This window comes from Asterias rubens, chromosome 2 (assembly GCF_902459465.1).
Source record: "Asterias rubens chromosome 2, eAstRub1.3, whole genome shotgun sequence".
NCBI classification, from domain to species: domain Eukaryota; kingdom Metazoa; phylum Echinodermata; class Asteroidea; order Forcipulatida; family Asteriidae; genus Asterias; species Asterias rubens.
In genome coordinates, this window is record NC_047063.1 from 1,547,481 (window position 1) to 1,618,381 (window position 70,901).

Consider the following 70,901-nt stretch of genomic DNA (forward strand, 5'->3'; position numbering starts at 1 on the left):
AAAGTGCTTGGTACTGGGGCTACATCCAAGAGAGGGCAGTTGGCAGGCCAAAGGTGGCTCTGTAATAGGCCTAGATGGCTCATTTTGGCCGAGTAAGCCCCTCCTTTGCGGCACATGCAGCCAGAGGAATTAGCCCACCATAGCTCAATGCACCTGGGCCCAATTTCATAGAGCTGCTTAAGCATCAAAAGTAGCTGAGCACAACAAAATTATGCTTACTAGAATGAGGTTACTAGCCAAAATAGCATGTATGCTACCTCCCAGTTGCCCCTATTACGGCGATGGATGGATAACACCTGGCAATTTGGGTCTACCACATACAGCTAGCTGTTATCCAGAGTCCCCCTCCAGTCTTTATGTTAAGGGTTGTGTGACTATCAGCCAGGGGACACTGCCACACTGTCTAGCTGTGTGCAATAATTATTATAATAGTTGCTTCTTTATAGCGCGCATACCCGTCACTCAGTGATGCTTAAGGGGTTACATGTATCTGCATGTTATGTGGGACTACTATTGAATTAGAAGATCTACTCCTTTAACATAGCACCATGTTTACAGGGTGCTGGCGCAATATGCTGCCAAGCCAGCCAGGAACACCTAGGGGAACCCCTTCTTTTTTCGATAAGTGCTCTTGGTTCTTTTACGTTCTTTACACAACACACAGGACCAACAACTTTACGTCCCATCAGAAGGACAAAGCAATGGTTAGGTGTCTTGCTTTAGGACACAAGTGTCACGACTGGTACTCGATTCCACACTCTGCTGATCAGAAACACCAGAGTTTGAAACCGCTTGGCCATGACACTTCCAATAGTTATTTGTTTACTCACAGCCTTTCTCATTGCGAGTCTATGCAAATGTAGTATCGATCTACATGGTGACAGGTAAGTAGAGTAATGTATACTCCAAGCCCACAGTAGATTGGGCTGGGTCTACGAATAGTGCTTACCTGTAGAGCACCCCTCCCTCCTTTCCCACTATACTTGATTCTATGAGTGCTTACAAATGTAACACTTGAGAAAAATAGGACACTGATGGATGTAGTGCGCATGTCAAAGGGCGTCAGGGATCACTCTTCAAGTAATTATTTATTCGCAGACCCTACACCCACTACTGTTGGGTGGGCCTTTTAGCATTGCTCTTACATATTGTTTAGGTCCTTGATTTTCTATTGAAAAAACTGTCATTAAAATTTCAAATTGAAGCTACATGTGAATTGGAGAAAAGTTTTCAAATGTTTGATCCAAAATTATTCTCTTAATGCAGGTTTTCTCAACAAAATCTACCATCCAAACATAGATGAAGCGTAAGTACTCCTCCTGCAAGGGATTGGTCTGTTTTCCTTACTTTTTTCTTTTCAAAGTTGTCCCTCCCAACTAAAACAGCCCCAAGTCCTTCATAGCTTTCAAGAAAATTCAAACAATTTCCCCAATATCATTTTATGATATGGTTAAGTTTACATATTATATACAAAGCCTTCTGAACTATTTCTATCTGACTGCATTTAACGACAATCTAGACAGTATTTGACTGTGTTGGTACTCAGTTGTTCTGTAATAAATAAGTTTAACAGCTGATCATACGTATGAATTCCCAGTGCAGTGTGCACTTATCCAGAAACAAAGAGCAGCCTTACATTCATTTCAATATTCATTTTAAAAGAAGGTTGCTTTAAACAATCTAGACCAAATACTCCTTGCTCCAATTGAATAACTGCACGTTTTTGATTAAAACCACACATCTCAGGAAATGTTGTTCTTTTCCTTTACACAGCTCAGGGACTGTATGCCTCGATGTAATCAATCAAACATGGTCAGCGTTATATGGTGAGTCATTTTTCTTCTTCTAGCAGCTCTCCCAGTTTCCAAAACAGCCCTTGTTCGTTTTCAGTGCCAACATGTTGGATTGAAATCCAGGCTTCACAAACCTCAGCTAAGCATTGCTTATTCTGGCAGATATACCGCTGGACAGAACTAATGTAGGTCACCATCCAATACTCCATGAATTGCCATTGTATAATTAGATACTAACCTCAAGTCCCTTGTGTGATTTACTAGGACACTTCGTTGATCTAACTAAATCCAAATCCATATATGATAATTCAACATCCAAACTCTGATTATGGTGGCACACCAAGGCTTGGAACTACACGACACTTCATCTTCAGATATACTCTCAAAATCACCAAAGTGATTTGTAGTTTGACATCACACTTTGCTTAGCAATTAACAAACAACTTATATATATATAGATAAATATTATCTCTTTGCGAAATTGAGCCCAGACCTGCCATGATCAGTTTCTAGTGCAATCCTCAGTCCAACACCTTACTCAAAACTCAAACTGTTGGACTCTGGTTATGGTGATATGCCTGATCCCATGTAAAGCAAGATCTATTTACTAGTGCAGTGTAAACTCAAGAAAGTGGATTGTCAAGAAGCTACAAAATATGCACACTCTTCCCTGGACACTCTTCCCTGGAGAAATTGTTTATTTTGATAGTTGATTTTATTATTTGGTTATACCCTTACATCGATGTGTGTAAGCACTTTTCTGAGTTCAGTGAAAAATCACAAGCATATTACTCAGGTGGGGTTCAAACCCAAGACATTTGCCAATCCAGAGTATCTATGTCTTACCAACTAGACCACCAAGATTGATTGGTAGCTAGAGGCAGTTCAAATAAAATATTTTAGCGATTTAATAGATGTTAACTTGGCATCGGGGATAAAGAATATTATTTGGTTTTACCCCTACACCGATGTGTGTAAGCACTGATAGGCCTGCTCAGTACTTTCCCGAGTTCTGTAAAAAAAAAATGTAAATCATAGGCATATTACTCAGCAGGGATGCGGAGCCTCGACCTTTGTCAATCTAGAGCAAAAGATGGAACCAAGTATTTTCAATTTGTCATTCCAAGGCAGGTAACTCTTAAAATCGCCGTTCTGCACCACTTTACCAACTTCAGTTATAACTGTTTTTATCTCTTCAGATTTATCCAACATTTTTGAGTCATTCCTACCCCAATTATTGGCGTACCCCAACCCGGGGGATCCCCTAAATGGAGATGCTGCAGCTATGTATCTGCATAAACCAGAAGAATACAAGAAAAAAATCAGGGGTAGGTGTTTAATCTGTTGGTTTTTGTCTTTCCTTTTTTATTGTCAAGGTTTGCTGTTACACCTTGTACACAAATCTAAACTCTCTGAGTTTTCGTGGTTCTGAAAGAATGGTTTGTGTAACAACTCGATGTTACAGCAATATGGTTGTCTTCCAGCTTTCTCCTGCAAACCATCAGAGCATACTGATCGAAACAATGGGTTGTTACACCACTAACTCTTAAATAATTTGGGGAGGAACAAAACAAAATTACCAGAGCTGGATTTGAATCAACGATCTCAGGTTTGACATGCCGGCACTCTATCATCTGAGCTATATGTATCTAACCCTATGTTGGCGGCCTCCCTATTTTATCAATATCTTTGTTCGGAGGTGCCAGTCAGAAGCCACGCAACTGCTAGCTGCCGTATAGCCTGGTATCATCACACCAAAGTGTACAACCTGGGAAGTGGAAGTCGGGGAATACCTCAAGCAGATCTGCTTCTTTTTGATATCGTATATCTAATTCTTTTCAGAACCACCACAACTCAAGAGAGATTCATGTACTTGGTGTTACTGCAAACCTTACTCCACCATGCAAAGTTTCAAATCATACTAATGTACATGGTGTTACTACAATCCTCACTCTAGATTGTATCTTCACCATGTAAAGTTTCAAATCCTACTCATGTACATTGTAACAGCAAACTTACTAGGCTGTATCTCCATTGTGCAAAGTTTCAAATCCTACTCATGTACATGGTGTTACCACAAGCCTTACTAGATTGTATCTCTATTGTGCAAAGTTTTAAATCCTACTCATGTACATGGTAACAGCAAACTCACTAGGCTGTATCTCCATTGTGCAAAGTTTCAAATCCTACTCATGTACATTGTACTACTGCAATCCTCACTCTAGATTGAATCTTCACCATGCAAAGTTTCAAATCCTACTCTATACATGGCGTTACCACAAGCCTTACTAGATTGTATCTTCACCATGCAAAGTTTCAAATCCTATCTCATGTACATAGATTGTATCTTCACCATGCAAAGTTTTAAATCCTACTCATGTACAAGGTGTTACTGTATTTCCACTGACCAAGATTGGGCCAAACACAAAAAAAATATTAAGAATTGACAAACCATTTTACAAACTTAAAAAAAGCTTGTTGGGATTTTACCAACCCTCACGTACCCCTCATTTATTGTGAGAAGAAACAATTTATTTACTTGCCCGGCGGCCTAGTAAAGGAAGGGCTTTTACTCATCGCCGCTGTTGTCACTCGCATTTGGCGACTGGGTGACCACTAATTTCTAACCATGGCAATCCTTACGTATCTCCACCATGCACAGTTTCAAATCCTTCCCGCGTACATGGTGTTACATGGTGTTACAGCAAACTGTGCAAGATTATGAGCAAAGTTTGCTAAAAGGAAGTAACATTTGGTCAGGTTCCCTGTCTGAACCCTGAGGTTGATATTTCTGCTAACATTTCATGCAAAGGGACCTGTCTATTTTGTTCTTAGTGCCTCAGTTTTGTAACAATTTAAGAAACCCAAGATATAACCTTTATAAACATCCATTGAGACTTGTCTTCATCTTGTCTTGATCTTCCATACAGAATACGTGCAGAAATACGCAACCGAAGAAGCGTTACGAGAACAAGACGCCCAGTCGTCATCTAGTGAAAGCTCCATGAGTGATTTCTCCGAAGATGAAACACAAGGCATGGAGCTATAGCATGTACTGTAACTCCGCTATTTTTTTATATTTTTAAACATAGTGTATTTATGTGGGAGCATTTTTTATACTGTTTGGAGGAAGGGTAGGTCTTCAGTTGACATCAACGTGTAGTGTGAAGAAACTACCAGAGCCCAACATTTTAAATTATTTATTGAAGTTCCCTAATCTATACCCTTCTTTAGTTTTTTTCCAAACTGTTTTTTCCTTCTTTGTCTTGGAATGGTAATCTCAGTGTGCCAAGTTTGATTGTGTTCAAGTCTTTGCCATTTTTTGCAACAAGGAGAGTCAGAGTCTGATCTCACTCTGCATTATGATTTCAACTGCAGCACAAGAGGTTTCCTTCTGGACCAAACGCCCTCTATCATTCGCCATACCCACAGAACGGTTAATCCAAAACACCTCCCGTTATTGCTGGTTGAAATTCTGTAAAATATCATTTCATAGACTCATTACTGTTGGCATAGATTACTCATTTGACATAGTTTGGTATTCGCATGATTAAGATTGTCAAGTGCTGCTCTTTAATTTTGAAAGTTTGAAGTCAAGATTTCTTGAGAGTTGAAATCAATCAAGGAATCTTCTTTGTTTGTTAGTTTTAGAAATAGGTCAGACCAAAAATGTACCGCAGTTCGAATGAAATTTGAGAATTTCGAGGAGTTTTGAGATCCAAGACCCATAGTGCTAGTGTCCCATCCAAGATTTCTTATGGGAAAGTGTAAAATGGGGAAAATCTGAAATGGCACATTCTGGAAGAGTGCCCTGGGAATAGGTTTCACATTGAAAATTGGGGATGATCTTTCATACTGGCTGATTGGATATGATTAGAATGTTTACACACAGTGAAAGAAAGTAAACCAAAAGAACTCCGCTCCATTCTAGCTTACTAATGCAACCTCAACTAATACCTAAATTATTGCCTCCCAACTCGACTTTTTAAACGTTCTTAATTTATTTTTAGTGTCATTCTTTTATAATTTATGTATTTATCCAAATCATGCAAATAACACACTGAAATTATACAATTTTGTAATTTCTACTAATATTTGGAAGAGATAGCAAGCCTCAGACACAGTCACAAATTAATTGTTTTTAATTATTTGTCTTCATTTTGTTGAGAAGAACTTGAAGGTTGGTTTCTTGTGCCCCTCCATGACATACCCCAGAAACATTACCGGCTTTTGTGTTACCCTCAGAGGTTCAACTTGTCAGCCAAACCAGATTGATGATTTACGATCCTGGATACAAGTAATTATCAAAAGGTAAAATGTTGAATTTAAATCTGCTTTCTTCGTATGAAGTTGGTGGAAACTTGAACCATTCATTCACTTGCTGCTTTCGAAAGAACAATTTTAACTTAGCATCTTGCTTAGCACTTTGCATAGCATGGCAATGTCTGTTAATTGCAGTGAAATCTTGTCTTGTTATGGAGAACTGGAATGAACATGTACAACTTTTCTCCCCAAATCATACTTTCAGGCCTGATACTTCACAGAGGCAATGAAGGCGATTTCCCTCGTGCCCCCTGGCCATTGCCTTGGTGCCCTTGAAATGCTACAGTAGAAGTTTACAATTTCCTCATAGGATGCCTTTTACCAAGCATAAAATGCCTTGGTGCTCATGACTTTTCATAAAATAAATATACAGGCCTGTACTTTTGGCCTGATGCTTTTGAAACGCAACATTTGAAGCGATCCCAACCTAATGTTAAATCATCACTCAAACTTCCTGATAACAAGTTTGTAAAATAAACTTTCTGTACTCTCCAAATATACAGGAATGTATTCCCAAAGCACAAATATATAATTGTAAAACAGAAACAGTATTTAAATTAATGTCAATGGAATCCCTTCCTTCCACCATTTACTAGTGTTAATATTTTTGTGTAAAAAAATAATATTAATCCAGTTTAAAATATTGTAAAAAAAAAAGTATATATATATACACTATATAAAAAAAAATGAATACACGATGAGTTTAGATGGTAGGATGTTGTTGGTTTTTGTTATGCAAGCTTGATTTGCCCACAGTGATGAAAAAGGCATTTGACTTTGGTTCAGTGGAGGTGTGGGGTGTAGTTGAAGGTGCAGAAGAAAATATTGTCAAGATGCTGGGAAGGTAGTCTTGATTGGCGACGTTCATTTTGTTAACGTACTCGCCGATATCGCAACATGAATAACTGTCGGCAGTGTGAGTAACTGTAGAAGAGATATCTGTATCACACAAACATCTGGATAAAAACGAACCAGATTTAAGACTTGGCCAGTCTTTCTGAGATAGGCCCTGTCGGAAATGGCGACTGCGGCTACAGCTACGGTTAGATCAGCGCGTCTGCCAGTGTTAAAGTATAGGCAGATGCGCGCAATCTTGCCGTGGCTGTAGCTGAAGTCACCTTTTCGAAAACGGCTTCAGCCTCCCAAACACTCATACTGCGCCCTCTACCAGTCTAATACAAAAAAAGTGTTGCCAATCAAGACTACTGTGAAGGATATTCATGCTCCAGTTTCATGAAGCTGGTAATAAGAAACAAATATGCTTAGCAAGGATAAGCAGGGAACCAGTTATTATGAGACAGGTACGCTGAATATCATTTTTAGCTATATTGGGCCCTGACGAGGCTTAGTCTAAGTGGCAGCTGGGACTGTGGTTGTTACTATAGGTGTTGCTAAGGGGCAGCCTATGCTTCAGTGCGAAGCCACAGCTGCTAATATCTGAATCAAGCAGTTTCTGCTTTGGCTGTGGCTGCCGGTTACGGCTGTTGGCTGCAATAACCAAGTTGTGGTATAGGATAAAATTTGTTTTTAACCGTACACTGTTGTGTATTAAGCACTGTATTCTCTAACTGTTCCCAAGTTTGGTAAAAATCCACAGGCAAGTCACTCAGGTGGAATTTTAATTCAGCAACCCAGCCACTGCTAAGGAATCAAGCGATTTGTGACACTCAAACATGGCACCTGGTGTTTAGTGTGTAAGGCGTATTAGCATACAGAGTCCGTGCCCCAGTGTTCGAACACTCTCAGAAGGTAACATTGAAGAATAAATGCCCAAATTTTTGTCACAGTTTTTTGCTTCTGGAAAAAATTGAATTATGTATCCTTTTAAAAAATGGATTGCAACTCTCGTATTTTGATTTGGTTATTTTATTATTCAATGTTAACAAATTGAGGTACATGGTTTACCAGGAAGACACATTATTACTGACCAGTCAGAATGTTTCAAGCAATTTGTTATTCTATTTGTTTAAACAAACAACACTCACTGCACCTCGTGATGGACAGTTTCTCTGTGCAAAATATAGAAGCTATGTTACTTGACAGAATGTTAAATTTTGATTTTATATACTCTTTCGGGCTCTTTGTACATGATTCAGTTTTTATTTATTTGTGGGTTACTTTTTGAAGTTTTTCTAGCTTAGAGTGCGAGCAAATTTAGTTTTATTGTAAGAGAAAATACTTCATCAAGTCTCGGAGATGGTTGGAACCGTGGAGGTATTTTTCTAGGGTTGGGGAGGGAGATCTTGTAAGAAAAGATAATTTTACACTAATTCTTGTGTTATTTTTACTGTTTGCAGTGTCCAACCCGGAAAATGCTTTCATTTTTTCTTCTTTTCTGGAACATGTGATGTATTCCTATCCTTGACATGAAGAAGAGCAAAAATGCAAAAACAAAAAATACAGAGTGTGGAGGAAAGTATTATCAATAGTTCCATCCAGGATTAAAAGTGTGAAGCTGTTTGAAAAGAACAACTTGGTTTTACTATGTACGCAATTGTTCTTAAAAGTGGAAAGGTTTTTTGAAGTTGTCTTGTTCAAATTGTTACCATGAACCGAAACAACAGATATCAGAGTTAGTTTATATGTCAAAAGGGAAGAGGACTAGCAAGATTTAGTTCTCCTTTGAACAAATTGTGCATGTGGGAGATTTTGTTTTTAATTTTCTAATTGCACTTATTTTCAGAGCGCAGAAGGGTGATAAGGTCAAACTTAAAGGTTTTGCTCTGGAACTTCAAGGTTGTGTTGTGGGACTTAAGTTCCGGGCATTTTAAGGTATTGTGGCACCTCTTGATCTTAACTGGGACTTTTAATGTCCTATTTTAGCACTTTAAGTCCTCCTTTTCAAAATTAGGATCTCGTCTCGGACTTATGGTATTAACATTTGTGTATGGTTCTGGTACTTTCAGGTCGTATTCTTGGACATTTAGTTTTTGTTCCCAGACATGAAGGTCTTGCTATCGAACTTGAAAGTCTTTTCAAGTCTTAGACCGTGATGTATAAATCTTCAGTGGTTTGACTACCTGTAAATCCTGGAAACTGCTGACTCTGACAAAAATAAGGTTTCCTATTAATGCGTATTTGAATTTGGACAAGCCTGCAATAAAATAAACAGTTTTTAAAAACATCTATGTTTTTATATTAAAAAAAGAAGATCAAATTGTTTCCTCTCCATGCCAAGGAGGGTAGGCCTACAGAGAGAAGGATGTTGATATTGTAGATAGATTAAATATGAATTAATAAGCTTTGTATTAAAATACCAAAGACGGTTTGATTGTTTAGTTGTTGTGGAAGACTGGTGATAATGCACACAGAAATGGTGAATGCGTAAGACCACCTGAATTACCCTGGGCCCAATTCCAAAAAGCCTGTAAGCACACAAATTTGCTTAGCACAGAAATATAGTGCTTAGCAGAAACTGGTAAACGGCCCATAGTCCATGAAGTTATTATTAATGCGACTGGTGCCCCACCAATTCTTGCTTAGCATAGAAATTTGCTAGGCAATATTTTGTACTTTAAAGCTTTACGCAATTGGGCCCTGTTCACAGAAATGTTGCTTAAGGTAATGGAGGCCTTGCTGAATTTCATTAATTGTTAATTGTTGTGGTAAATTAAAGGGACACTTCAAGGTTTTCTTCATAGACAAATAAAATGTCAATTCCACATAGTTGTCATGACACAGTAAGATGTTTAAAGAACAATGTTGTACTCCCAAAATGATCATTTTTGCTCAGTGCAGTTTGTTGCCTCAAAGTTGCTGGTAAACATTGTTCTGTTTGACAAGGCCAGTGACACAAAGTCTATTGTCACATCATGGACATAGTAATTTTTTTTGAAACCTGTTGCCTGACAGTTTAGACTTTGAACATAATGGTTACTGGTAATGAAGAAGAAATATGTATATTCAGGTTAAATCAATGTATGCTATAGTGACTGCCCAATTTCATGCTCAAAACACCAAAGAAGCTTTTAAGCATCTGGAAACAAAAAGTAAACCACAGGAAACAGGTAGCAGCTAGAATACCATTGTAGATGTATCATCTCTGTCTGGTATCTGGTTCAGTTGTGCTTTTTTTTAAACTGAACATTTTTAAGCATAGTTTTCTGCTAAAAGCAGCGCTGAAATTGGGCAAAGTTGTCAGCAGAATGTAACCTTTGTTATGCCATGGAAGTTAGTACCGAATATGCACTGCATCGTGTGACATGAGTTCAAACCCATGTGTAATAAAAAAAAAAGTTTTGCCGTCTTAAAATGGTTCTTACATTGTCTTTTATTTTGTCGTCTTTGGAAGTTTAGGAGAGGGAGGGGGGGGGGGGCAGAGTAGTGGGACGCTTTTGTTTTGTTTGATTTTATTTTTATATGTTATTATTTTTGTGGTACCACTGCATGGCTTACCCTCTGGTTTTGAGTAAACACTGCAGGGTTTACCTTATTATCTTGTATCTTTTGTTTAAGCCTTGATCAAAATAAAAATGGTAGCCTAATCCTTGCAGTTTCTACTCGAAATGGTAAGCCTTGCAGTTTGCTATCATAGGGCATTTACTGGCTCGGAAAAATTACCAATTACCAGATTGTTTTCTTCGGTGTTTTTTTTTTTTTTTTGGGGGGGGGGTGAAGTGTATCAAAGACTTTAAAAGTTAGATTGTTTCGTGAAAAAAAATGGTTGAGAAAACTTCAACAATCAACTGTAAATAATAAGTCAAGAAACGAACAAAAATATAGATCCATTTACCTTTCATCGTTGCGCTAAATTATTTCACACTTAACAAACGTTACATGGTTTATGACCACTTATTATACAATGTAAGCGTTTATTTATCACTTAAATGCCTTAAACATACCGATTCTCGCATTTCGGTTCATTACCGCGAGATCTTGCGGGAGCCAGTTGCTTACCCAAGTGGACAGGCAGGCACAGGTGACTGGAACCAGCCGAAGCAACTGACATGTACCCGATTACCTCTTAACACCAGATAGAGGTCTGGGTACTCGACGGCTTGATGCTGTGACGCCATATTCAAAATGGCCACCAGTCATGCTTGTTTTGTGTCAACACCGTGGATATATATTTACGACGATTTGATGTGATTTATTGCTCGAATGGGTAAGCTTTACCGTATAGTTTATTTAAGTACATAATGTAGAATAGGAATATGCCTCGTGGAAGACTTGTAAACACCTATAATCGTCACAAAACTGGTCAATTCGTCGCATTTCTGTTCCACCTTCATGCTTAACGTAAACAACGGCAACCCGGAAGTAGCTGGGCCCACCGGTCATGCCAAAATCGACCGAATATTCGTCTTTTCAAAATCGCCTGAGGTGTTATTCAGAGGTATAATGGATTGCGAGGAGCAGAACAATCTTAGTTTGAGTCGTCTAACTTGGCAACCTTTTGAGATATTGCCTTGTAAAAGGGTGCGAGGATCACACAAACCTTGGTTTTAGTCGTCTACGGTGGCAACTTTTTGAGATATTGCCTAAATTCGGATATAACGACTGTTCAAAATCAAGATTAAAATGAAAAATTAGGGCCCATCCCATTATTCCAGCAACCTGTATTTTGTAGAATGTCTTCAACACATCAAGGACTTCCTTTGGTTATATTTTGAGGCAAATTGCAGAAGAAAAACATTTTGAGGGTGAAAAAAGGGTTATTCTTATTTTTATTCTTTATTTGGCCAATAAACAATTACAAATACAAGCAGACAGTATGTCAAATAGATAATTATAAGTACATGTACAAAAGTAAATACAAAGCAAGAAAAACAATAAGGGCACAGGAAATTATAAAACAACCCTAATGTGATGGCCAGGATCAACAAAAGTATAATTAAACACTGTAGCTCGAAAGCCTGTTAATCCAGTCACATAGGGAAGCAAACACACTATATTAAATACTCTCTTTGGAAAATAATAATAATTTGAAATAAATATTAATATAAATAATCTGTTTACACAAAGCACAAATTAAAATAACAAAACCAAAACCAGAAATTAGACAAGCAAATAGCAAATAAATAAATAAAAAAATAAATAAAAAAATAAACAAATAAATAAATAAATAAACAAATAAATAAACAAATAAATAAAAAATATAGGCCTACCCCTTGTCGTTTTTCCCAAAATAGGCCGGCAAAATTTCTTTTCCATTCCAAATCGCCTGCAATTTCATATACAGGTGTAATGGAGTGCTTCTAAAAAAAATGTAATTTGTATTGTGCTGAGCAAAACAAACATTAAAACCGTACACGGCGAGTACCACAAAAAACACTACATGTAGTTGGAATCAACGATGTTATTCCCGGCGTCATGATGATCCCAGGCTAGGCTACTAGAGACCTGCCACCTACCCCGGCCACCCTCCCCAAGCAACGACCCCCATCAAAAAATGTCAGACAATAATTCACCACACCGCTTCCCCTGTGAACTAATTTTTTGTTATACCTACAGCGTGTGCCTTCAATTCAAATATTTGTTTAAGTTCAAACCAAAGAGTCCCCTATATGCCTCTGTTTCCTGGTAAACGAATGCGCCATGTTTGCAGCATTAGCCTTCCACTCTCACAGCACGTTTTGTTTATGTCAGAACCACAGAGTCCCCTGTCTACTATTATCCGTGTCTTCCAATCGCAAATTATTTTCATAATTAATATATAAAACAGGATTTCTCTATGCCATAGTATTACGCGTAGGCCTACCCTGTTTCCCAATACACTAATCTTCTATACCCAGGCGTACAGCATGTGCCTTCAACTCAAAATATTTTCTAAGTCAGAACCTTACAACCTTAGAGTCCCCCAAATGCCTTTGTTACATGTTTCTTAAGTTAACTAATTTAATGGTAAACTACAGCGTGTGCATTCCACTTGAATTATTTTAAGTCCAAACCAAAGAGTCCCCTATACGCCTATGTTTCCTAAGAGAAATAATGCTCTATACATACAGCGTGTGTCTTCAACTCAATTTATTTTAAGTCCAAACCAAAGAGTCCTTTATGCCTATGTTTCATGTAAACTAATGGTCCATACCTACAGCATGTGCCTTTCAGAGTCCCCTGTATACCTAAGTATAAAGCACCGACTTTCCCATACCATAGCATCTCGTGTAAAGAATTCCACTCGCAAAATATTCATAAGTATAAAGCACTGTATTTCCATGCCATAGTATCCTGTGTAAAGAATTCCACTCGCAAAATATTCACAAGAGTGTTAAGTATAAAGCACTGACTTTCCCATACCATAGCATCCTGTGTAAAGAATTCCACTCGCAAAATATTCACAAGAGTGTTAAGTATAAAGCACTGACTTTCCCATACCATAGCATCCCGTGTAAAGAATTCCACTCGCAAAATATATACTAAGTATAAAGCACTGTATTTCCATGCCATAGTATCCTGTGTAAAGAATTCCACTCGCAAAATATTCACAAGAGTGCTTAGTATAAAGCACTGACTTTCCCATACCATAGCATCCCGTGTAAAGAATTCCACTCGCAAAATATATACTAAGTATAAAGCACTGTATTTCCATGCCATAGTATCCTGTGTAAAGTATGAACCGAAGGTTTATCAAGTCCAAAGTGCGAGTGTTAATGGGGGGGACCCAAGTGGGTGTCGTGGGTAGGTGTCGGCCTCCCAAGCAAAGGGTCCCCGGTTCGAACCCCGGTGGTGGCAGCGCGGTTGCCGTCCGAGAAGTCTCGACTCACCAGACAGTGGCACACACCGCGCAGTGGCACTCACCGCTAGCACTCGCTTAGGAAAGAAACTTTAAACTTAAAACTTAAAACGAACCTATGCTCTTTTTTATATAAGTTTAAAAAAAATAAAGAATAAAACATTTTTAAACGTCTCCAACTTTTCTGAAGCTGGATTCGATCCCGGGACCCTCCGGTCCAGAGACCAGAGCCCTTCCACTGGGCCACTGCTCCTTCTTACTAATATGCGTTCGAGTTTTATTTTAAACCTTCGTATGACAAACTTTTAATTAAAACGTAGTAAAAGAACACCCGGGAATCGAACTCCGCACCATTGGGTGTAGAGTCCGGAGCCCTTCCATTGAGCCACGTCTCCTCTTACTTTTATGGCGTTCGAGTTTAATTTTAAACCTTGGTATGAACAACTTTAAATCAAAACGTAGTAAAAGAACACCCGGGAATCGAACTCCGTACCATTGGGTGTAGAGCCCGGAGCCCTTCCATTAGGCCACTACTACTCTTACTTCATTTGCGTTCGAGTTTAATGTTATACCCTAGAATGAACAACTTTAAATCAAAACGTAGTAAAAGAACACAGATCGGGAATCGAACCCCGTACCATTGGGTGTAGAGCCCGGAGCCCTTCCATTAGGCCACTACTACTCTTACTTCATTTGCGTTCGAGTTTAATGTTATACCCTAGAATGAACAATTTTAAATCAAAACGTATTATTTGCCTCCCACTCGCAAATTATTTACCAAGTGTAAAGCAAGGATTTATCTATGCCACAGGGTACCGCGCAAACCAATGTTCTCAAGCATACTAAAAGAACACAGATCGGGAATCGAACCCCGTACCATTGGGTGAAGAGCCCGGAGTCCTTCCATTGGGCCACTACTACTCTTACTTCATTTGCGTTCGAGTTTAATGTTATACCCTAGAATGAACAATTTTAAATCAAAACGTATTATTTGCCTCCCACTCGCAAATTATTTACCAAGTGTAAAGCAAGGATTTCCCTATGCCATAGGGTACCGCGCAAACCAATGTTCTCAAGCATACTAAAAGAACACAGATCGGGAATCGAACCCCGTACCATTGCGTGTAGAGCCCGGAGCCCTTCCATTAGGCCACTACTACTCTTACTTCATTTGCGTTCGAGTTTAATGTTATACCCTAGAATGAACAATTTTAAATCAAAACGTATTATTTGCCTCCCACTCCCAAATTATTTACCAAGTGTAAAGCAAGGATTTCCCTATGCCATAGGGTACCGCGCAAACCAATGTTCTCAAGCATACTAAAAGAACACAGATCGGGAATCGAACCCCGTACCATTGCGTGTAGAGCCCGGAGCCCTTCCATTAGGCCACTACTACTCTTACTTCATTTGCGTTCGAGTTTAATGTTATACCCTAGAATGAACAATTTTAAATCAAAACGTATTATTTGCCTCCCACTCGCAAATTATTTACCAAGTGTAAAGCAAGGATTTATCTATGCCACAGGGTACCGCGCAAACCAATGTTCTCAAGCATACTAAAAGAACACAGATCGGGAATCGAACCCCGTACCATTGGGTGAAGAGCCCGGAGCCCTTCCATTGGGCCACTACTACTCTTTCTTCATTTGCGTTCGAGTTTAATGTTATACCCTAGAATGAACAATTTTAAATCAAAACGTATTATTATAGCTTATGCCTTCCACTCACAAATTATTTATTAAGTGTAAAGCAAGGATTTCCCTATACCATAGGGAACCGCGCAAACCAATGTTCTCAAGCGTAGAAAAAGAACACAGATCGGGAATCGATCCCGGTACCATTGGGTGTTGAGCCCTGAGCCCTTCCATTAGGCCACTACTACTCTTACTTCATATGCGTTCGAGTTTAATGTTATACCCTAGAATGAACAATTTTAAATCAAAACGTATTATTTGCCTCCCACTCGCAAATTATTTACCAAGTGTAAAGCAAGGATTTATCTATGCCACAGGGTACCGCGCAAACCAATGTTCTCAAGCATACTAAAAGAACACAGATCGGGAATCGAACCCCGTACCATTGCGTGTAGAGCCCGGAGCCCTTCCATTAGGCCACTACTACTCTTACTTCATTTGCGTTCGAGTTTAATGTTATACCCTAGAATGAACAATTTTAAATCAAAACGTATTATTTGCCTCCCACTCGCAAATTATTTACCAAGTGTAAAGCAAGGATTTATCTATGCCACAGGGTACCGCGCAAACCAATGTTCTCAAGCATACTAAAAGAACACAGATCGGGAATCGAACCCCGTTCCATTGGGTGAAGAGCCCGGAGCCCTTCCATTGGGACACTACTACTCTTTCTTCATTTGCGTTCGAGTTTAATGTTATACCCTAGAATGAACAATTTTAAATCAAAACGTATTATTATAGCTTATGCCTTCCACTCACAAATTATTTATTAAGTGTAAAGCAAGGATTTCCCTATGCCATAGGGTACCGCGCAAACCAATGTTCTCAAGCATACTAAAAGAACACAGATCGGGAATCGAACCCCGTACCATTGCGTGTAGAGCCCGGAGCCCTTCCATTAGGCCACTACTACTCTTACTTCATTTGCGTTCGAGTTTAATGTTATACCCTAGAATGAACAATTTTAAATCAAAACGTATTATTTGCCTCCCACTCGCAAATTATTTACCAAGTGTAAAGCAAGGACTTATCTATGCCACAGGGTACCGCGCAAACCAATGTTCTCAAGCATACTAAAAGAACACAGATCGGGAATCGAACCCCGTACCATTGCGTGTAGAGCCCGGAGCCCTTCCATTAGGCCACTACTACTCTTACTTCATTTGCGTTCGAGTTTAATGTTATACCCTAGAATGAACAATTTTAAATCAAAACGTATTATTTGCCTCCCACTCGCAAATTATTTACCAAGTGTAAAGCAAGGATTTATCTATGCCACAGGGTACCGCGCAAACCAATGTTCTCAAGCATACTAAAAGAACACAGATCGGGAATCGAACCCCGTACCATTGGGTGAAGAGCCCGGAGCCCTTCCATTGGGCCACTACTACTCTTTCTTCATTTGCGTTCGAGTTTAATGTTATACCCTAGAATGAACAATTTTAAATCAAAACGTATTATTATAGCTTATGCCTTCCACTCACAAATTATTTATTAAGTGTAAAGCAAGGATTTCCCTATACCATAGGGAACCGCGCAAACCAATGTTCTCAAGCGTAGAAAAAGAACACAGATCGGGAATCGATCCCGGTACCATTGGGTGTTGAGCCCTGAGCCCTTCCATTAGGCCACTACTACTCTTACTTCATATGCGTTCGAGTTTAATGTTATACCCTAGAATGAACAATTTTAAATCAAAACGTATTATTTGCCTCCCACTCGCAAATTATTTACCAAGTGTAAAGCAAGGATTTATCTATGCCACAGGGTACCGCGCAAACCAATGTTCTCAAGCATACTAAAAGAACACAGATCGGGAATCGAACCCCGTACCATTGCGTGTAGAGCCCGGAGCCCTTCCATTAGGCCACTACTACTCTTACTTCATTTGCGTTCGAGTTTAATGTTATACCCTAGAATGAACAATTTTAAATCAAAACGTATTATTTGCCTCCCACTCGCAAATTATTTACCAAGTGTAAAGCAAGGATTTATCTATGCCACAGGGTACCGCGCAAACCAATGTTCTCAAGCATACTAAAAGAACACAGATCGGGAATCGAACCCCGTTCCATTGGGTGAAGAGCCCGGAGCCCTTCCATTGGGACACTACTACTCTTTCTTCATTTGCGTTCGAGTTTAATGTTATACCCTAGAATGAACAATTTTAAATCAAAACGTATTATTATAGCTTATGCCTTCCACTCACAAATTATTTATTAAGTGTAAAGCAAGGATTTCCCTATGCCATAGGGTACCGCGCAAACCAATGTTCTCAAGCATACTAAAAGAACACAGATCGGGAATCGAACCCCGTACCATTGCGTGTAGAGCCCGGAGCCCTTCCATTAGGCCACTACTACTCTTACTTCATTTGCGTTCGAGTTTAATGTTATACCCTAGAATGAACAATTTTAAATCAAAACGTATTATTTGCCTCCCACTCGCAAATTATTTACCAAGTGTAAAGCAAGGACTTATCTATGCCACAGGGTACCGCGCAAACCAATGTTCTCAAGCATACTAAAAGAACACAGATCGGGAATCGAACCCCGTACCATTGCGTGTAGAGCCCGGAGCCCTTCCATTAGGCCACTACTACTCTTACTTCATTTGCGTTCGAGTTTAATGTTATACCCTAGAATGAACAATTTTAAATCAAAACGTATTATTTGCCTCCCACTCGCAAATTATTTACCAAGTGTAAAGCAAGGATTTATCTATGCCACAGGGTACCGCGCAAACCAATGTTCTCAAGCATACTAAAAGAACACAGATCGGGAATCGAACCCCGTACCATTGGGTGAAGAGCCCGGAGCCCTTCCATTGGGACACTACTACTCTTTCTTCATTTGCGTTCGAGTTTAATGTTATACCCTAGAATGAACAATTTTAAATCAAAACGTATTATTATAGCTTATGCCTTCCACTCACAAATTATTTATTAAGTGTAAAGCAAGGATTTCCCTATACCATAGGGAACCGCGCAAACCAATGTTCTCAAGCGTAGAAAAAGAACACAGATCGGGAATCGATCCCGGTACCATTGGGTGTTGAGCCCTGAGCCCTTCCATTAGGCCACTACTACTCTTACTTCATATGCGTTCGAGTTTAATGTTATACCCTAGAATGAACAATTTTAAATCAAAACGTATTATTTGCCTCCCACTCGCAAATTATTTACCAAGTGTAAAGCAAGGATTTATCTATGCCACAGGGTACCGCGCAAACCAATGTTCTCAAGCATACTAAAAGAACACAGATCGGGAATCGAACCCCGTACCATTGCGTGTAGAGCCCGGAGCCCTTCCATTAGGCCACTACTACTCTTACTTCATTTGCGTTCGAGTTTAATGTTATACCCTAGAATGAACAATTTTAAATCAAAACGTATTATTTGCCTCCCACTCGCAAATTATTTACCAAGTGTAAAGCAAGGATTTATCTATGCCACAGGGTACCGCGCAAACCAATGTTCTCAAGCATACTAAAAGAACACAGATCGGGAATCGAACCCCGTTCCATTGGGTGAAGAGCCCGGAGCCCTTCCATTGGGACACTACTACTCTTTCTTCATTTGCGTTCGAGTTTAATGTTATACCCTAGAATGAACAATTTTAAATCAAAACGTATTATTATAGCTTATGCCTTCCACTCACAAATTATTTATTAAGTGTAAAGCAAGGATTTCCCTATGCCATAGGGTACCGCGCAAACCAATGTTCTCAAGCATACTAAAAGAACACAGATCGGGAATCGAACCCCGTACCATTGCGTGTAGAGCCCGGAGCCCTTCCATTAGGCCACTACTACTCTTACTTCATTTGCGTTCGAGTTTAATGTTATACCCTAGAATGAACAATTTTAAATCAAAACGTATTATTTGCCTCCCACTCGCAAATTATTTACCAAGTGTAAAGCAAGGACTTATCTATGCCACAGGGTACCGCGCAAACCAATGTTCTCAAGCATACTAAAAGAACACAGATCGGGAATCGAACCCCGTACCATTGCGTGTAGAGCCCGGAGCCCTTCCATTAGGCCACTACTACTCTTACTTCATTTGCGTTCGAGTTTAATGTTATACCCTAGAATGAACAATTTTAAATCAAAACGTATTATTTGCCTCCCACTCGCAAATTATTTACCAAGTGTAAAGCAAGGATTTATCTATGCCACAGGGTACCGCGCAAACCAATGTTCTCAAGCATACTAAAAGAACACAGATCGGGAATCGAACCCCGTACCATTGGGTGAAGAGCCCGGAGCCCTTCCATTGGGCCACTACTACTCTTTCTTCATTTGCGTTCGAGTTTAATGTTATACCCTAGAATGAACAATTTTAAATCAAAACGTATTATTATAGCTTATGCCTTCCACTCACAAATTATTTATTAAGTGTAAAGCAAGGATTTCCCTATACCATAGGGAACCGCGCAAACCAATGTTCTCAAGCGTAGAAAAAGAACACAGATCGGGAATCGATCCCGGTACCATTGGGTGTTGAGCCCTGAGCCCTTCCATTAGGCCACTACTACTCTTACTTCATATGCGTTCGAGTTTAATTTTATACCCTAGAATGAACAATTTTATATCAAAACATATTGTAGCTTATGCCTTCCACTCGCATTAATTATTGATTAGGGGTTAAGCAAGGATTTCCCTATGCCGTCGGGTACCGCGTAAACCAATGTTCTTAAATGCAGAAAAAGAACACACACCGGGGTTCGAACCCAGCACCTTTGGTTTCAGAATCCGGAGCCCTACCACCGGGCCACTGTTCTTCTTGATAAGAATGGGGTCGAGTTTAAAAATAAACCTTAGAGTGAACAACTTTAAATCAAAATGTATTATAGCTTATGCCTTCCACTCGCAAATCATTTATTAGGTATACATGTATAAAGCAAGGATTTCCCTATGCCATAGGGTTCCGCTTAAACCAATGTTCTTACGCGTAGAAAAAGACACACACCGGGGCTCGAACTCAGTACCTTTGCGTTCAGAATCCGGAGTTCTACCACTGGGCCACCGCTCTTCTTAAGAACAATGGGCTCGAGTTTAATAATAAACCTTAGAGTGGACAACTTTAAATCAAAACGTATATAGCGGTTGCATTCCACTCGCGTGTTTTACAAGGATTTCCGTATGCCATAGTACTCCAGGTAATGTAAAGATTATGACTGGGTACAACAGAGTTGAAGCATGCACAAATTCGACGGTGTTTGGGATAAATAAAATGCACGGGACTTAAACGAGAATATTTAACTGAGAAAATGTCATCGGTTGAAGTCTCTAGAAGCGGGGCAAATCGGGCGGGTGTGTGTGGGGGGGGGGGGGGGGGGGATATCCAAACAGGGGGCGTTATGTGGCAAACAAAACCATAAATATTTACATGTAATAAATTATAGATAATCTCAGTAATTTAACTCTAGAACAGACACGGCACGGATTTTTTTATTTTATTTGTTTATTTATTGTTTAGTTTTCGGGTTTCTACATTTCACAAAATAAACTGCTCTTTAAATCAATTAAAAAAATAAATAAAGAGAATAATGACACATTCAAATTTTAGCAGCCAACAATTCTAGCTTAATTTTATTTAAATCATTGCAATAATTAAAACTTCAAGTGTATGTGCATGAGTAAATAATACACGTGTTGACAATATTATGAAGTTTTTTATATTCACAGTTCCAGACTTATAGGCCAATTTTCATTTCGAAACATTGATGTAAAAAAATCGGCTATATTATTATTCTTGTACACGTCTGCAGTGAATAATCAGACACAATCCCTGAATAAACATCAGGAAAACAACAACCTTTACTGAATAACAAAGAATTATAGGGAGCGGAAACACACAATCGCACATTGTGTTGTAGACCATAGAGCTAGCTCCATGAGTAGACCTACACACAAGAGCATACCAGCTAAACGTTTATGTAGAGCTACGATGCCTAAACATAGAAATCACAGACATTGTAATTACCGGTGGTTCCTGGGAGGTCTAAAAGACGTAGTATTGAATCAGAATACACGAATATACATTAATCTTGCCTGAACAGTTCCCTGAAGATTAAAAACACATCAAAAAGGCTCTAAATATCGACAAGGGGGACAGTCAGAGTCAACTGCATGCTTGGAGACCATTTTAAATACATGTGTACGCGGCAAATTGCTGAGTACGAAGCATTGGTTATGAGACCAACTATAGGGTACCAGACTGATAATGCCTGGTTTTCGATATAACGGTGCCTTAAAATATAGATTACCCCCTTGTCGTTTTTTCAAAAATTGGCCGAAATGTGAGATGGCTACTTTTTAGTACGACGGTTTAAAATCCAGATTAAAATGAATATTTGAGACCCATCCTATTGTTCCAGCAACCTGTAACTTGGAGACTGTCTTTTACACATGACGAACTTCCTTTGGTTAAATTTTGAGCCAATTGGGAGAGAAAAAATTTCCGAGGGTGAAAAAACGTCAAGCTTACCCCCTTGTAGTTTTTTCAAAAATCGGCCGAAATTTTTGTTTTCCAAATCGCCTGAAATTTCACACCTAGGTGTAATTGGGGGCGAGGAGCAGGAAAATCTTGGTTTTAGTCGTCTACGATGGCTACTTTTTGAGATAATGCCTTAGTTCGGATAGTACGACGGTTTAAAATCCAGATTAAAATGAATATTTGAGACCCATCCTATTGTTCCAGCAACCTGTAACTTGGAGACTGTCTTTTACACATGACGAACTTCCTTTGGTTAAATTTTGAGCCAATTCGGAGAGAAAAAATTTCCGAGGGTGAAAAAACGTCAAGCTTACCTCCTTGTAGTTTTTTAAAAAATCGGCCGAAATTTTTGTTTTCCAAATCGCCTGAAATTTCACACCTAGGTGTAATTGGGGGCGAGGAGCAGGAAAATCTTGGTTTTAGTCGTCTACGATGGCTACTTTTTGAGATAATGCCTTAGTTCGGATAGTACGACGGTTTAAAATCCAGATTGAAATGAATATTTGAGACCCATCCTATTGTTCCAGCAACCTGTAACTTGGAGACTGTCTTTTACACATGACGAACTTCCTTTGGTTAAATTTTGAGCCAATTCAAAGAGAAAAAATTTCCGAGGGTGAAAAACGCAAGCTTACCCCCTTGTAGTTTTTTCAAAAATCGGCCGAAATTTTTGTTTTCCAAATCGCCTGAAATTTCACACCTAGGTGTAATTGGGGGCGAGGAGCAGGAAAATCTTGGTTTTAGTCGTCTACGATGGCTACTTTTTGAGATAATGCCTTAGTTCGGATAGTACGACGGTTTAAAATCCAGATTAAAATGAATATTTGAGACCCATCCTATTGTTCCAGCAACCTGTAACTTGGAGACTGTCTTTTACACATGACGAACTTCCTTTGGTTAAATTTTGAGCCAATTCGGAGAGAAAAAATTTCCGAGGGTGAAAAAACATCAAGCTTACCCCCTTGTAGTTTTTTCAAAAATCGGCCGAAATTTTTGTTTTCCAAATCGCCTGAAATTTCACACCTAGGTGTAATTGGGGGCGAGGAGCAGGAAAATCTTGGTTTTAGTCGTCTACGATAGCTACTTTTTGAGATAATGCCTTAGTTCGGATAGTACGACGGTTTAAAATCCAGATTAAAATGAATATTTGAGACCCATCCTATTGTTCCAGCAACCTGTTACTTGGAGACTGTCTTTTACACATGACGAACTTCCTTTGGTTAAATTTTGAGCCAATTCGGAGAGAAAAAATTTCCGAGGGTGAAAAAACATCAAGCTTACCCCCTTGTAGTTTTTTCAAAAATCGGCCGAAATTTTTGTTTTCCAAATCGCCTGAAATTTCACACCTAGGTGTAATTGGGGGCGAGGAGCAGGAAAATCTTGGTTTTAGTCGTCTACGATGGCTACTTTTTGAGATAATGCCTTAGTTCGGATAGTACGACGGTTTAAAATCCAGATTAAAATGAATATTTGAGACCCATCCTATTGTTCCAGCAACCTGTAACTTGGAGACTGTCTTTTACACATGACGAACTTCCTTTGGTTAAATTTTGAGCCAATTCAAAGAGAAAAAATTTCCGAGGGTGAAAAAACATCAAGCTTACCCCCTTGTAGTTTTTTCAAAAATCGGCCGAAATTTTTGTTTTCCAAATCGCCTGAAATTTCACACCTAGGTGTAATTGGGGGCGAGGAGCAGGAAAATCTTGGTTTTAGTCGTCTACGATAGCTACTTTTTGAGATAATGCCTTAGTTCGGATAGTACGACGGTTTAAAATCCAGATTAAAATGAATATTTGAGACCCATCCTATTGTTCCAGCAACCTGTAACTTGGAGACTGTCTTTTACACATGACGAACTTCCTTTGGTTAAATTTTGAGCCAATTCAAAGAGAAAAAATTTCCGAGGGTGAAAAAACATCAAGCTTACCCCCTTGTAGTTTTTTCAAAAATCGGCCGAAATTTTTGTTTTCCAAATCGCCTGAAATTTCACACCTAGGTGTAATTGGGGGCGAGGAGCAGGAAAATCTTGGTTTTAGTCGTCTACGATAGCTACTTTTTGAGATAATGCCTTAGTTCGGATAGTACGACGGTTTAAAATCCAGATTAAAATGAATATTTGAGACCTATCCTATTGTTCCAGCAACCTGTAACTTGGAGACTGTCTTTTACACATGACGAACGTCCTTTGGTTAAATTTTGAGCCAATTCGGAGAGAAAAAATTTCCGAGGGTGAAAAAACATCAAGCTTACCCCCTTGTAGTTTTTTCAAAAATCGGCCGAAATTTTTGTTTTCCAAATCGCCTGAAATTTCACACCTAGGTGTAATTGGGGGCGAGGAGCAGGAAAATCTTGGTTTTAGTCGTCTACGATGGCTACTTTTTGAGATAATGCCTTAGTTCGGATAGTACGACGGTTTAAAATCCAGATTAAAATGAATATTTGAGACCCATCCTATTGTTCCAGCAACCTGTAACTTGGAGACTGTCTTTTACACATGACGAACTTCCTTTGGTTAAATTTTGAGCCAATTCAAAGAGAAAAAATTTCCGAGGGTGAAAAAACGTCAAGCTTACCTACCCCCTTGTAGTTTTTTCAAAAATCGGCCGAAATTTTTGTTTTCCAAATCGCCTGAAATTTCACACCTAGGTGTAATTGGGGGCGAGGAGCAGGAAAATCTTGGTTTTAGTCGTCTACGATGGCTACTTTTTGAGATAATGCCTTAGTTCGGATAGTACGACGGTTTAAAATCCAGATTAAAATGAATATTTGAGACCCATCCTATTGTTCCAGCAACCTGTAACTTGGAGACTGTCTTTTACACATGACGAACTTCCTTTGGTTAAATTTTGAGCCAATTCGGAGAGAAAAAATTTCCGAGGGTGAAAAAACATCAAGCTTACCCCCTTGTAGTTTTTTCAAAAATCGGCCGAAATTTTTGTTTTCCAAATCGCCTGAAATTTCACACCTAGGTGTAATTGGGGGCGAGGAGCAGGAAAATCTTGGTTTTAGTCGTCTACGATAGCTACTTTTTGAGATAATGCCTTAGTTCGGATAGTACGACGGTTTAAAATCCAGATTAAAATGAATATTTGAGACCCATCCTATTGTTCCAGCAACCTGTTACTTGGAGACTGTCTTTTACACATGACGAACTTCCTTTGGTTAAATTTTGAGCCAATTCGGAGAGAAAAAATTTCCGAGGGTGAAAAAACATCAAGCTTACCCCCTTGTAGTTTTTTCAAAAATCGGCCGAAATTTTTGTTTTCCAAATCGCCTGAAATTTCACACCTAGGTGTAATTGGGGGCGAGGAGCAGGAAAATCTTGGTTTTAGTCGTCTACGATGGCTACTTTTTGAGATAATGCCTTAGTTCGGATAGTACGACGGTTTAAAATCCAGATTAAAATGAATATTTGAGACCCATCCTATTGTTCCAGCAACCTGTAACTTGGAGACTGTCTTTTACACATGACGAACTTCCTTTGGTTAAATTTTGAGCCAATTCAAAGAGAAAAAATTTCCGAGGGTGAAAAAACATCAAGCTTACCCCCTTGTAGTTTTTTCAAAAATCGGCCGAAATTTTTGTTTTCCAAATCGCCTGAAATTTCACACCTAGGTGTAATTGGGGGCGAGGAGCAGGAAAATCTTGGTTTTAGTCGTCTACGATAGCTACTTTTTGAGATAATGCCTTAGTTCGGATAGTACGACGGTTTAAAATCCAGATTAAAATGAATATTTGAGACCCATCCTATTGTTCCAGCAACCTGTAACTTGGAGACTGTCTTTTACACATGACGAACTTCCTTTGGTTAAATTTTGAGCCAATTCGGAGAGAAAAAATTTCCGAGGGTGAAAAAACATCAAGCTTACCCCCTTGTAGTTTTTTCAAAAATCGGCCGAAATTTTTGTTTTCCAAATCGCCTGAAATTTCACACCTAGGTGTAATTGGGGGCGAGGAGCAGGAAAATCTTGGTTTTAGTCGTCTACGATAGCTACTTTTTGAGATAATGCCTTAGTTCGGATAGTACGACGGTTTAAAATCCAGATTAAAATGAATATTTGAGACCCATCCTATTGTTCCAGCAACCTGTAACTTGGAGACTGTCTTTTACACATGACGAACTTCCTTTGGTTAAATTTTGAGCCAATTCAAAGAGAAAAAATTTCCGAGGGTGAAAAAACATCAAGCTTACCACCCCCTTGTAGTTTTTTCAAAAATCGGCCGAAATTTTTGTTTTCCAAATCGCCTGAAATTTCACACCTAGGTGTAATTGGGGGCGAGGAGCAGGAAAATCTTGGTTTTAGTCGTCTACGATAGCTACTTTTTGAGATAATGCCTTAGTTCGGATAGTACGACGGTTTAAAATCCAGATTAAAATGAATATTTGAGACCCATCCTATTGTTCCAGCAACCTGTAACTTGGAGACTGTCTTTTACACATGACGAACTTCCTTTGGTTAAATTTTGAGCCAATTCGGAGAGAAAAAATTTCCGAGGGTGAAAAAACATCAAGCTTACCCCCTTGTAGTTTTTTCAAAAATCGGCCGAAATTTTTGTTTTCCAAATCGCCTGAAATTTCACACCTAGGTGTAATTGGGGGCGAGGTGCAGGAAAATCTTGGTTTTAGTCGTCTACGATAGCTACTTTTTGAGATAATGCCTTAGTTCGGATAGTACGACGGTTTAAAATCCAGATTAAAATGAATATTTGAGACCCATCCTATTGTTCCAGCAACCTGTAACTTGGAGACTGTCTTTTACACATGACGAACTTCCTTTGGTTAAATTTTGAGCCAATTCGGAGAGAAAAAATTTCCGAGGGTGAAAAAACGTCAAGCTTACCCCCTTGTAGTTTTTTCAAAAATCGGCCGAAATTTTTGTTTTCCAAATCGCCTGAAATTTCACACCTAGGTGTAATTGGGGGCGAGGAGCAGGAAAATCTTGGTTTTAGTCGTCTACGGTATCAAGTTTTTGAGATATTGCCTAAATTCGGATATAACGACGGTTCAAAATCAAGATTAAAATGAAAAATTACGACCCATCCCATTGTTCCAGCAACCTGTAACTTGGAGAATGTCTTCTACACATAAAAGACTTCCTTTGGTTAAATTTTGAGGCAAATCGGAGAGAATAAGTTTTCGAGGCTGAAAAAACGTCGTTTTTCAAAATCGGCCAAATATTTATGTTTTCCAAATTGCCTGAAATTGGTGTAAAATGGTGTGAGAACCACGAACATCTTGGTTTTAGTCGTCTCCGGTGGCAACTTTTTGAGACATTGTCAAAGTTAGGATAACGATGGCTCAAAATCAAGATTAAAATGAAAAAATGAGACCTATCCCCCTTGTTCCAGCAATCTGTAACTGGCTCCCGCAAGATCGCGCAGTATTAACGAACAGAAACGCGAGATATTGATAAATAAAGCATTTTAATAAAATGGTGATTAAAGTACACAAATAACGCAACGGTGATATTGATTCAGAACTGTTGGTGCAGGCTTTTGGTTTATTTGCTTCGTTTCTCTATTTATGAATAGGCCTAAATCTTGTATGTTTAATCAGTGGTAATATTTTACATCCAAGCACAAATGTTTAAAGACCTTATAACATTCACTTGGCGGCCATGAAACGGCCCTGTTTTGATAGCAAACTGCAAGGCTTACAATTTTGGATTATAAATTGCAAGCTTACCTCTTTTTGATTTTCGATAAAAAACGGCAAGGCTTTAATTTAAACACAAGATCCAAAGATGTAAACCTTGCTGTTTTTACTTAAAATCTAAACAGATAAGCCAGCAGTTTTACCACAAAATAAATAAATAAACAAACACAGAAATATAAACACAAAAACCGCCCGTTATCCTTGCCCCAAAAATTCATCAGATGACAAATATTAAGTCCATGGAAGAATCTTTTGACGGCAAATCTTAAGTTGCAACATGACGTTGTGATATCGAAGATATTTTACGTAAAACACTTGCTCAACATTGAGAGGATCCAAAACAACCGAAAAATAATATATATAAATAAAAAACAATAAAGCAGACAGCTTCAAACTCCAGTATAAAATACATAATTGAATCAGTGATCTTTTTACAGTGTGTAGCAAAAACAATTACGTCTGTTATATATAAATAAATAATGTTCAATATTAACATTTATTTACATCCTATTGTAACAATCGCTTAAAAAATTACACCACCTCTAGATCACTCTTCGACAATCTTTAAAGGAACATCCTTTCCTAAAGTTTTAAATACATGCTTACAAAATGTAAAAACCACATGCTGACGTCTTGTCAACAAGACGACGCTTATGTGTTTCAGGTCTTTTTAAAAGTATTTTTGTTTAACTAGTTACCAGTTAACTGAGCTACCAGTGTTGTCCAATCTCTTGCCTGCATGATTAAAATTGAATTTTTTTAAATTATATTATCCGTACTAGTACATATTCTAACTAACGAAACTGCTAAGGCCTCTAGGGCCAAAGTTCGAAAAGATGTTAAGCAGATAATACTGCTAAGAAAATGTCTCTGCTAAGCAAAATATTAGTGGGGCACAAGTTGCAGCAGTGTAAACTTTATGGATTTTTGGCTAGTAACCGAATTACGTTGAGCAAGATTTTTCTGTGCTTAGCAAGTTTAAATGCTTACAGGCTTTAGATTGGACCCAGGTAGCAGCATCAGACTCACCAGGTATCAATGAGGATAGGACAAATTTACCTGATATGTCTGCTGCCACCTAGCGTTCAGAGAGTCTAACAGTGAACATAATCACCTGGAGTGCGGTTTGGCGACCCCAACCAACTCAACAAGTCGGTTACCGGTTGGTCTGAACAGCATCGTTACCGTGCTCAACCGAACACGCGAAAACGCTCAACTGATGACCAATGTTTCTGGTCGGGGTCGCCAAACCGCACTCCTGATTGGTCCCATAGATATAGAATAGAATAACTGGATCGACCGCGCGTACATACGCGGGTTCTGGCATGGGGGCCGCCATTGCCTATCTCCCGTGTACATTTTTTGTGTGTTGCCGTGAGCACGTGACTTTTTGCCGCCAACACGTGACTTTTAGCGCGTCAAAGGCCTATCTCCCGTGTTCATTTTCCGCGCGTCGCCATTCGAATGTGAATCTTAACCGCGTCCATGGCGAACAAAAACTTTTTCTACACAGGCAATGGTGCGTATGTTCCCGCGGCCAATCTAGTTATTTTAATTCTATGACTATGATTGGTCCATACGCCTCTCTTAATATTTATGCATGAGTTACGTCACAATGCTAATCAAAACGAGGCGATGGGCGCAGCCACTGGAAGTTGTAGGGAACGTACGCCCATAGCCTCATTTCGGGTAAGAATTATGACATCATGCATGAATATTAAGAGACGCGTATTGTGCAAACAGGCAAGACTTACAAATTAGCAAATGCAAAGCACCAATAAAAAGCAAACTAACGAGACCACTTCTTTTGTGTCAAGACAACCTAACCCCCCCCCCCAAAAAAAAAAAAAAAATCAAAAAAAAATCAACAAGGTTAAAATGCATATCTTTATGTATTAAGCATTTACATTTGAAAGACAGGAAAAAAGGCAAATAACTAAGAAAGACATAAACAAGAAAGCACTTGCAAGTTTGGGAGTGAATTAGCAATTAGTACCAACTGCAAATAAAATATAGAACAATAATATGTAAAGCAGGCATTTATTAGCACTTTTATATAAACATTGTACCAAAGGGCCTTATACTGTAGACTAACTACCACTGTACATTGGGCCAAAAGCAATCCTGAAACTGTCTCAACTCCTTTGGAGCATGCAGCACCGACAGCCACTTGGGCGCACAGGTTTGCTAATCGTTTACATCAACAATCTCTACCCACAAAGGTACCTATTTACTCATGGCTGTTGAGAAGCAATTATAGTTATGAGAGTCTTGCCCAGATCTTAAGAGTGACTTCCGGGATTCAAACCCACTTTCTGTTGACTCAACCCATGAACCGAGTTGGATGACCTAGACCACTCGACCTACAGTATTTTCTAGCTCTTTTCAATTCAGCATTCTTAAAAGATTTTACAGAATACTATAAACACCCTGTGCATGAATGATTTATTTAATACACAATCGAAGAATCTTTTAATTAATTAATTTCTGACTAATTATTACGGAAGTTTACATGATCTGGCTGGATGACATAAATCCATAAGGTCTATGGAGACATTTGGTGGCAGCATACTCCGTAACATAGATTGCGCAAAGATTGCCTTTAATGTAATTACCTATCAGATGTTTGCACCTCATACAGATTTGACATGATTGTATACAGTTCATATTACAATTGTAGTATTTAAGCTAGTGTCACAACAGCACAGCCTTTTGCAGAACAAAATAACACATTTACAGACATGCAACTTTGTAATTGTATCCCCGTGCCTCAAAAAAAAGAAGAAAAAAAGGCCAACAAGAGTTTTCTATGGCACTACTTGTATAGAAAATAGAGTTGCAAGAGCCTATGAATACCAATTGCAAAGCTCAGCTATTTGGTTTGCAAACATTAACATGCAAGCCACGGTTAATATGAAAATGTATATTTAATGTGTTCATAACTTAATGAACACATTTTCTTGTTGAGAAAATGTATTTTATTTACAGGATATTTCTTTGTAATAAAAAGTACTGGTTTGCAGCATTTCTGTATGATGCAAAATAAGTATTTAGAAGAAAAAATTACATAGCACAACTTATCAAAAGCCATTGGAAATACTGAAGGGTGTTTTCAGTCATTGTAAAAGGCTTTATAACAAAATATTGGACCAGGTAGTCAAAAGTTACTGGACCTCTTAAAAAGTCACCAAATATTGAACCTAGTAAGTCACATCGATTTTGAATTTCGCTACGAATAAAAATATCTGGAGCATAGTTAAATTTTACAAATAAATAAATCTTCACTGTGGGTATTTCAACTGAGTGTGTTAATACTTTTTAAGCCAACAGACAGGTTTAACAACTAAAACTTGTATGCTGATTGGTTAAATAATGTTACTATGGCAATTTCATTCCACAGAGATGCCATGTTTATAATGACTAAGAACAAAATTTGAATATTAAAGCCACTTTTGAGCAATGTATATAAAGACTTACACCAGTAATACTCCAATCCATTAGGCTTTAAGCATTCCTGAAACCATCTAACCTCCTTAGGGGTATGCAGCCCCACAAACATATTGGTTGTTTTAATTGTAAGTCATTCACATCAACAATAACTACCCTTGCTGGGTCATACTTTACTCCTGGGTGATGAGAAGTAATTATGGCCGAGTGTCTTTGCCCAAGGACACAATTGTCACGACCAAGATTCAAACCCACACTTTAATGACTTAGCCATCAGAGCTTGAGTCTTTTTCTCTAGACAGCTTGGCCACAACATGCTATGAACTAGTGTCACACTCTTCTTAATTCAACAACCTTGAAAGCATTTACACAATAAAATTTCTATTTTGTTAAAACCAATCGATATTCCCTGGTATATTACAAAAGTACGAAAAGTTACACATTTTGCATGGTTATTGCTTTAAAAAAAGTTTGTACATTACTTGGTCCCTAACCAAGTTAAAAAAGAAATAATATATTTATTAAAACCGGTACAACACCTTAGAAATTATGTAGCCATCTTTGATACGTTGAGAGACCCTTAAGGAAAAAAGAAGAGAAAAGTAAAGGATTGACCGATGTTGGTCTTGACATGTGAGCCCTGTTAGATGCATGCTATTAATGATATCCATGTCTAAATTGTTGACTTTGGCCAGTGGCTACACCTAGAACACCAGAAAGTCCTATTCTTCAACATTGTTGTTGCAGCCATAGCCAAAGTCGGTCAATTCAGACTTGGCTTACGATATTCGTCTAAGTACCTGACGACTATTTAAACACTAATACATTATTCTGCCTAAAAAATGGAAAGATGGCAACTGGACATATGGGATCGTGAGTAGACATTGGTTACCAGACACCAGCGGTCCCATTGGGTGGAGTGGTGGGTGGAGTGAAACACTAGATTCAGAGTGACCCCAGAAAAAAGGTATCAATATGTGGTGGGTGGTCTCCATTAAACTTTATCGCAAATACTCGGGGACGGGATGCGTGCATAAACTGTTGAATGAGGTGCATGATACTAGCTAGACCAGCATGCACCTCATTCCACACCACACACGCTTGTGTCAAGTATTTGTGATAAGGTATATATACGCAGGTGGTCACAATGAAAGGGTGTCATCATATGTTTTGAAGGGGCCACTGTACAAAAGTAGGTAAAAGTATGCAGGCTGGCACAGCAATGAGCAAGTCCGGGTGGCGACCATTTGTCAACCTCTGGTCAATGTCTATGCATTTAATACATCTTGGGTACCAGTCAAAATCAACCAATGGTCGACTATAGTGCTTCACTCGAACTTGCTCAAAATAACAATGCCAAAACATCTATCACATCAGCTAAAGGGGGCACAGGATTACAATAGGGTCATGTAGCCACTACATCTATAGTCACATAATAATAAAAGGTGGACACAATTCTCAGGTGGTTAAAGACACGATGGCTGAAATGGACGGCCAGTAGACAAAGAACTTAAATGTGGACTTAGCAAATTAACCCAACTTACCCAGTTGTTTTAAAAAACCTTGGCTTCATCTTTGGCTTAATAATGGCAGATGAGATTTAGCATCGGGTTGAAACAAAATTATTTTGTTTAGAATCATGTATATCTTCCGCTAGTCAGGGCCCAATTAAAAACAAGTTGCTAAGCACAGACAAATCTTGTTCAGCAGAAACAGATTACTGACCAAAATAGCATGCAAAGTTTATCAGTAATTTGTCATTGGTTTACATAAAATATTCTGCATAGCACCATTTCATTGGGCCCTGGCCCACTTTCAAAAAGCTAATTAGTTGTGTCGGGCACCAGTCGCAACAATGTAAAATTTACAGAATTTTGGACAGTAACCGGTAACTATGCAAGATGTTTATGTTCTGAACCAGTTTGTTTAATTAATGTAAACAACAAAGGTTAATTATTGTTGTATAGCAGCAGCTAAACAGTTACTACGTGGGGTGTCGTGGCCGAGTGGATAAGAGCACCGGACTCAATCTCTGATGCTTCTGTTCAGCAGAGTGGGTTCGAATCCCTGTCGTGACACTTGTGTCCCTGAGCAAGACACTCTAATTGCTTCTCTCCACCCAGGTGTAAATAGGTACCTGTGAGGGCAGAGATGGTTCTTGTGATTGGTTAAGCTTAGTAGCGCATATTTTGCGCACAGGCTGTATACTCCCCAGGGAGCTGAGATGGTTTAAGGAATGATACAAGGCCCAGTGACCAGGGGTAATAATGTTGGAAGCGCTTTGAGACACCCCTCGAGCGTGAAAAGCACTGTATAAAAATGGTCTATTATTATTATTACAATCCAAGAGATTTCATCATTATTTCTATGTTAAATTCATTGTTCCCTGTTTAGGAGTTTCTCATCCTGTTAACTTAACGTCAGCACCATGGTATTTTTTCTTTAAAAAACAAATAACAAAATCTGGCATAATTATTTTACATCTCTGAACAAAAATAAACTTATGGAATATTTACAGACTCTTGGCTCCAATGTTACTGAAATTCCCTGCAGAGTGAAAAAGGAAGAAGAAAAAGAAAGAAGGGAAAAATCAATTAGTTATTGCTTGGTGACTTTCAAGTACTAGGGCCAATTTCATGAAGCTGTTTCATTTCACCCGGCTGCTTTTGTTAAATTATTACACTTGGCGATCCCGAACAAAGATATTGACAAAGTAGGGAGAGTGGCAACATTAGGGCTGCATAGCTCTTGTTAGAGGGCAGGCACGTAAATCCAGAGGTCGTTGGTACTAATCCTGCTCAAGTAATATTTCTTTGTGCAACCTCAAAATCATTAAAACAAATTCCTGGTCAGTTTCCCTTGTGGTTTATTGTTGTATATCTAGTATACTAGATAACATTAGTAATAATAATAATAGTAATGATAATAATAAAAAATAATAAAAAATAATAATAATAATAGTGGCTTCTTATATAGCACACATGTCTGTCACTCAGTGATGCTCAAGGCGCTTTAATATACAGTATTTTCCTGCAAGGTATGTGGGACTACGTTTGAATTATGACATCTACTACAAAGAATCATGTAGTGGTATACAAGATGCTGCCAATCAAACTAGGAACACTGGGGTGAACCCCCTTCTTTTTTCGATACGTGCACTGGGTTCTTTTACGTGTGTTACACAACACACAGGACCATTGGCTTTATGTCCCATCCGAAGGGCGAAGTGATGGTTAACTGTCTTGCTTAAAGACTGCTACAACTGGGACTCGAACCCACTCTCTGCTGATCAGAAACACCTGAGTTTCAATCCGAAGATGACTGCGTACCTGAGTGTCATGATAAATACATGACTCTTAGAATGTCTCTCCTTCCGTCAGGAAAACACTCCCCACAGAACCCACCACATCGGCCGGCTACTCTCTGGTCCAACTAAAACAAGAAAAAGAACAAACATAAACATACCACTGTAAAAACTTATCGACAGGAATGAAAACCTCTCCATCAAAATCTTAACCACATATTAGCCATTTTGAGATATGGTGGACACAGCACTATGACACCATTGGATTTGGGTAAATCTGTCTTTTTACACCCAAACCAAACCAATGTATTCCTATAATGTCAACCATATCTCAAAAAGGCTAATTGTAAATAGAGTTGGCAAGTTTTGACCTGCAAGTTGGGGGCCATCATTCATTTGGTCAGTAATAAACCCTAGCAGTCTCTCTCTCTCTCTAGTAGACATAGGCAATTGACAAAGTAGACATCTGCTCCTCAAATTGTACCCGGCTTGAATCACTGGTACCGCTCCCCCCCCCCCCCCCCAGCACGTTTACTAAATCAGGCAGTGAGTTAATCCAACGGTTCTGTTCAGAACCACCCCAACTCATTTACAGATAGTTTACATGGTGTTACCGCAAACTCTTCTATATCTTATTTCTACCATGCAAAGTTTAAAATCCTACAAATCAGGCAAAGTTTCAGACTGAGCAGTGGCAGGGTCAGTAAAAATCATCCGCAAAAGATGAAATGCATTAGATCGGTTACAAAACACAATGTGAACTTAAAATGACCTTTGGGAAAATCCCAGTTGTGAACAGGATAAAGTTGTCTATACCCTGACTGCAAATAAAACACCCCTGGATTTCCCGATAAAAACAGAGAAATCACATCCCTGATAAATACTCACATTATCTCTGGTTAGTCTCTTAGTTACAGCGTACCCTGATGTGTCCCAGTCTACCCCTGGAGCTAAGGCTAATCTGGTTCCAATCAGATTGATACGAAAACGACCCTGTGGACAGGCAGCTGAACTATAGCAATCACCAGCCGAAGCATACGGGACAAAGTGACCATGTCGGACATCCGCAAAGGTTGGGTCAGTTGCTGTCAGATTGAGAAATAGGGAGAAAAATTACCTTGTTATATGAAAAAAAAAACAGAATTAGCTGTTGCAAAGTGCTTATCAACAACACCTGTGGTATAAATGCAAAAGAAATTGTAATGGCTTTACGTTTCAACCCCAGCAGAGACTTTCTTGAAGGCTGATAAGCGGGTTGAAATGTCAAGCAATTATCTATTTCTTGGTGGACGAGATAACATTGAAATATTATTCCATTGTAAGCTTTACCTTTTGAGAAAACACTGAAACAACAAACAATTTTCGATATCGAGAATAACAAATTTATTTTAAACACATGTCATGATTGTGACTGATTGTGAACCAATTTATTTTTCGGCCAATTTTTAAACACAGACCAAAAACCTGCAAGGGGTTAAACTTGTTATTTTGACTGGTTTTGAACCATTTCATTTTCCAGCCAATTTTTAAAAACGGGCCGTTTTGAGCCAGGATTTTGTGTTAAAAAAAACTACAAGGGGTTAAACTTGTCCTTTTGACTGATTTTGAATCTTTTTTATTTTCGGCCAACTTTTAAAAAAGGGCCATTTTCAGCCAGGATTTTTTGTAAAAAAAACAGCAAGGGGTTAAACTTGTTATTTTGTCTGATTTTGAACCATTTTATTTTCCGGCCAAATTTTTAAAACGGGCTGTTTTGAGCCAGGATTTTTTGTTAAAAAAACTGCAAGGGGTTAAACTTGTTCTTTTGACTGATTATGAACCATTTTATTTTCCGACCAAGTTTCAAAACGGGCCTTTTTGAGCCAGGATTGTTCCGTTAAAAAAGTTGCAAGGGGTTAAACTTGTTCTTTTGACTGAATTTGTACCATTTTATTTTCCCGCCAATTTTTAAAAACGGGCCTTTTTGAGCCAGGATTTCTTGTTTAAAAAGTTGCAAGGGGTTAAACTTGTTATTTTGACTGATTTTGACCATTTTATTTCAGGCCAAATTTTTAAAACGGGCCTTTTTGAGCCAGGATTTTTTGTTAAAAAACTGCAAGGGGTTAAACTTGTTCTTTTGACTGATTATGAACCATTTTATTTTCCGACCAAGTTTCAAAACGGGCCTTTTTGAGCCAGGATTGTTCCGTTAAAAAAGTTGCAAGGGGTTAAACTTGTTCTTTTGACTGAATTTGTACCATTTTATTTTCCCGCCAATTTTTAAAAACGGGCCTTTTTGAGCCAGGATTTCTTGTTTAAAAAGTTGCAAGGGGTTAAACTTGTTATTTTGACTGCTTTTGACCATTTTATTTCCGGCCAAATTTTTAAAACGGGCCTTTTTGAGCCAGGATTTTTTGTTAAAAAAACTGCAAGGGGTTAAACTTGTTCTTTTGACTGATTATGAACCATTTTATTTTCCGGCAAATTTTTAAAAACGGGCCATTTTGAGCCAGGATTTTTTGTTAAAAAACTTGCAGGGGGTTAAACTTGTTCTTTTGACTGATTTTGAACCATTTTATTTTTCGGCCAATTTTTAAAAACGGGCCTTTTTGAGCCAGGATTTTTTGTTTAAAAAGTTGCAAGGGGTTAAACTTGTTCTTTTGACTGATTATGAACCATTTTATTTTTTTGCCAATTATTAAAAATGGCCCATTCTAAGCCATGATTTTTTGTTAAAAAACTGCAAGGGGTTAAACTTGTTCTTTTGACTGATTATGAACCATTTTATTTTCCGACCAAGTTTCAAAACGGGCCTTTTTGAGCCAGGATTGTTCCGTTAAAAAAGTTGCAAGGGGTTAAACTTGTTCTTTTGACTGAATTTGTACCATTTTATTTTCCCGCCAATTTTTAAAAACGGGCCTTTTTGAGCCAGGATTTCTTGTTCAAAAAGTTGCAAGGGGTTAAACTTGTTATTTTGACTGATTTTGACCATTTTATTTCCGGCCAAATTTTTAAAACGGGCCTTTTTGAGCCAGGATTTTTTTGTTAAAAAAACTGCAAGGGGTTAAACTTGTTCTTTTGACTGATTATGAACCAGATATTTTCCGGCAAATTTTTAAAAACGGGCCATTTTGAGCCAGGATTTTTTGTTAAAAAACTTGCAAGGGGTTAAACTTGTTCTTTTGACTGATTTTGAACCATTTTATTTTTCGGCCAATTTTTAAAAACGGGCCTTTTTGAGCCAGGATTTTTTGTTTAAAAAGTTGCAAGGGGTTAAACTTGTTCTCTTGACTGATTTTAGACCATTTTATTTTCCGGCCAATTTTTAGAAACGGGCCATTTTAAGCCAAGATTTTTTGTTAAAAAAACTGCAAGGGGTTAAACTTGTTCTTTTGACTGATTATGAACCATTTTATTTTCCGGCCAATTTTTAAAAACGGGCCTTTTTGAGCCAGGATTTTTTGTTTAAAAACTTCCAAGGGGTTAAACTTGTTCTTTTGACTGAATTTGATCCATTTTATTTTCCCGCCAATTTTTAAAAACGGGCCTTTTTGAGCCAGGATTTCTTGTTTAAAAAGTTGCAAGGGGTTAAACTTGTTATTTTGACTGATTTTGACCATTTTATTTCCGGCCAAATTTTTAAAACGGGCCTTTTTGAGGCAGGATTTTTTTGTTAAAAAAACTGCAAGGGGTTAAACTTGTTCTTTTGACTGATTATGAACCAGATATTTTCCGGCAAATTTTTAAAAACGGGCCATGTTGAGCCAGGATTTTTGTTAAAAAACTTGCAAGGGGTTAAACTTGTTCTTTTGACTGATTTTGAACCATTTTATTTTTCGGCCAATTTTTAAAAACGGGCCTTTTTGAGCCAGGATTTTTTGTTTAAAAAGTTGCAAGGGGTTAAACTTGTTCTCTTGACTGATTTTAGACCATTTTATTTTCCGGCCAATTTTTAGAAACGGGCCATTTTAAGCCAAGATTTTTTGTTAAAAAAACTGCAAGGGGTTAAACTTGTTCTTTTGACTGATTATGAACCATTTTATTTTCCGGCCAATTTTTAAAAACGGGCCTTTTTGAGCCAGGATTTTTTGTTTAAAAACTTCCAAGGGGTTAAACTTGTTCTTTTGACTGAATTTGATCCATTTTATTTTCCCGCCAATTTTTAAAAACGGGCCTTTTTGAGCCAGGATTTCTTGTTTAAAAAGTTGCAAGGGGTTAAACTTGTTATTTTGACTGATTTTGACCATTTTATTTCCGGCCAAATTTTTAAAACGGGCCTTTTTGAGGCAGGATTTTTTTGTTAAAAAAACTGCAAGGGGTTAAACTTGTTCTTTTGACTGATTATGAACCAGATATTTTCCGGCAAATTTTTAAAAACGGGCCATGTTGAGCCAGGATTTTTGTTAAAAAACTTGCAAGGGGTTAAACTTGTTCTTTTGACTGATTTTGAACCATTTTATTTTTCGGCCAATTTTTAAAAACGGGCCTTTTGAGCCAGGATTTTTTGTTTAAAAAGTTGCAAGGGGTTAAACTTGTTCTCTTGACTGATTTTAGACCATTTTATTTTCCGGCCAATTTTTAGAAACGGGCCATTTTAAGCCAAGATTTTTTGTTAAAAAAACTGCAAGGGGTTAAACTTGTTCTTCTGACTGATTATGAACCATTTTATTTTCCGGCCAATTTTTAAAAACGGGCCTTTTTGAGCCAGGATTTTTTGTTTAAAAACTTCCAAGGGGTTAAACTTGTTCTTTTGACTGAATTTGATCCATTTTATTTCCGGCCAAATTTTTAAAACGGGCCATTTTAAGCGAGGATTTGTTGTTAAAAAAACTGCAAGGGGTTAAACTTGTTCTTTTGACTGATTTTGAACCATGTTATTTTTCGGCAAATTTTTAAAAACGGGCCTTTTTGAGCCAGGATTTTTTGTTTAAAAAGTTGCAAGGGGTTAAACTTGTTCTTTCGACTGATTTTATTTTCCGGCCATTTTTTAAAAACGGGCCATTTTAAGCCAGGATTTGTTGTTAAAAAAACTGCAAGGGGTTAAACTTGTTCTTTTGACTGATTATGAACCATTTTATTTTCCGGCCAATTTTTAAAAAAGGGCCGTTTTGAGCCAGGATTTTCTGTTACAAAAACTGCAAGGGGTTAAACTTGTTCTTTTGACTGAATTTGTACCATTTTAATGTCCCGCCAATATTTAAAAACGGGCCTTTTTGAGCCAGGATTTCTTGTTTAAAAATTTGCAAGGGGTTAAACTTGTTCTTTTGACTGATTTTGAACCATTTTATTTTTCGGCCAATTTTTAAAAACGGGCCTTTTTGAGCCAGGATTTTTTGTTTAAAAAGTTGCAAGGGGTTAAACTTGTTCTTTTGACTGATTTTAGACCATTTTATTTTCTGGCCAATTTTTAGAAACGGGCCATTTTAAGCCAAGATTTTTTGTTAAAAAAACTGCAAGGGGTTAAACTTGTTCTTTGGACTGATTATGAACCATTTTATTTTCCGGCCAATTTTTAAACACGGGCAATTTTGAGCCAGGATTTTTGGTTAAAAAACTTCCAAGGGGTTAAACTTGTTCTTTTAACTGATTTTGAACCATTTTATTCTTCAGCCAGATTTTTAAAACAGCCCGTTTTGAGCCAGGATTTTTTGCTTAAAAACTTCCAAGGGGTTAAACTTGTTCTTTTGACTGTTTTTGAACCATTTTATTCTTCGGCCAAATTTTTAAAACAGGCCGTTTTGAGCCAGGATTTTTTGTTAAAAAAACTACAAGGGGTTAAACTTGTTCTTTTGACTGATTATGAACCATTTTATTTTCCGACCAAGTTTAAAAACGGGCCTTTTTGAGCCAGAATTGTTCCATTAAAAAAATTGCAAGGGGTTAAACTTGTTCTTTTAACTGAATTTGATCCATTTTATTTCCGGCCAAATTTTTAAAACGGGCCATTTTAAGCCAGGATTTGTTGTTAAAAAAACTGCAAGGGGTTAAACTTGTTCTTTTGACTGATTTTGAACCATTTTATTTTTCGGCCAATTTTTAAAAACGGGCCTTTTTGAGCCAGGATTTTTTGTTTAAAAAGTTGCAAGGGGTTAAACTTGTTCTTTTGACTGATTTTATTTTCCGGCCAATTTTTAAAAACGGGCCATTTTAAGCCAGGATTTGTTGTTAAAAAAGCTGCAAGGGGTTAAACTTGTTCTTTTGACTGATTATGAACCATTTTATTTTCCGGCCAATTTTTAAAAACGGGCCGTTTTGAGCCAGGATTTTCTGTTTAAAAACTGCCAGGGGTTAAACTTGTTCTTTTGACTGAATTTGTACCATTTTATTGTCCCGCCAATATTTAAAAACGGGCCTTTTTGAGCCAGGATTTCTTGTTTAAAAATTTGCAAGGGGTTAAACCTCTTATTTTGACTGATTTTGACCATTTTATTTCCGGCCAAATTTTTAAAACGGGCCTTTTTGAGCCAGGATTTTTTGTTAAAAAAACTGCAAGGGGTTAAACTTGTTCTTTTGACTGATTATGAACCTTTTTATTTTCCGGCAAATTTTTAAAAACGGGCCTTTTTGAGCCAGGATTTTTTGTTTAAAAAGTTGCAATGGGTTAAACTTGTTCTTTTGACTGATTATGAACCATTTTATTTTTCGGCCAATCTTTAAAAACGGGCCTTTTTGAGCCAGGATTTTTTGTTTATAAAGTTGCAAGGGGTTAAACTTGTTCTTTTGACTGATTTTAGACCATTTTATTTTCCGGCCAATTTTAAGAAACGGGCCTTTTAAGCCAAGATTTTTTGTTAAAAAAACTGCAAGGGGTTAAACTTGTTCTTTTGACTGATTTAGAACCTTTTTATTTTCTGGCAAATTTTTAAAAACGGGCCTTTTTGAGCCAGGATTTTTTGTTTAAAAAGTTGCAATGGGTTAAACTTGTTCTTTTGACTGATAATGAACCATTTTATTTTTCGGCCAATCTTTAAAAACAGGCCATTTTGAGCCAGGATTTTTTGTTAAAAAACTTGCAAGGGGTTAAACTTGTTCTTTTGACTGATTTTGAACCATTTTATTTTTCGGCCAATTTTTAAAAACGGGCCTTTTTGAGCCAGGATTTTTTGTAAAAAAACTTCCAAGGGGTTAAACTTGTTCTTTTGACTGATTTTGAACCATTTTATTCTTCGGCCAAATTTTTAAAACAGGCCGTTTTGAGCCAGGATTTTTGTTAAAAAAACTGCAAGGGGTTTAACTTGTTCTTTTGACTGATTATGAACCATTTTATTTTCCGACCAAGTTTTAAAAACGGGCCTTTTTTGAGCCAGGATGGTTCCGTTAAAAAAACTGCAAGGGGTTATTAACTTGTTCTTTTGACTCATTATGAACCATTTTATTTTCCGACCAAGTTTTAAAAACGGGCCTTTTTGAGCCAGAATTGCTCCGTTAAAAAAATTGCAAGGGGTTAAACTTGTTTTTTTAACTAAATTTGATCCATTTTATTTCTGGCCAAATTTTTAAAACGGGCCTTTTTGAGCCAGGATTTTTTGTTAAAAAAACTGCAAGGGGTTAAACTTGTTCTTTTGACTGATTATGAACCTTTTTATTTTCCGGCAAATTTTTAAAAACGGGCCTTTTTGAGCCAGGATTTTTTGTTTAAAAAGTTGCAATGGGTTAAACTTGTTCTTTTGACTGATTATGAACCATTTTATTTTTCGGCCAATCTTTAAAAACGGGCCATTTTGAGCAAGGATTTTGTGTTAAAAAACTTGCAAGGGGTTAAACTTAATCTTTTGACTGATTTTGAACCATTTTATTTTTCGGCCAATTTTTAAAAACGGGCCTTTTTGAGCCAGGATTTTTTGTTTATAAAGTTGCAAGGGGTTAAACTTGTTCTTTTGACTGATTTAAGACCATTTTATTTTCCGGCCAATTTTTAGAAACGGGCCTTTTTAAGCCAAGATTTTTTGTTAAAAAAACTGCAAGGGGTTAAACTTGTTCTTTTGACTGATTATGAACCTTTTTATTTTCCGGCAAATTTTAAAAAACGGGCCTTTTTGAGCCAGGATTTTTTGTTTAAAAAGTTGCAATGGGTTAAACTTGTTCTTTTGACTGATAATGAACCATTTTATTTTTCGGCCAATCTTTAAAAACAGGCCATTTTGAGCCAGGATTTTTTGTTAAAAAACTTGCAAGGGGTTAAACTTGTTCTTTTGACTGATTTTGAACCATTTTATTTTTCGGCCAATTTTTAAAAACGGGCCTTTTTGAGCCAGGATTTTTTGTTTAAAAACTTCCAAGGGGTTAAACTTGTTCTTTTGACTGATTTTGAACCATTTTATTCTTCGGCCAAATTTTTAAAACAGGCCGTTTTGAGCCAGGATTTTTGTTAAAAAAACTGCAAGGGGTTTAACTTGTTCTTTTGACTGATTATGAACCATTTTATTTTCCGACCAAGTTTAAAAAACGGGCCTTTTTTGAGCCAGGATGGTTCCGTTAAAAAAACTGCAAGGGGTTATTAACTTGTTCTTTTGACTCATTATGAACCATTTTATTTTCCGACCAAGTTTTAAAAACGGGCCTTTTTGAGCCAGAATTGCTCCGTTAAAAAAATTGCAAGGGGTTAAACTTGTTCTTTTAACTAAATTTGATCCATTTTATTTCTGGCCAAATTTTTAAAACGGGCCATTTTAAGCCAGGATTTGTTGTTAAAAAAACTGCAAGGGGTTAAACTTGTTCTTTTGACTGATTTTGAACCATTTTATTTTTCGGCCAATTTTTAAAAACGGGCCTTTTTGAGCCAGGATTTTTTGTTTAAAAAGTTGCAAGGGGTTAAACTTGTTATTTTGACTGATTTTATTTTCCGGCCAATTTTTTAAAACGGGCCATTTTAAGCCAGGATTTGTTGTTAAAAAAGCTACAAGGGGTTAAACTTGTTCTATTGACTGATTATGAACCATTTTATTTTCCGGCCAATTTTTAAAAACGGGCCGTTTTGAGCCAGGATTTTCTGTTACAAAAACTGCAAGGGGTTAAACTTGTTCTTTTGACTGAATTTGTACCAATTTATTGTCCCACCAATATTTAAAAATGGGCCTTTTTGAGCCAGGATTTCTTGTTTAACAAGTTGCAAGGGGTTAAACTTGTTATTTTGACTGATTTTGGACCATTTTATTTCCGGCTAAATTTTTAAAACGGGCCTTTTTGAGCCAGGATTTTTTGTTAAAAAAACTGCAAGGGGTTAACCTTGTTCTTTTGACTGATTTTGAACCATTTTATTTTTCGGCCAATTTTTAAAAACAGGCCTTTTTGAGCCAGGATTTTTTGTTGAAAAAGTTACACGGGGTTAAACTTGATCTTTTGACTGATTTAAGACCATTTTATTTTCCTGCCAATTTCTAAAAATGACCCATTTTAAGCCAGAATTGTTTGTAAAAAAACCTGCAAGGGGTTAAACTTGTTCTTTTGACTGATTTTGACCATTTTGATTTCCAGCCAATTTATAAAAACGGGCCATTTTGTTTATTCCAAAAACTGTAATATTTGTTTTATTCCAAAAACTTCAACATTATTTGAAAACATTAGCTGAAAATTACCAAAAAATTACTGGCAATATTGTTTATAGCAACCTCACTTGGGCTTGTGCATACCAAAAGCAACTCAACTCAAAGACTGAAACTTAAACCAAAAACTTTAATATTTCCACTGAGTGCGGACATAGGCTGCATTCTGCTAAAGCAGCTGGCCAAAAATGAAATAAGAAAGTGCAATCGAATTGTATAAGGCCCTCGTGGCTACGGCACTCGTTCGAGGTCTTCCCTTCCAGTCGCTTTGGATAACAGCTTTATTAAGCTGTGTAAGCCATAAAGGCCTTGAGAAAAGGCAATGTTATAAGTTACATGTGGACAACATACCCTCCTAAAGGTAGCATTGAGAAGCACAAATCTCTTGTGTTTAAAGCCTTAATCCAGCTGTCACCATCTTGTTCCCTACATGCTACAGCAACAACGAAGCCATCTCTCAATTAATAAAAACAGGGACCAGGCTATTATTAACTTTCCAACTTCACTTTTGGTTTGACATTGATTTGAATGGGTGTACAAAAAAGATGGCTGCAAACTGACGCGGGTCTTTGAAAGTTACTCTAAACTTTACAACGATGTGTATTCAGCTCTGTGAAAAAAATTACAGGCATATTTCTTGGGTGTAGTGGGATTTGAACCCGCAACTTTAGCAATTCTAGAGCAGGGTCTTAAAACTTACTGACAATTTCCATGTAAGTGACGTTGAATCTGAGCTTCCTGAAAGTCGTCAGTCCAGCTTCCCGGTGACCTTCGTCGGTGCATTCACAATTGTCATGACGATTGCCATTGTGTGGGCACTGGGTGGGGCGTAATAATCTGTAAAGACAACCAGTTAATCAAAAAAGGACTTGTTAATATTATTTTTAATAATTTGGATATGAGAAATGATTTCTGAAGCCCTACACCAAAATATGGCAAGTAAGTGCTTAGCCTAGTAACGTATTTAGCTTAGTAGCGTATATTTGTCACTCAGGCTGTAGAATCCCCAGGAAGCTGAGATGGTTTGGAATGAACTAAGTGGCCCAGTGATTAGGGGTATTTATCTTGGGAGAGCTGTGTGACGCACTTTGGGTGTAAAAAGTGCTATATAAAAATGTGTATTATTATTATCATAAAAATGCTCTCATCTCTCAATGTCTAATGTGTTTCTTAACTGGTTTTCAGCTTATATTTATTCTATTAAGTTTCAAAAAACTACAATCTAATTGAAATACTGACAACGTTTATAAGGAAAACAAGCTGCCCACCTCTTTGGGTATATCTCTGCAAAGTTCTCTGCCTCTCCTGACGACAGACTGATGAACTCCGTGGGAGTGCTGCTTCGCATTCCGTGGCAGTAGACAGTCAACGGCCTCCCCTGCACTAGAATGGAATATTCCTTATCCTCACGCATGTTGTGCTGCATTTGAATTTCGTGGCAGCTTGTGGGCTGACCTGCGGATCGTTAGAAGAGGGGGGAATAAGTTTTACTACTTTATACTTGCAGTATCTAAGCTGACCTTAACCATCAAACTTCCATCAAAAGTGCGCCAGATTGAAAATTCTTACACAAATATTGACAAAATAAGGGAGACCGTCAAAAAGAGGCTATAATATATAGGACAGTTGGAAGAGCGCCCACACGCTAATCTTTGGTTCTTTGGTTCAAATCACGCTCTAGTCAATTATTGTTTGATCAACCTCAAAACCAAACTGTTTAACTTACTCCACAAAACACTATGCTCATCATATTTCAACCATTTATTTTACTTCAAATTTCAGAACAAAATTGTAGCAATTATCTTCTTTTTATTCCTTAACTTTTGTTTTACATTTTCTATTCCATTCCCTTCCTCACTACCTCTTTAAAAAAATGCACTCCCCAAGTGCTTTGAACAGACTGTACAAATATTGCGCATATTCAAACACTTCAGCCACTAGGGGAATCCCTAGAAAATAATAGCTGTTTGGGGATGAACAAAGAAAAATTTATCAGAGTAGGAGTTGAACCTGCCACTTATGGGTAAACACACAGGTGCTCTAGTATGTAAACCAGCGAGTAAACCCAGAGGCTTAAGCCTCGCTCTCAACTTTCCTTCCTCAACTCAACACTGGTTGATAATTACCCCGTCAGTTGTTAATTGTTACTTGATAAAATTATAAAACTAAAGACATGACTTCTCTTCTTACATGGTTGGTAGTTACAGATCTCTCTAGTCTCTGGTCTGATGGTGGGAGGTCCGCACATACTCCCCGGGTGCCGCTTCCCAAGAAGGTCTCGACACTGAACCTTGCGTTCCTTGAAGCCACCCCCACACTTTTTAGAACACTGTTGAAAGACAAACAATAACATTATACAAAATACACAAAGAAGCACTGATATTTCAAAGTAGTAAATTGCCAACAAACAAACAAAGTGTTCATCCAATTCATGTGCCAACTTCTGTAAAAACTTACTACTGTTGCACATTGATATAATCGCAAATCATGGGGGGAAAAGTTGGACTGCTTTTTTTATTGTGAAACTTTTAGGAGGCAATTCAACTGTTCCATGGTAGATGTTTCTACACCAGGTTGTAGCAACATGCCAAAATTCAGAGCCACTTTAGCACACAAATTAGCTAAGGGACCATGGATAAATTAAGAACGCGGCCGCCCGCGGTCAGACTCGTTCTAGAACGAGTCCGTCCCAAAATTGTCACGCGCCCGTCCCAAGATGGATTAAGCGCTTCACTGATTTTTAAGGTCCCTTATTATCGAACTCTATTGTTGGTGCCTTTTGTTGTTCAGATTACATGGACAAGGCAGCTTGCAAGTAAGCCACGAAGGGGTGAAGGATTATTGTTTGCGGTCTAGCTCAGGTATACACCAGACAATGGGTTGGAGATGTCCATGTACAGCCAACCCTCAAGTTTGCCAAAGCCAATACAATAATATGCTACTGCCATAACAAGTTGAAGTGGTGACTATTATTCTTAAATTTGAAATCATCGCCAACTTATTTTGTATCTACATCTAATTGTTACATTAGGACCCGTGTTTACAGAGATGATTACACTTACAAGATTCGTTCATAAAGGTATCGCGAAATCATGCTGACCGGCTCGCAATCACACAAAACACAACGCAAAATTACATCGTAGTACACAAACACACTATATCCAGCGACACACTCACACACAGTGTTTTCAATATTCAGGCCTAGTAGTCTTGTTACTTTGCGTGCAACAAACTATAATGCAAGAAACATTGAACGCTAGAGGGCTTTCCTAAACAATGTGATAGCGGGAGAGCTATCTCCGTTGGAAAAATTGCGCAACAGCTTACGAAATTAGTTTCAACCGCCTTGAGATTAAGACTTTCGGGAGAATCTGGTGTCCGAAAATTGCAATACTAACCAGCGTTGGTGCCCGAGCTAAACTCATACAACATTGGCGCCGTCGCTGGTACCTTGTGCAACGTGGTGAATTTTCAGCAGTTCCTTGGGAAATACTAAGCGTGTTTAAGAAAAACTTCATAACGTGTTGGCTTCATTGTTCAAACATGAAACCTTTTGGACACCTTGGATGTACAAAAAAGAGTATAGTTTTACTGTTTAATGTAAGATGTTTTTCCTATTGACTTTGTTTTACTTTGAGGGATTATTTTGCATGGCGGTCGTGCAAAGACGTAGTATTTTTTATTTTTTAATCTGCGGTTGTGTTTTGACTTATTGTGTGAAAAGGGCTACAACTTGGGTTTATCTACCCAGATAAGCCGATTATAACTACACAGTGGTTTTCGGCCTACACCCATTGTTCCTTTGTTATACAGTGGGTCTTCCTCGAGACCCGGTGGTTGAGGAGAACGCGTTCCACTCCGTAGTTTTTCTTTTGTTCGTTTTGTCACGCGAAGGAACGCGTCGCGACGCGGTCGTTCCCGTGACATAATTTATCCATGGTCCCTAAGCGAAACAGACGTTACCAAAATACCATGTCACATGGTGTGTGATCTGTGAGTGATATTATACTTATTGTTTGTTAGCAGAATATAAGCTTTCTGCTTAAGCAGCTCTATAAAATTGGTCCCACGTGCTTTGCAAAAACTATCAAGAAATTCCTGACATTATTTTTATCACAAGAGGGCGCCCTGACCTGACTCCATGGTCCTTTAACCCAGTGAACGTCCGCTGAGCACACACCAATGAAACACTGCCTGGAGCTAAGTGGCTTAGTGGACCTATCACAGGAATCATCATCAGTTGGGATGGCCCAGCTATCTGGGCTCTGGGCCTGGCATGTAATGGATCGTGTCTGCTCGCCTGGACCACATTGGGCAGAACACTGATGAGGGGAGAGGGGGAGGAAGGGTTAAGGTCAAAAGGTCAAAACTTTTACAATTTCAAAACAATTAAAATCCATGTACAGTCAAATCTAGTTATAACATGGTTTCTGGGACTGGCAAAATTACCTCTTTATAATAGGAACATTGCTATAAGAGGACAGCAAAACAAAGTATTGCAAAGCGTAAATGGGTTTAAGAACTTCAGAATGCACTCTTTACAAGCAGAACCTCTTCTTAAAGGCACTGGACACTAAAGCTAATAGATTAAGACCAGTTTTCTCACTGAGTATATCAACATATGCATAAAATAACAAACCTGTGAAATTTTGAGCTCAATTGGTCGTCAAAGTTGCGAGATAACTATGAAAGAAACAACACCCTTGTCACACAAAGTTTTGTGCTTTCAGATGCTTGATTTTGAGACCTAAAAAGCTAATTCTGAGGTCTCTAAATCAAATTTGTGGGAAATTACTTCTTTATCGAAACTACGTCACTTCAGAGGGAGCCACTTCTCCCAATGTTTTATACTATCAACCTCTCCCCATACTCGTAAGCAAGTAAGGTTTTATGGTAATAATTATTTTGAGAAATTACCAATAGTGTCCACTGCCTTTAGTAGTGCTCTTTTGAACGAGAGCTGACTGTAAATACGTCTCAAACATTAAACAAAAGGTAAATGAGCATTATGCCTTCAAATCCAGAATAAGAAACAAAAAAATGTCTGTATAGTCTAAGAACTTCCAAAGAAATCTTGAGTAAAATTCTTTCACGATCAGACATTTTTTATTAAATTTCTTTTTAGTTCAAACATAATTGTCGGAAATAGTCTTCTTGCAAATCACACTCGTATAATTCAAACGATGTACGTATTCTGGAGGTTGTTGGTTCAAATCCCACTCTTGTTCAAACCCCAATCAAATAGAACTTCTGGCAAACTTAGTGATCATTTGTTAAAAAGCAATACCATGCTTTTAAAATGACCTCTAGCCTATGACCCTATGAAACTGACCTCTTCCCAGGGTCCAGCAAGCCATGTCATACGTGGTGAATCACAGTTGTGAGTATTGCACTTTGTATTTTCTCTGGGTTTGCGGCGTGAGGCACACATGGCGTCATCCACAAGGCTTCCCTTGCTATCTATGCAGTCAACACTGCGTAGCTTTCGACCCCCATTGCACGTACTGGAACACTGCGTATAAACACAAGAAGTACCCATAGTCATCAATACATTCTTGACGTTAGATGACAATGTCTCTGAATCCAAATCTACTGGGAGTCTTCAACTACTGAGGAAAACATTTCTGCTGGGAAAAATTAACTGCCAACAGACGGCCCTTAAAGACTCGTCCCCGAAGAAAATGAACCACTTGAATTGAGCCAGTCATAGTACACTTGAAATAACACTTCAATAAATTATCATCAACTTTATCATCTATGGCTGTGCAAGAAGTGACAGGAGTTATTTTGTACTGTGATTCATGGTTGGAATGTTCAACAAACCACAAGGTTACGCCAGGTCAACTATTCTGATTATTATTTGGAGACAGATTGTAAGCATACACACACTTTGCTGAATGTCTCTGTGCTCATGAAATTTGCCTTCTCACAGAGTGAGAAGCCGCCCCCACTTGGTGCCCCCTTGATGTCTCTTCAAATAATGGCTTCTAAACTTCACTGTGGATACATCTCCCCAAATGCCCTTATACCCCTTGCCCTTACCAAGAAGTTCCCATTCGATAATCCATGAGGCAACAGTGGCATTTGCCTTCAATTCCCTGCTTAACACCCCTTGAAATTCTCAAATAATATTTACATGTCCCCTCGGAAAGGTATCATGAACTGAAGAAAACACCCCATCCCCTAAATGATCACTCCCCAATGTTTATAGTCTCATCTCATCTAGGGACACTTCACAAAATCTACTTGAGGGGGAACAAGAAGAAGGAACATCTTCCAATACCTGATTCCATCTGCCTTTCTTCCAGCGATAAGTCAGACATTTTTCTCGACTGCATTTTTTGGCCGTCTTTGGTTTGGTTCGGAGGCAGAGAGACTCCTCCATGACTTGGTCTTTCATCTTGCAGGCAGTTTCTCGGTAGCGCATACCCTTACCACACGTCACTGAACACTGGGATGAGATTAAGATTGACCAAAAAAAAAGATGATCAAATCAATTTGCTGTGAGGGGTCTGAGATTATTTTAAAAAGTTGAGATAATAATAATAGGGCTTCCGCAAGCCCTTCAAAGCGCCCCCCTAATTATGAACCTCGTTCATCGGGCCACAAGCGTTTATGAAACTACCTAAACAAATGGGCGCACAGGTTACTAATCATTCACATCAATCAACATTCTCAGATACCCTTTTTCTCAAGGGTGTTGTGAAAAAAGCTTGACATAAGCGCAGAATTCCCCACTTCTGCAAGCGCAGATTCTTTGCTTACGGTTAAAGCAGAGCATGAAATTGGACCCTGTATTTGAACCCAAACTCTGGTGACTTGGCCCAATATCTTGACTCTGCTTACCGCGGAATTCTGCACATACAGCCTATAGAACTATGTGGTTTAAGCACAATATAAGCACAATATTCCGCAGTAAGCAGAGTCAGGATATTGGGCCCATAACTTGAGTTTGAAGTAAAAAATTGATGACCAATATTTTGAGGGTACAGAGTTATGATAAACATTTCATCAGCCCTCAACATACAGACTACAATTTTATAGCTCTCCACCCTTTTCACTCAAAGTGTAAATAAATCTTTCCAAGCCTAACTGTGTTTATCAACCTACATGCCAGACATTTAACTTCAAATATTTATAGTCTGTCAGAAAGTTGAACAGCCTAGCACTTCAGTTCTTGTTACAAACAAAAAATATGCACCAGCTGACTGTAATTTGCACTCCAGTAAATTTACCAAAACATTTCGTCTCGGAACAAGGAAGAATGTGACTAGCCTGAACATCTGATGTCACACTTTGAGACTTGTGAATTACGCCAGAGATCTGAATACGCCAGAGATCTGTTGTTGAGCCGACAAACACCTTTGACCTTGCATCATTTCACATGGCAGTCATAGTTCTGGAGATTTGCAGTTAAATCCAACGTACATGTTAGACATATTAAGCCACCACCTGTCCTTATCATTGTGGATAATGACAGGGGTCCAGTCTAGAACATGACTTGATGAATTTCGCAGTTTCACCATCCTAATGGCAAACTACTCCTGTAACATTATCGCCAAAAGAGGGCGCTTTAAAAGAAGAGCAACACTGGCGAATATCCTTACCTCGCTCCAGCGTCCGACATCCCACTTTGGTGTTGGGCAGGCCATCTTCCGACATTCTCTCTGCATGGCTGGTGTCCCGCCTCTGTCTGCCTCACATTCCTTATCTGGCCTCTCGTCACCAGACTCACCTTGACAAATGACTATCCTTGACTGTGAGCCGATACCACACGTCACTGAACACTGTTACATAACAAGGAGTGTAACAAAAGAACAAGAAAGTTGATCTTACTATTGATAAATACTCAAATATCATTCATAATAAAACAAATGCATTTAAAAAATCGACATCTTGCTTTTTTAAGAGGAGAGGAAAATGGCATTGTTGCCACAGTAAGACTGTGCAAGTCTTTTTTTTAATCATTCACTCATTAATGTACATTCAGGCATGTATGCTTTCGTTTTTGAAAGGGCAAGGGCACCAAGGCATTTTCACCTTAGTAAAAGGCACCCTATGAGGACATTTCTACTGAAGTTTTTATTTCAGGGGCACCAAGGAGGCAAACGCCTTAATTGCCTCTGTGCAATATGTTCCGCACGAGATCCGCACGATCTATTAGACATGATCACTTTCACATTCGCTCACCTCATTCCATCCTTCAACATTCCATTTTGGTGCTAGGCAAGCCATCTGTCTACATTCTCTCCGTGTGTCTGGTTTCCCGTCTCCCTCTGCCTCGCATTCCTCATCTGGCCTCTCGACACCAGACTCATCATGGCAAGTAACTGTTCTTGTGTCTGAACCAATCCCACAAGTCACCGAACACTGTAGGAACAAGAAAGCAAAGCATTTATTGAAAGAGAATTGCAAAGAAGAAAATGAACTTTTGAACAATGGTTAAATAGGTATAATCGTTCTAATACACTAAACTATGAGGTTCAAAGCAAGGCAAGTGTCTTCTATTGAACATCTATATTATAAAAGCGCTTAAATCGCATGGGCGCCGCCATGTTGGGTTGTAAGGGACATGTGTTGTTTGTGACGTCACAGTCAAAGCGCGAGCGTGTATAACTTTGTGATTGAGTGCAGGCGTCCTTTGTGATCAATGCATGGGATCGAGCTAGGCATGACGACAGGACAAAGGCTGGTGGGGGTTATTTGAGCACGTTGTGGGACAGGGAGAAGGAAGGGGCACGCAGTGTGGTACGTCTGTTGGAAGGGGGCAGGTGAACGGCAAACAAATGAAGGGAACATAGTAAAAGGGCTGGGAAAATAATACGGAAAGGGGAAAAAGAAAAAGGGACTAATGGTGACATTGGGGACAGAGAAAAAAACACGAAACGGAAAACCATGGGCGGGAAAAAAACTGCAAAGAACAATTCACGGGCGGAATGTAGGGAAGGAAGTACAGGTTAGATTTAGGATTGGGACAGGAGGAAGGGGCACAAAGTGGTATGTCTGTGTACTGGGGGACGGGCGGGGGAACGGCAAAAATAAAATGACGGGGAAAATTAACAGGGCTGGGGTAGAGATTGAAAAAATGAAAAGGAACTATCATTATATTGGACATGGAACAGGAAAATATTAAACTGAATGGGGGATCAAGCCCATGAAACGGGAAAGAACCACAAACGGGACCCGCGCGAAACTGGAAAATATGAGTTATGGGCTAACAGTGGCAAGCAAAGAACAATGCCAGCCAATGCACGGGATCGCGGGACGGGAGGCGTGGGTTAGATATGGGGCGGGATAAGGAAGGGGCACACGGTGGGACAGGGAAGTGGGGGGAAAATGAACGGGGCTGGTGAGGGGGAAAAGAAAGGGGAATTGAAAACGATACAGGACAGGAAAATATTAAACCGAACGGGAACAAAATAAACGGAACGGGATATAAACCGGACTGGGAAAGAACCACTATCGGGACCCCCTGGAAACTGGAAAACACTGGATGGGATTGAAAAAATAATGCCGAAACGGAAAAAAGACGGACAAGGGTTAGTGTATGATTTCACAAAGCACTAAGATTCGTCTTAACTTTGGATGGGTGGTTTGCCACAGTGATTTGTATTGTGACCCTGCACATCCACTTTAACCCCCCCCCTGTACACAACGCTACACTTGCAGCATTTTATACGTAGAGCTTTCTAGCGCGGCATCCCGCTAGTTACGATTAAACTTGTTAAAATAGCTGTCTATGAGAAAGCCTTATTGGCCATTTTGTTACGTTTAACTATGAAATTCAAAGTGAGGCAAGTGTCTCATCACACAAGATTTAATCTTCATGTAAAGCTAGTCATGAAGAAGCCATTTTGCTTCTTGGTACACTAAATTATCAGATTCAAGGCCAGGCTAGCTTTTAAAATAGATAGGTTGCTCCTACATTGTCATTTTGCTATGTGGATTTTTTATAAAGCAGTCAAGATGATGCACAAAATAAACTCATAAAAAAGACACTAGACATCAGGCAATATTGTTTAAATTTTTAAACACTTTTTAAAACATAGCACCGCCTTCCAGACACCCCAAAAAAAAATTTGAAACACATTTTCTAACCTCGCTCCAGTTGCCAATGGTCCACTCTGGTTTTGGACAATCTGCCTCAATACATTCTCTCTGAGTGTCAGGCATCCCGTCTTCCCCTGCCTCACAGTCCTCATTTGGCCTCTCCTCCCCAGACTCATCCTGACAAATTACCGACCGCGTCTCTACACCAACACCACAATTTACTGAGCACTATGAAAACAATAAAAGAATTTACATTATCAGGGATTTCTAAAAAAGATTTAAAAGCTTCTTTTTCATACTTTTGTTTTAAGAAAAAAAAAACTCAAAACAACTTTTATAATTCTTTTAATACAATCCAAGCCAAAATGGTTGAGAACAATTCATATAAATCATAGCCTAATAATTTTCTGCTACCCTTCGGAATAATTATCTCAGGCCTGAAATTACACAGCGGCAAGCCATGGCCTCTGGGAGGTCAATTTCACAAAGACAGGCCGAACTTAAGACTAGTTCTAGGAGCTACTAAAATCTTAAGGGTAGTCCTAAAATTAGAAAGAGTTACTCGACTATCACCACGACCATTAACGACTTGTCCACAAGGCTAGCATTCCACTCTTTCATGACGCAAAAAGAAAACCCCACATCTACACAAAGGTTAGTCTATACCTAGACAAAGTAACAGACATGTTCCATGGCCCAAAGCCAAGTTCAGTAAACGACCCAGTAAAAATAAAAAAATTCCAACATTCAAGCCCCCTGTCGCAATCAGATCTGGTTACTAATAATCCACATGAATCAGCCCCATGTGACAATACAACTACTTGATACTGCTAACCAGAACAACCACAGACTTACTGGCAACTTAAGCACTTTACAGCTTCCTTTATTTAATTATAAGTTCTATGGGTTAACAGTGTGGTAGAAAGTGTTGGGAGTGGTAGAGTTATTATCAAGGGATGTGGTACACACTTCTTAGAAACATAAACACCAAGTCATCTGCAGAGTGTGGATGGGCTCTTTGTTGTTAAACATTGTGAATGAGAAAGCCTGCATGTAGTTACCACAAAGGTTTGCAGACTTACTTGGAAACGATGATTGTACAACTTATTTTTGTTGTTTACAAATATTAACAAAACAGTATCACGTCATGAAATAATTAATGATGAAGTTTTATTTTCCTATTAAATCAAATATGCATATTAACTGCAGCCCAGTTGTAGACTGCAGGGCTAGCAATTAAAAGGTGTTGGGTTCAAATCCTACCAAGCTAACCACTGATTTTTACAATGACTAGAATAAGTATTGTCATCTAGTTACTGAATCACAATTTCTTGATTTGTGCAATTCATAAGTATATATGTTAAACCAATGCTTGTATGAGAGAGATTGGCTGTTTTGAAATTGGCTTTTATATCCCCTTGTGGAAGTTTACAAAGTTCCCTTGACAGGAAATATCATCTAAACAAAGAAAACAATCAAACAAAGCATAACCACAATAGGGCTGGATATGCAAATTAGTCTTGCTCAACTTTTATGTCAATTAGTAATGGCAGTATGTTGCAGATATACAAGGACCCCAACAAGGCTGTTAAAACATGCTGGTCCACACATCTGCTAGACTGACCCAGTATAAATCAGGTAACTCCAGTATAAATGTTATTGAAATGGACTTGAGACCACCATATATTTCTCTTTTATCACCACAACAGGTTTTACGAGGTTGGACTTTTCACTGGGACTGTGTCATTACTTGCTACCTCGTGTAAATCATAGAAACAATTTATGACATATGTTCATACCCAAGGATGAACAAGTCAGGCAATTATTCTCCAAGGATGATAATGCTAGGTAAGATTTCTGGAGAAGGTAATTTCCTTCAGGATACCTGGTGAAAAATAGTTTTACTGAAACAAGAAAAGCTTGAGCTTAAGGGAGGAAAGAAATAATGTTTTTATAGGGTACATGACAAAGACAATTTAAGGAGATCAGATAGGTTCAAACACAGTCCAAAAGAACGGAAATAACAATTATGTCATAAAATGCTGAATGATTGAGAACAGTTTTAAAAGGGACAATGGAAAAGTTCACAGGGTACCATGAGGGAAAGAAACAGCAATGGTGTGGAACAGTTGTAAGAGAAGTCAGTCGGCAGAGAAAGAGTGTTTTTATTTGGAGCTGGTATGGTCTTTGGAAGCCAGTTAGTGGGATAGCATTTTGGGGGTGTATGGAAGCCAGTTCCTGACTAACTGACAACCAATTTTCACTACAAAATCAAGAAAGACTTGCATGCCCAGTATTTCAAAATGCAAAGCAACAAAAGAAGTTTTTGGAACATTAGGAATACTAAATTTACTTTGAACCACGAGGAAAAGAAATATATGCCTAAACAAGAAGATACACTTCTTGTGACAGCAGAAATGTTCTCACAGTGGGGAGGAGGGTGATATCATGATTGTGTTACAGGAAAACTCAACCCATGTCAGATGTCTCCTTCACGCTCATTACTCAACAGGATCAGTGTGGCTACAACTGGAGTACAGCACCTGGTCTGCTCGGATATGACTAGGGCTTGGGAGCTTAGAGTTAGGGCAGGGATAAAAGCCCTTCGGGCAGTTGGGATTGGTGTAAGGAGAACTCAGAACTTTTCATTCAGTTGTTTCATTGGGGGATTTGATGATTAATGTATATTTCTAAACAGTCTCAACATCAGCTGAAACTGAAACTATGGAATCGTTTTGTTTTATGTCTCTCAGATGAATGTTAGTCTAAAACCCAACTAATTGCGAATTATATGGGATTTGAGGCACTGTATGGTGAGGTATCAATGTATATTTACTTGCTAGGTATATCATATTCTTTTGAGAACTTGTCTTGTTACTTATTCTATTACCGTGGACTCGTGGAGTAAATATTTAGGAATTTAAGAGACTTCTCTACAGCCGTGGAATAGATAATCAGAATTCGAGAGATCTCTCAGTTATGTAGGGAGCTGTCCTGCGAATTCCGAAAATCTTCTTCTCGTAGTAGTACAGTATGAAGTCTCCTGCATTCCGAAAACTCTACTCCACAGTAGTAAATATATAACAAGACAAGTTCAAAGAAGATGATTATACCCATGGTGATCCGCAAACCAAATTAACAACAAATTCCTGCTGGTGCCATATATCTGTTGGAAACAGTGCCTTGTATTTTCCGCTCTCTTCAAATCATATTCAACATGTTGATCATCAAATTAAGAAAAGTGAAAACATTTCCGGGACATGTTTTTCTTTCAAAGTAGGGGAAAACGTAATTTCTGATAAGTGACAATCCATCAGTTTCAATTGATAACAAAATAAATGAGTAATCCAAACTTCACTTGAGATTATCAAGAGATTTTGTTGGCATTAGTTGAAGTTGAACTCTTGGAAGGTGTACGCTTGATAATCAATCTTAAAATTAATGCCAACAACTTTTTGGTTAGAAGACTACAGCATTAGCAGCCTTTGAAAGCATGTTGAGAAACATTTCACTTCGAAGTAATGTAATGTGGTTATGTAAAAAGATATCAGTTTATATGCCACCCAAATTGGAATGTGAAAAGTGTTAATGACAGTATCATTTCTAAGATTGTGTATTCCTATTGGGGATCATTCTTCCTGCCTTCCGATAATTAGGCCTAGACATATTCGCTCCAGATTTTCGATGGTATCTCAAAAAACGCGTCCACCTTTTAAAAATGAAAATTTCACATGTAAGTTTCATGTTTCACATCTACATTTATACAGGATAAAAACAGTTGTGTGATTCCAAAACCCTAAGGTACACTTTGCCTTAAAAAAAAAACACTTTTCCAAACGGTTCTTACTGGGGGTTGATCAAGCAAGATGAACTAACATATTTCCTTTTAGGTCAATGGGAAAAAATAGGAGGGGGGTGTGTGGATCTTTATGGGTCAGAAGACGATGATTGATGACCAAATGGAATCACGCTGACCATCATTTAAACTCACCATTCCTGTCACTTCTGGTATGTGGGTATCACATCTGCTGCGAGGAAATAGCACAGTGCCAGATAATGGAGGAACTGAGATCTACAACGATGGGAAATATTCTCAAGCAACTAAATAACATGACCTATAAAAGGGTTTGGGCATCAAGATTTGTGCACATGTTCGGGAATGATATGAATCCTATACTCTGTGGAATGAAGATGTATATGTTATGTGATTTACCTGTAGAAGTTTCAGCTTCATTAGTCCTCAAGTTTTTGAGAAAAAATAAGGAAAACCACAGAGTGATGTTTTTCAGGAGAGTCACGTAAAATACCAATTCTAGTAAATACGTTGTAAGTGCTAAGTTAATTTTACTCTTTTCTCAAAAAACTACAGCACCTCAAAAAGTAATATTTTAAGATTAGCTTTCTACCAAGCTTGTTACTAATATTGTATTAAAACTGTGTAAGTTTAATGTAAATCTGTGGACATTGTGTTATGTGTCCTACAAAAATGTTAGCACTGGTCATGCTTTGGTAGAGGAAGAAGCCCAGGGGCTTGCAAATACTACACATGTGCAAATAATTGACTGTTAACACAACAGTTATGTAGGCTTGTATGAAGAATTTGTACACCATGTGCTTTCTCTTTTTTATATTTTTTAGAACAGACTTCCTCGAATGCCAGACTCTAAATGTCATCATGAGTGCTATTGCTAACAAAGACAGGGTGTGGGGAACTGTGTCGCCAGGAAGGGGGTGGTGTTCATGTATTCATGGGTGTGCAGGCCTGAGTGATACTTTACGGAGGTACTGGAGGCGATTACCCCCATGCCCCCTTTTCATTGCCTTGGTGCCCTTGAAATACTCCACTGGAAAGTTTAATTTCCTCATAAAATAGGATGCCCTTTACCATTACCAAGGAGAAAATGCCTTGGTGCCCCTGTCCTTTCTAAAACGTAGCATACAGGCCTTGATGTGATTGTACAAATAATTCAGAAATCTTTAGAAACAGCTGCTAAGTACAATCATTAGGTATAGCAAAATTTCACCTACCAAATAAGGTTACAAGCCAAACTACCATGTCATAAATACAATTTAAGACTGATAATAGTGATATCCTGCTTATTTCTGCCTAGCAGAAAACCCTTGTTAAGCAATACTCTCTGCTTAGAGAACTCTCCCGAATTCCGAAAATCTACTCCGCCATAGTAGAATATAAAACAAGACAAATTCTCAAAAGAACATAATCTAACTGACAAGTTATACACACATGGTGTTATCGCAAACCAAATATCAATTATTATTATTATTATTATTATTATTATTATTATTATTATTATTATTGTTATTACATAAGATTAGTTTCTACATTGATCTGACCTAACCTCTTCAAAACTATCTGGCAAATATTGGAACGGGCATAGAGCTGATTAAATAAGAACAAAAAGTAGCTAAGCAAAACAAAACGGTGCTTACAAGAATAAGGTTACCAACCAAAAAAGCTAGTCACATGCACAACATGTGACTGGTAGCCTGCTTACTTTTGCTTAAACAGCAACATTTTTTAAAAGCACTTAATTTCTGCTTAAGCTGTCTCAATCACCGTACCTGAATACAAAATATATCTAACTCAATATGTTTTCATTCAACAAGTGAAGAAGAAAACAATTCTGAGCAAAGATAAAACCCTGATTGCCCTAGATACAAGAAAGTAGGAGTGGCGCCAATAATAATTGCCAGCCTGTAGGGGGAAGTATTAGTCCATCAAAAGTACCCTAAACACTTTGTAAGACAAAATCCTTAGCCAAATAAACACCATCTTGATAGGTGAAGAGGGCCATGGTAGTATAGAGAAGGTCAGAAGGACCTGATCAGTTGAAACAATAAACAAGATTGCAGAATCCTTGTCAAGGGACGATGATGCCACGGTTTGTCCTCAAAGAGCACAAGGAATATTGACGAAGAGTTTGGGTACATAAGGGAACAAAAAGGGGGGACACTGACAACAAGGGGAGCAAAGAGAAGGTGGAAACCCTTTCCAATTCCACTCAGTAGCTCTTATCCCATTGGAGTACAGCCCTTGGGATGCCCAGAAGTTTTGTTACCCCAAGGTTACCCAGCACACTTTCACACTGTCCACCTCCTTAGGTCCCTATTCCAGGGGGTTCTGGTTGCAGTTAAAAATACCACAGGGTTTGTACTGCTTATCCCTAGGACCAAAGCAAAGGGAGATATTCCCCAGGGTATGTCCATTTGCCAGGGTAGACCAGGGGTAAAGAGATCCAACATAAAAGGGCCAAAAGTGTGAAAGGGCCTGCTGTTACTCCCCTGGGTCGCCCTCCAGAGATTAGAGTGGTGTGGAAAGGGCCAATTCAGAAGAGATTTTAACAAAAGGGGCAAGATGACCTCACCTCACCTCCTTTTAAGAGACTCTGGACACTACTGGTAATTGTCAAAGACCAATCTTCTCACTTGATGTATCCCAACATATGCATAAAATAACAAACCTGTGAAAATTTGAGCTCAATTGGTCGTCAAAGTTGCGAGATAATAATGAAAGAAAAAAACACCTTGTCACACGAAGTTGTGTGCTTTTATATGCTTGATTTTGATACCTCAAATTCTAAATCTGAGGTCTCGAAATCAAATTCGCAGAAAATAACTTCTTTCTTGAAAACTACGTCACCTCAGAGGGAGCCGTTTCTCACACTGTTTTATACTATTCAACCTTTCCCCGTTACTCGTTACCAAGTAAGGTTTTATGCTAATAATTATTTTGAGAAATGCCCCTCCTTTAATGTAATCCACAAGGACGTTTCACTTTACCTATAAAATAAACTGTACCCTTAAAGGCAGTGGACACTATTGGTAATTACTCAAAATAATTATTAGCATAAAACATTACTTGGTAACGAGTAATGGGGAGCTGTTGATAGTATGAAACATTGTGACAAACGGCTCCCTCTGAAGTGACATAGTTTTTTTTCGAGAAATAATCATTCACAGGTTTGTTATTTTGTGCATATGCATATGTTGAGATACACCAAGTGAGAAGACTGGTCTTTGACAATTACCAAAGTGTCCAGTGTCTTTAACCTTTATACACAATTAATAATTTTGGAAAGTGGTACCTTAGCCCCTTCTTAGGGTATAGGTAACTTCTGACCCCCTCTTACTTGGATAGGGGTACAATTTTAATATCCATTGTGTAGGGATAACCAGTGTACCCTGTTAAGGGGTATAGTGAGGGATACACAATTATTAATTTTGGAAAGGGGTACGTTGCCCCTTCTTTGGGTAGAGGTACCTTCTGACCGCCTCTTATTTGGATAGGGGTACAACTCTATCTCTTTAGGCCAGGGATAACTATTGTACCCTATTTAGGGTAACCTACTCTAATCTTAGTGACAGGTAAACCCTCTACCGGCCATGGCTGCCCCTCTCACCAACCCGCACAATGAAACTAAAAAACGCCATCGGGACATAGGGTGGAGTCTCCCCTGTTTCCTGCAAAAGGGCCATGGTGAAACAACACAAGAAACAAAGCCAAAGCAGTTAACTCCCAGCTTAAAGTGCAGTGTTTAAAAGTAACTGGTTTCAAATTTCATTTTCACATACAGCCACTATTCTTTAAATATTGATTAAATACAGGGAAGGGCCTACAGCTCAATAATTGCATTTTGTATTTCATGAAGAGCCACACATTCCCAAGCAAGCCTGATACTTCACGTAGGCAGTGAAGGCTATTGCCTCCATACACCATGGTCAATGCCTTCATGCCCTTCAAATGATCCAATAGAAATGTACAATTTCCTCATAGGGTGCCCTGTAACCAAGAAAAAAATGTATTAATGCCCTTGCCATTTCAAAAAATGAAGCATACAGGCCTTCATACATAATTTATTTTACCCTTACATGTGTGTTAACCACTGTAGGCCTATAGACTATTCAGTACTTCCCCCGGAGTTGTAGTTTCATGTTGGTGGTCTTCACCATTATCCATAAGGGACTCTCAATGAATACACTTAATAGCACCATAAGGGCCTGGTATATTTTATTCTGATACTTATTCAGCAGTTTGTTTGATGGAATAGGCACCAGGGAACTGTCCCAAGTGTGTATTCACATTTGATAAGAGTTCCTGGTGCCCTTCTTTACAGAGCAGGATGCTAGTCAAGTATAAAAAGTACTTGTGGAAAATACTCAAAATGAAGAAAGACCTGAACTGGAAGCACTGTTAATAGACTTCCAACACAGATTAAGGACCTGCTTTAAGGCATCAGTGCTAAACAGATTTGCATGATTGTGCTAGATTACAATTCACAAAAGGTTTGCTATGTTTTGTTGACTAATGTTGGCCCACAGCCTTATAATTGCAAGAATGAGAAAATAGCCAAATACACTTTCTTCCTTTTTTCAGATTTTGTTATGGCACTACAAAGAAAACTGAGGCAATCAGCTGAATGCCTGTTTGAACCAAGTGAATGGTCATGGCACAAGATCTAAGACAGCTCCAGTTTTACTGAAAAGTTTGTGGTCTACCACTGGGGGTTGGGGTGTAAGTTGCAAATGGATCCCCCCCCCCCAAAAAACAAAAAGTCATGCCTAAAAGAAACGAACCATACTAATCAGGCTGTTTGCTTGGAGGGAAAGGGTGAGGGGGGGGGGGGGGTGGTTAACATTATTTCCAGTTCCAGTTTTTCAATTCCATTCTCCAAAAAAACCCATAGCCACTGGGTTAGGTACGCCCCCCCCCCCCACCCCCTTTACAGACGGATATTGATATTTAGACTGATTAAGAAATGGGTGAAACAATTTCATAAAAAAGTAATTATGACCATTTGTTTTTTGCATGTACAATGGATCTACACAACTATCTTGAAAACATTGCTCTGTGATTCACATACTTTCTCAAAAACTTGACAATTAAAAATAATGAAGCTGAAACTTCCATGGGAAAATTATAATTACACACATCTTCGTTCACAGTGAGTGGGGATGCATGTCTAGGCCAAAAACTTTATCTACAACAGGTATCAAAACCCTTTACCCTAGTTAGTCATAGGCTTCCATATCAGATGTAGACAGAGACCCTATCACAACAAAAAGAAAGAAGACGGGAAAAAAAAAGGGGAAAACATTGTTTGAGGGTGGGTAATGCAGCCTAGCAGCATGTTAGAATTACAGATAAGTTACGGTTGCGATCCCACCAGAAGAATTCGTAGACAATCTACGCCGAATCTCAAAGTGTCTCATTACTCATTGTGAGGTCACTGCACCACAATAAATTGAGTGCACAGCTGCACTTTACTGACCCAGTTTCAATGAAAGTTTTGACACGACTACAGAAACACGAGAAAAAAAATGTTACTTAATTTCAAAGCACAACTTTTGTCATTGTTTCTCATGTCTAATTGCTTTCATTTAAATAGGGCATATTCAGGAAAATATATTTAAACAAAAAAACAAAAAAGACAGAAGAAACTTTGATATTCTTTGTGAATTAACATAAAAAAGGCCTGGAATTTCATCTTTAAGAGGGCAAGGCCATTTTCATTTGACAGTGGGCACTTCCATTGAAAAATCTTTAAGTTTATGGGAAACTTTTAAAGGGGCACTTAGATCAATACCAGGTGCAACAGTTGTTCCCTTCAGCCATAGGCTCCAGCCAACTCCCCCCCACCAATCAAACAAAACCCATTTCATTTTTTTAAAACCACTTTCTGGTTTGTTTCCAGGTCAGAGGGATTTCAAAATATTTTGACATGACTTCCGCTCTTCTTTCAACAATGGTAACAAGTTGAGACTTCAGTCCCAGCTTAATCTGTCTTCCTCTCATGCCTAGATGACCAAATAGACCATAACAAGACAACAGTCTAACAACTGCCACATCCCTTTAAAGGCACTAGACCATTTGGTAATTGTCAAAACCCAGCATTCTTACTTGGTGTATCCACCTCCATGGTGTATCTCAACATAAAATTACAACTCTGTGACTCAATTGGTCATCAAGTTTGCAAGAGAACAATGAAAGAGAAAACTACTTTGTGGCACAAATTTGTGTGCTTTCAGATGGATAATAAAAGACTCAGCTGACGTTTTTAATTATTTGAGTGAAAAAGCGACGCTACTTTAGAGGGAGCCGTTTCTCACAATGTTTAATAACATCAAGAGCTCTCCATTACTGATTATCAAGTAAGCTTTAATGCTTACAATTATTTTGAGTAGTTACCATTAGTGTCCAGTGCCTTTAAAGTTGAACCTTTACACAAGTGAACCCCTCAATATGGGTTATGAGATATTTGAACTCTCTGTGGACCCTGTACTCTGCCCAAGGGCTAAAAAAACCATGACAGGTCCCATAAGAATCAGCTGGTTGACTGCTCACTTCTCATCAGGTGTTACAAGCTCAGAGCGAATGCTGTTGAAAACAAGAATCCTTGGCTCCATGGGACCAAGCCAAGACCTTCGATAACATCTTTGAGGGGAATATAATGGGACAAGGTTCTTTCAATATTGACCAGAAAATGGCTGAAGAGAGACACATCACATCCAGCTGGAAAAGTGTGATTTATTCATAAAAAAATAACCAAATATTTCATTTATTCCTTAAACTTTAAATGTTAACCAACAATTTATCCCCACCCCCCAAAAAACAACAACAACAACGACAACAACAACAACAACAACAACAACAACAACATAGAAATGGAATTTGCCAACAAAAATTACCCAAACCCAAAATTGGAACTCCTTGGCTGGTGAATGTTTCCCTCCATCCTACAACATGGACTGTTTTAAGATGAATATCAATTCCCACCTTCAACTCCCCTTCCTCCCAGTTATTTTTTACATTTAAATGTGTTTCCTCTTATAATAGAACTTCCTACTAAGAATGGTTGTTAGCCTTGTTTGGGGCGAACTTGCATAATTATTTTATATCCAGACTTTTTTTCTAACACCAAACTGAAGGAGTGTTTCCCACGTACACATGCACCCCACGTGTACATCTTGCCACACAGCAAGATGCTCACAGCTTCCCTCCTGAGAGAAAGCAATGTAATAATCAACCCAGCTTGATACAACCATAGGATCCACATGGACTTTATGGATGCCCCGTACGCCGTCTGAGAATGCGGCTTGGCTGGCGGCAAACCATCTTCCATTGACCTTTTCACACTGATGTGGTAAAAAGGCTTGGCCAGGGGAAACACCAGGCTCGTCAATGCATAAAATATCACATCGTTCACCCCGAATTTTTATGATTTATTCTTATAATAATGAAGTGGTTCTATTTGATGCTTTTTTTGTAAAAATAAAGCAGCATAAAGGTTGAGCTGAGTTGAAGCATAGAGCACACATGCAACGTTGTAATTGCAACAACGAAAATGGGAAATGGCAGATCACATTTAACTTTTGTGCAGTGTTTTTCGGTGTCTATGATGGCACTGTTTGAAAAGAAAAAGAGTACTAGCTGATAAGCTGGAAAGTTGCATGCCTGATAGAGAAATTATCGTTTTTTGTATATGGTTGAAGTTGGTTGAGGTAAACAAACAAACAAACAAACAAACAATTTGTAGCCTTCAAATGGGTGTAGCAATCCTGTTTTTGTCTCTCGCTCAAAATCGACGAAAACCAAAGTGAAACAAAAAGTCTATTCAATCAGTATCCATAATTGTATACACACACAGGGACTTATGGTATTTGACTATTAAGAAGTAGGTCAAATCTTTGATGGGTTTTTGAACCTTTTCAATATTGACATTTCTGATTTATCTGACTGCAAACAAAACTGGAAATAAAATTAAAGATTAGGAAAATAAATAGTCTTTCCATACACTTCTCTTATTGAAATACCTTCAGAAAAACAATGTCCAAAATTCAGAATAAAAAAATGGTCCAACCAAGAAGTATGGGTACAGAGTTGCCAAAGAATTTAATTGTCAACTTATACAAGACATTTTTCCAGGCCCATGAAAGAGAGAAGGGGGTAACAGACATGAAAGGCTTGTTTGCCCTACAGCTTCTACCTCCAAACACAAAACACTTTGACGTAACAAAATCTTCGCAACCTTTCACTCATTCGACTTTTTGAAATCTAACAGCCTACAAATTACTTGGGTGACTCCCATTCATAAAGCGATGAATTCCGCCAGCAGAAGTCAACAATGATTACAGCAATCGTATTCACTGTCCTTGATTTCTTTTGGATGGAGTTGTTGACGTTTTGTTGTCTTTTTTTTCTTCGATGAATGACTGGCCAATTATCTTTCTTGCCCACAAAGAGCTGTTGTATCTTTCTCAATGCCTCGCAACAGTCAAGAAGTGTTAAAAGATAAATTCCACAGTCTTGTAAGAATGAAACAGGAGCCAAGCCACACCATGAAAGAAGACAATAATCTTAAAGTGAATGTACTGCCTCGGAAAAATCCAAAGCTCAAATACAAACAGAAATTGGTTCCTCAACCTTAACAGCAACTTGTGAAGAACCAGCAATAAATAACACAACAAATTTAAGCTTACCACCCACTTTCAGAATTGTCCTGAGCTTAAATTTCCTGAGCAGCTTAAAGAAATCATTTCTGACTTTCCCAAATTAAAAGCATGTAAAGTATGTATAGCTGTTTCTTCTTGGAATGAAGTTTTTGGAGACATCTTTGAATCCTATTTTGAAAGTTTCTGAAATAGTTTTGATACGTAACATTTTTGATTGAAATAAAAAAAACAAAACAACAACAACAACAACAACAACAGCCTTTTCTCCACTGAAATGCAAAGTCTTTACATGACTTCCAAAATGTTGTCTTGCATTGGTGCTGTCCATATCAGACTTGCAACCTAATGTTTGGAAACAACAAAAGTTTCTCAGCACACAACATTTTGTAAAGTGTTTCCACAAGCTCGACACTGCATTAAACAAATATTATTTTTACCGAATAGCTGGCTCTAAACCTAATCTTTAACTGAGGCTCGACAAGACTATCTATAAATAGACCATATATAGAAACCAACAACTGAAGGATCCCATTCACAGTAATGATTTGCCTGAATGCATACTGTACACTCCTTAATAGGACTATGCCTTACTGTGTTTTTATGGTTTATATGCCCCACTTGCCTACAAACCAGCACAGAACGAGACACCCCTGCGCATACTTAACTTTCTGCACTATTACTAAATTGAATAAACTCAATTTAATGCAAAGGGAGCAAAAAAACAAATTTGAATGAGTGAAATTCCAAAGCTTACCTTGCAAGTTGGAAAAAGGGACCCACAAACCAGTGGGGTTCCATTCACCATAGGAACAAAACAAATCTCAGATTAAATAAAAATGCCAGGAAATTCTGAAGATCCAAAACAACAAATCCAACAATTCCATCATACCATCAGGTTTTTGAGAAACAAAAAACAAACAATCCGCTGACCTAAATCTTGTATAGACTTCAGAAACATTGAACATCCAGTTGCAAATGAGACTCCCATGCCAAAGAAAAGCTCTGAAACAATACTGGCAAGAGCACAAACCGAACAGCCCAATATCGTTCATTTTTGATCGACTAGTTGTGAAGGTTCAACATGGTTCAACAAAGCATAGAATACCACAGAGATGTTGGTTTAACTTTTACTCATAACACCATGCACAAAGTTGTAAGTACCAAAAACAGCCATGCCCTTGTAAAACATACATGCAAGTGTCTGAATGTATATAAACAACGTGTAATTAATATATGGGTAAAATACTAGAGGTTCAGACTGTATCAGTTCATTGCAGGCATCAAGGAATAGGTTGCTAGATGACTTTTCATTGGTTACTGGCAGTCAAACAAGGGTGGAGTTAAAGTTTGAGCCTGGCCAATGATTAATTACTTGGTAATCTGATCTAAATACAGATTTGCATAGTTCAAAGGTCACCCATTTTAAATTTTAAAAAATTATGCAGTGTGGCTCCCCCATGAAGGGAGAGCCACACGTGCGAGGGGGAGTGAGCAGCACTAGATGGAACAGCCTGCAGTTCGACTGGCCAATCAGCCAGGATCACCTACAAACTGTGGTGCATTACAGGCTGTTCCATCAGCTGGGTACAGAGGGTAGCCCCAGGGACCTTGAGATGAAATATTGCAAGCAAGTGGAGCAGTCCTATTCGCTCCAATTATCACGAATAACTCAAGGCAAGCTGGGCTGAACTCTCAACAACCCTGTGCCACCCCCCCCCCTTTCATAAGTATACGTTCACATGAATGCATTGAAATTGATAAAACAACGAGATTGAGAGTACACTATATATACTTCTATTTACATCAATAATTTATCAGGAGAAAGTTAGATCATCGCCCCCTAAAACATATCTCCCTTTGGTCCTATCTATAAATACATTAATACATTTAAATTTATTTAAAAAGGGAGGTACTATTCTCATGAATATGCAGCATTGCAGCATAGAGCACCAAGGATATCTCTGTTCATTTAACCACAATTTATTACTATTTCCTACACAAATTACATCTCTCTAATTGGATTAAACCTCATGCATGTCCTTCCCTCCATGAACATATTATTTCTTACACTAACAATAACAAAAAAATGTACACATCAATAATTTAATAGACATGAAAAATTATATGTCACACAGAAAACATAAAAAGTCGTGTTCACATCTGCAGCATATAAACATGAATGTCAAAGTTGAGCGATTTAGACATTCGCCTAGACGTCTGAGCTAGGCCTATTATTCCTATTGATAAAGTAGACAGAGTTTAATGTGTTAAAGAGTTAAGGCTAAACATGAACAAGTCAATTATGTAAAAAATAAACACAGCCAAGGTTATCTATTATTAACAGCTACCAATTTAACCACATGACTGCACAAGTCTAAAATTTTCCTAGGAAGTGTATTGTGCAGATACAAAAGTACCTAGGGAAAAATACACATGCCAAACTATGAAAACTCAAAGGACAAAATTCTACTGAAAACAAGCTCACAGAAGAAAAAGCGTGAGAAATCTGTAAAAAAAAAAAAAAAAAAAAAAAAAAAGTCCAGCAGTAACCAAGAATGAATCATCTCACAATTGAATAAAACGAACAAAGTCCTTTTTGTAAAATGGCCTTCCACGTTTTCAAAACAACAACCGACTTATTCCGAATCCTGAACAATATTTTATTGTTGCTTTAAAGGGTTTTGATACCTCCTGCAGATCAAGTTTTGGGACATTTGTGTTTTGTGTTGTACAAAACAACCCAAACCCTTTAAAGTTAATCAACTTTAAAAAGATAAGAGCAAGCTTAACCACATTTTTTTGTTAATATTAAAAATAAAAAGGAAACAGGTGAAATTAATACAGGAAACAGGCAGAAGAGTTGTGAAGGCTCGCCACAAACTTAATTTTCTCTGTGTGACTTGCACATTTTGGGACAGGTGCCACAACAAACTGACACAGCAGTGCACTGCGTGTGTTGAAGATCCCAATGTACTGTACATATAGAGCCATGGTTATAATACATTGAAATATTTAGTGGGCAAGACAAACTGATGACTCTAAACAAGTCCCTGCTCAATGCTCTAAGGTCTAATAAACATCGCAAAGGTTTCTGAGAAAGTCCAACAGATTTTTCCAATTAGAAAACACCTGATTAATGTGAACAAATCTTCCACATTTGCCAGATAAGTCAAGAAAATGTTCAGGTAATGTTCTTGTATAGGTGAAAAAAAGCCGCCCCAAGAATTACCTGTTGCAAACTGCTTACCAACCGAAAGGACCTATGGTATAGGCTAAAATGCAAAAAATAGTTAATGGCCTGATGTTTTGACCCTAGCAGAGTTTTTCTCGAAGGCTAACAATATTTTCTGTTTTAAAGGATTAACACACTCTCAAACTATAGAGGATAACGATAAGCCCCACTCCCCAACACCCTTTCAGAATCAAGACAACTCAGTAAAAAAAAAAGTGGAGCAGCAGGCTTTGATCCAGGTCTACAAATAATGGCTGCACTTTCAATTTCCTTGAATGCAACATTATAACAATTTAGTACATTAATGGGGAAAAGAAACCTTTCACCATAAAAATACCATTGAGGAGTTTCCCAACCCCAAATACCTTTTGCTCCATGCTTTGAAGGGGGGGGGGGGGGGGGGGGGGAGGGGTAGATACTCAGCTGGAAAGAGCTTCAGAAGGAGTTATGTGTCAACCATTAAACTCCCATTAAACCACAAAACCACAAAAGACAGCACCAGCTACTGTGCAACTGGGCCCCAGGGCAATCCCTAATAATACCTGGTCTCTCATTAGGGATTAGGGGGTTATAATAGGGCTGATCTCCCCTTATACAATGTGGTCAATTCCAGGTGAATTCAGAGGAAATAAACACCACTACATTAGAAAGATTTAACACGTTTATAAAAAAGGAAGGGAGGGCCTTTTTTCTTTTTCAAAATGGCCGCCCAGTAACACACAATTTTTAAGAGTAACGGCTGGGCTGTTTTAAAAATAAGTCCCACTTTTTTGTCTTCTTTTTTTTTGGTAAAAGAAAAAAGGAGGCACCCTTTAAAAGTAAAGTGGGTTGCGATGCTTAACATGTTTTTATAGTTATTTGGCCTAAATCAAAATGGATATTGCCAGGTTTTTTTTAAATGACTAAATAAAAAGAAAGATTTCGTAAGCCTTGCTCTTGGGAGAGTCTGATGTTCTGACCAGAGTTTTAGAGTTAAATGTCCCGACTCATGTTTTGTTTAGGAATGCAAGCTTCGAATCTCAAAAAAAGGAATCACAAAAAAAATGTTTAGGAGGAAGGGAAATCTATGGAGAATCAGAAACCTTTGATAGCCGGTACCAAGGCCTAATTTTTATTCAAGCCCATGAGAAAGACTGACAAAGGGAAAGGGGAACTATTGTCAACGATTAATTGTCACTGATCGTTTGTCGCCTGTCAACAAATCATTTGTCAAATCAAGTCTTAAATTGA

The 70,901-nt window shown here is 38.3% G+C and overlaps 2 protein-coding genes across 2 annotated transcripts in view; one reads left to right on the forward strand and one right to left on the reverse strand.

Annotated features, from left to right (window-relative positions):
- The window catches only part of LOC117303673 (ubiquitin-conjugating enzyme E2 H), a 31,095-nt gene extending 24,704 nt beyond the window's left edge, over positions 1-6,391 (forward strand). The window contains exons 4-7 of the mRNA XM_033787934.1: positions 1,267-1,306; positions 1,774-1,826; positions 2,993-3,121; positions 4,724-6,391. Coding sequence (XP_033643825.1) covers positions 1,267-1,306; positions 1,774-1,826; positions 2,993-3,121; positions 4,724-4,842 — 341 coding nt within the window. The 3' untranslated portion in view covers positions 4,843-6,391. The remainder of the gene's footprint in view (positions 1-1,266; positions 1,307-1,773; positions 1,827-2,992; positions 3,122-4,723) is intronic.
- A 26,997-nt stretch (positions 6,392-33,388) lies between these two features.
- LOC117307339 (A disintegrin and metalloproteinase with thrombospondin motifs 9-like) lies at positions 33,389-58,773 on the reverse strand. The gene is made up of 14 exons (XM_033792062.1): positions 58,747-58,773; positions 57,960-58,040; positions 54,017-54,196; positions 52,109-52,288; positions 51,526-51,705; positions 50,202-50,369; positions 49,251-49,430; positions 48,052-48,240; positions 46,109-46,247; positions 45,187-45,373; positions 44,619-44,755; positions 35,286-35,482; positions 34,423-34,525; positions 33,389-33,640 (listed from the first exon to the last, which is right to left on the reverse strand). The coding sequence occupies exons 1-13, from the start codon at positions 58,771-58,773 to the stop codon at positions 34,430-34,432; spliced, it is 1,941 nt and encodes a 646-aa protein (XP_033647953.1). The 3' UTR covers positions 33,389-33,640; positions 34,423-34,429.
- Positions 58,774-70,901: the final 12,128 nt, after the last annotated feature.

Bases quoted from the DNA above. Each gene is read 5' to 3' on its own strand.
- LOC117307339 (XM_033792062.1), bottom strand. From the start codon at position 58,773: ATGGGGGTAATCGCCTCCAGTACCTCC. The intron at 52,289-54,016 runs GTTAGAAAATGT...TTGTTCCTACAG, and splicing joins CCATTGGCAACTGGAGCGAG to TGTTCGGTGACTTGTGGGAT. The intron at 51,706-52,108 runs GTGAGCGAATGT...GTTATGTAACAG, and splicing joins ATGTTGAAGGATGGAATGAG to TGTTCAGTGACGTGTGGTAT.